The sequence below is a fragment of the Embiotoca jacksoni genome, unplaced genomic scaffold (genome assembly GCF_022577435.1).
Source record: "Embiotoca jacksoni isolate LCO1_2020_lvr unplaced genomic scaffold, fEmbJac1.0.p SCAF_31, whole genome shotgun sequence".
Classification (NCBI taxonomy): Eukaryota; Metazoa; Chordata; class Actinopteri; family Embiotocidae; genus Embiotoca; species Embiotoca jacksoni.
This window is the reverse complement of record NW_027185383.1, coordinates 4,028,285-4,100,373: the sequence shown is the minus strand read 5'-3', so window position 1 is coordinate 4,100,373 and position 72,089 is coordinate 4,028,285. Positions and strand designations below refer to the sequence as shown.

At 42.1% G+C, this 72,089-nt stretch overlaps 2 protein-coding genes across 2 annotated transcripts; one reads left to right on the top strand and one right to left on the bottom strand.

The window, feature by feature from the left end:
* Positions 1–32,898: 32,898 nt before the first annotated feature.
* On the bottom strand, positions 32,899–45,854 carry LOC138207381 (WW domain-containing adapter protein with coiled-coil-like). The gene is made up of 13 exons (XM_069164562.1): positions 45,541–45,854; positions 45,010–45,043; positions 43,379–43,568; positions 43,082–43,173; positions 39,892–40,007; positions 39,590–39,687; positions 38,698–38,982; positions 36,887–37,003; positions 36,196–36,344; positions 35,976–36,067; positions 35,421–35,604; positions 34,463–34,590; positions 32,899–34,353 (listed from the first exon to the last, which is right to left on the bottom strand). The coding sequence occupies exons 1-13, from the start codon at positions 45,579–45,581 to the stop codon at positions 34,284–34,286; spliced, it is 1,596 nt and encodes a 531-aa protein (XP_069020663.1). The 5' UTR covers positions 45,582–45,854; the 3' UTR covers positions 32,899–34,283.
* A 7,595-nt stretch (positions 45,855–53,449) lies between these two features.
* On the top strand, positions 53,450–69,485 carry LOC138207362 (MAGUK p55 subfamily member 7-like). Its single transcript, XM_069164531.1, has 15 exons — positions 53,450–53,521; positions 54,377–54,511; positions 57,005–57,086; positions 57,197–57,282; positions 58,347–58,424; positions 59,020–59,216; positions 59,307–59,365; positions 59,560–59,578; positions 60,052–60,107; positions 63,791–63,964; positions 65,748–65,828; positions 65,939–66,032; positions 66,196–66,304; positions 67,843–67,986; positions 69,226–69,485. The coding sequence occupies exons 1-15, from the start codon at positions 53,450–53,452 to the stop codon at positions 69,448–69,450; spliced, it is 1,611 nt and encodes a 536-aa protein (XP_069020632.1). The 3' UTR covers positions 69,451–69,485.
* The last annotated feature ends 2,604 nt before the right edge of the window (positions 69,486–72,089 follow it).

Genomic DNA, 72,089 nt, shown 5'->3' with positions numbered 1-72,089 from the left:
AGGGCAGCTGCTTGAGTACAATGATTGTTCTCAGTTAAAAGTTGCCTGGTCCTGTATTGTTTCTTGGAAGAATCTTTTTTTTTGAACAGGTTGTTAGCAGGATGTGCAGGTTCAACAGTAATCCTTTCTTGCCCTTAGTTTACCCCTGTGACTACCTGCTTGTTCACTCTGGCAGATACAGGCATTTGTCTGTTTCTCGCAAACAAAATCAACATTTTGCAAGTACAACGTGAAACTTTGAAGCAATCTTTCTCCGTGTCATTTAAATGATGCATCAGTCACTTCAGCTCATCACAGATCTGACTTAAAGCCACAGAGGTGTGTGCTATAATAATTGGAGGGATTCCCATGTGCTGCTTTTGATGGACAGAGTCTTGGCAGTGGATCAGAGTAACAAAAGCACAGAAGACTGTAATCACACTTGTACAGGTCATTATTTGGTAAGACAGCCTAATTATCTGGAGGATTTCTGAAAAGGCTGTCAGTCCCTATTTCTTTTCTGTTTCGAGACTCAGAGCTGTGTTCATTTTGGGGGCCTTGCGCTGATACTCTGAACACACAGAGTTGGAAGAAGCTGATGTTTCTGTTCACTTTTTCTTGAGTGCTGTGCATCAACCCACCAGTGGGCCCCCGGGCAAAACTAGGTTGTTTGCCCCTGCTGACACTCTTTGTGCTTTATCTTTGTATGGTCAAGTACCCATCCAATACAACTCTAACAGGACACTACATATGGCAGCTTAATTATGTTTTGCCTTGAGGCAGAGAAAGCAACCGGTCCTCCTGTGTTGGAAAACTGCTGCGTGTTACATAGTTTGTGCTAAATTGATTAAACAATAAGTTATTTCAGAATATGGACCACATGAGAAAAATGCCCATCTATAAATATTCAACCATGTATTCAGGTCTAGGTTACAACCAGGCTGACCAAGGACAAATGTGATATGTAATCCCTCCAGCGTATTCAGAGTCATCCCTGTGGTCTTCTCTTTGTTGGACGGGTCTGAAAAACCTTGACTACCCAAACCTAGCCTGGTTCTGCCCTGTTTCCCATACCTTCAGTCTTCACTGCGATTATAGTCTGGAATTCCTGTTCGCATGAGGGTTTACTAAATGACTCTGAAGGGTGGATTAATCAGTGACCTAGTGGGGATGGGCTAAGGATGGTAACATTGAAACAAGCGTTTGTTTTGAAATGCAGTTCCATTTTGCTAGTCCTGAGCAGTTTGGAGACGGTAGTGACCATATTTGGACGAGCTGGGGGGGAAGTGAGCGGAGGATCCGATTCGATCTGATTGGAAACCCGGCAATACTACGCCCCATCCACCGATAGCTGTAACTTGACTGCACCACGTGCCTGTCAAGCAAACAGGCACGCCCCCAAAAGCATGACTTTTTGAAGCTGATGACGGGATTATTTTCCGATGGACGGCCAGAAAATTAATAAGAAGTGACTTTAGCTATCAAAACCGAAATAACTTGTGGAGAAATTTCATTGATTTATAATTTTATGAGACTAGTTGAATGGGAGTCAATGAAGCCGGCGGCTTTTTGGAGCCAACCTCTGGCAGTACTGGTATTGCAGCTTAAGACTCATCTGCATTGGCTTCATTTTTCAGACCCGAAAGCTACGTCCATTTTTCTATACAGTCAATTGGAAGAACTGGATGAAGCAATACAAACAGTTGAAGCAAGGCCAGCCTATACGGACTAATTTAATAATCGGGTACAAGCCATCTGCAGACGTTTTCTGACAACTTTGCAGTGGTTGGGTGTATAAGTGATGGACGGGAAGAGGAGTACAGGGCAGTAGTGGATGACTTTGTGGAGTGGGCTGGTAGAAATCACTTGCTTGTGAACGTGGCCAACACCAGAGAGATGGCGGTCGACTTCAGAAGGAAGACGAAGGCACCACAACCACTGAGTGTTTTTGGAGAGGATGTGGACAAGGTGGAGGAGTACAAGTACCTGGGTGTCTCCATCGACAACAGACTGAACTGGAAGACCAACATCAACACTGTCTACAAGAAGGGGATGAGTCGACTCTTTTCCTGGAGGAAACTTCGATCCTTCAAAAGTGTGCAGCAAGATGTTGGAGATGTTCTACCAGTCTGTTGTGGCCAGTGCATTGTACTTCTCCGTAGTCTGTTGGGGGAGCAGCATTGGAGCCGGCGACACCAACAGACTTATTAACAAACTGGTTAAGAAGGCCGGCTCCATCATTGGCTTCAAATTGGACAGTCTGGAAAAGGTGGTGGAGAGGAGGACGCTGAAAGAACTCTTATCAATATTGTATAATCCTGACCACCCTCTCCTCCACCTGCTGCAGGGACAGCGGAGCACTTTCTCCACCAGACTCATCCAGCTCCGCTGTCACAAGGACCGATACAGGAGATCGTTCCTGCCCACTGCAATAAGACTCTACAATAGTTAACCTCTGGCCAAATCTTTCCTACATCACTGGCAATAGTTTCAATAGACTTACTAGCATCACCATTACATCACCATGTTCAGTTAACTTTTACACTAAACTGCTGACCATTGCACCGTTTAATTTTATTCTATTTTATTTGTATATACTGTTCGTTTATACATTTTATATTTTTACCTAAATTTTTATTCTGTCACTTTTATTGCTTTTACCCTGTATCGTTGCATTCTGCTGTATTGGGAAAAACATCCCCTTGTGGGATCAGTAAAGAATATCTATCTATCCATCTACGGAGCTCAAGCAAAAACGCCAAAAATGTTCATTTTCCAACATTGTACTGCACTCTGCTCACATTGAAGGAAGGTCTCTGCTGTTTACAGCTTGGTAAGTTTCAGCACACAATGTACGCACTATGGTGATCACTGCTGATTGGTTAAGAGCTTCTCCAACAGCAGCAAGGTCTACGCCCATTCGGATGCAATGACTGGAAACAATCCCTAATGGAACATGGACAGAACCATTTCCATTCACAAAAGGAATTGGTGTTTGGTAATACCAGGCCAACCTAAATCACTTTCACTGACTCATTTAAATGTAAAACAGCAGGACTTTCATTCTGAGCTCTTTTCACATGTCTGAGCACAACAACCTTGTATGTAAAACTCATTTTAACCGCCTGTATTTGCAGTCTCATTCTCTCGGTCATTATGCAGGCCTAGTGACGACTGGTAAGGTTTGAACTTTAAAATGGACACTAGAATGAGACCACCATCTTCCTCTTCATCACAACAGTTCCGTATAGCATCTGAAGCCTCTGCACCAATCCACCTGTTGATCTACTTCTCCAGCTCACTCACAAACAAGACCTCAGTAAAGCTTAAGGTCGTACCTTTTGTCCCCCACGGCTTCATACCAATCCTCAAACCATCCCAATGTGCCAGGTCATGGGGACACCGTAACTCTGTCCAGACATATGTACACAGCTCTGACTCGTGTTAGGTATTATATTTTGGTGTTGCAGTACCTTGATTCTGCTTCAGGACTAGGTAGAAATGTTGTTGTTTTTCAAATTACTTAACAACTTTTGTTATGAAACACAGGACCAAATCAAATGTCACACACTGAACCACTGAACCCCCTTTGGAGTTTGAAGCCAGGGTAGCTGCCACGTTCATCTGCTTGGCATGCCCGTCTGTCATCTGAGAGAAATGCAGAGTTCATGTAAGGGTACCAACAATTTTCAACTTTGTCATCGTTTTAAGTATTCAGCTCGTGTTCGTGGTGATGCCTCGGTGGCTGTGGGACCATTGGTGCAATGAAGTCTTTGTATTCTTTTTCTTTTCCCATGATCTGATCCGGGATGAACCAACCTGGCCCCGTGACTGGATCATATTTGATAGTTAATACTGCTCTTGCATTAGTTCTAAAATGTGTCTTTGTTCAGTGCAGGGTCTTCAGGGGATTTACAAAAACCCACAGAGAGGTGTGTGTTTGTCACGCCCTCAGCTACACTCAGCATGAGTGTAATTGGCAGTATTGAAGAACTGCTGAGAAGTAATATGAAAGCTAATGTGGGGGGACAAGTCGGAGCTGCAGTAACAATATGTGTCCTTGGAGACTGGGAGAGTTGTGTTGGTCATATAGCCTGCATAACAAACAGCTCTGTGTGAGTGGGACAGGTGAGACATGTGATTAATGGTGTCTTTTTGCTCTCAAAAGAAAGTCACCCAAGGCCGTGGTGATTGGCAAGAGATTCAAGGTCACGGAGTCTGTTTTCATGTCATAGGTGAGATGAGGCTGGGAAAACAAAGGGAAAATCAATTCTATATCAGGCGACCGTAAAGGTGTATCGCAACATAGGATTTCAGATTTCAAGCAGCAGAGGTTAAGAAACTAATACAGCAGAGAAAAGTGCACCTTATTCCCGTTGCAAGTGGTTCTACATACAGTAATGATGCCGTAGTGCAGTGATTAGCATTGTCATCTCAAAGTGTGGACTTCTCTATGAAGTTTGTATGCTCTCCGGCTCACCATTCCTTTGTGTGCACGGCTTCACTTTTCTCAAAAGATGCTTTTAATCACAGATAGGTCTTGTCTACCTGTATTAGCCCTATGATGGACGTGTGGCCTGTCCAGGGAGTTAATATAACTTCCTGGCCATTGTGTGCTTTGATAAGCTTCACCACGTTCCCGAGGAGAAATGAGATGGTAAAGAAAATGAATGTCAAAAGGTTACTTTTACTGCTTCGGTTTGATATCTAGAGCTTTATTTGTGGTTTCTTTCTGAAAAAAAATCTCAGCTTCCGAGGATAGCGAGCTAGATAGCTAGCGACCAAGACTGATAGACAGATACTCCCTGCATGCATACAAAGGTACAACAGTTGTCACGAGTTGCATTTTATATTCAAAGCCTCTTTGATAAAATACACTGCTCCATGCATACACCTGTTTTACTTGTCAGGATTCAGTGCAGCTTCAGTGGATGATAAACTTGATAGCGTCCTTGTCTAAATATCAAAACACGACCATCTGCTCTGCTTTCGGAGAGTCTAAAACCGCTCACTGTTGTATCCAAGGTGTTGGTTCCATTTCCCGTCTTTGTCAGAATCCTTTGTGTTTCCACATGACCGGAAGTTGTTATAAATAGTTTTTGTCCCCACACATCAAATTGAAACTCCAAACTGCTTATGTATGAAACACGGGTTCTCCGTGCCCCCTCGAACTTCAGCTGAACTGAAACAACCTGAAAGGCAGTCTGAATCAACAGACAACTCCCATCAGAGCCCCCCCATAAAACACCGTCTGCGCCAGGGGGGTGGAGGGAGGGGAACGGGTGGAATTGGCTGTTAGCAAAGGCCTCTCTGGATGTGTGACTCTCATAGGTCCTGCAGCTGATCAGCACATAGGTGTCAGGAGGAGGCCATTTCCTGGGATTTATAATGCTGGCTGCATGGCAGACGGGGGCTGGCTGAGGCCTGCCGAGGAAGACAGTGTTGTTTTAGATGTCACAGCTGTTTGTTCTCACCAGTTCAAGACATGAATCACATGTCTCTCCACCTGTCCGAAACAGAGATTGATACATATCAAACTCTCACACAGACCTGCACATCTGATTTTATGAGGACTCTCCACATACACAACTGCGATAAAAGGCACTTCATCATGACCGTCCGTCTGTATATAATCTTAACTTTGTTATCTCGCTGACTTCTTTGGGCTGTTTTTGCAATCATTTCATGTTGTGTCGTCTCAGAAGAATCTATCTAGATTTATGGATTTAAGAAATTGTGGTAATTTTCTTTTCTTCCATTTCATCTTTTCCTCGTGAATTCATGAACAAGCATCCATTGACATTTTATTTGATCACAAATAATGGACATTATTCTGTGTCTTTGTAGACATTCATTGAATCTTTGATAAATAAAACAACAAAAAGAAGCCGTCTGGCTTTTCTTTCTGCCAGTATCTCTTCAAGTCTGGAAACAAGAGGCCAGTGTCTGCATGCAAAAATCCCTCTTACAACTGAAGATCGACATCAAGAGCTGCATTAATATTTTTTTTTACATTAGGGCTACATCAGCAGTCAACTTGTTATCTGAGATGAATCACTTGTGGTGGCAAACTCAGACAGAAGGAACAACTCACTTTTCAGATTGAGGGCGCTTTAAACTCAACCACGACTAAAAGATCCATATTATTTCCTCAGGAGTCTTTTGAGGCCAAACTGAGTCTTAAAAAGTAAATGTTTCAATACGTTTGATAGACATAAAATAAATTACACTACGGCAGCATGGCTTGATATCAGCTGGGATGTGTAGATAAAGCATTTACCTCTACTCACCTTTGACACATAAAAGGATAATGAAGGGTGGACTTCACCGTGTGGCCCCAAACGGGACACCAAACAGATGCTGATGTAGTCTGGGTCTACTGAATGAGTGCAGTGCAGTGTTCGCTCTCATGTTTTGCTCTCTATCAGCTCCTGAGGAAGATATCTGGCTTGCCAGTCGCTAAATGTTCCACTAGTTTATTTACTAGCTAGTTGCTAACTCTGCAGATCTGTTGTTTGGTGCTGCACAGGTATCAAACACTCATTTTGTAAAACTGAGAGCTAATGGAAACAGTTGGAGAAAACCCCCCCAAAATTAGCTGAAAGACTAAAAATCTTGTTAGAGTAGAAAGAGGCTTCAATGAACCATCTCAACGAAGTTTCTCTTTCACATACAAGTATTTGTAATTGTGCAGGAATAGTACTCAAAAGCACAACTCGAGACAACAAGTAAAGCTGACAGTTTACTTGGCAAGTGGTGTACAAAAACAGGCAAAAACGCCAACGGGAGATCCAGAGTCCAGTCATTCAGTCGAAGTTCAAAACCAGGTAGGAAAAACCAGGAGAGAGAAAAGGAAATACACATCAAGCAGGGCGAGGAAGACGACCACACAGGCAGGAAGTAAAGACACCCGAAACAAGAGACAAGGCGAGTAACAAAATAAAACAGGATATGAATGCAAAATGAGAAAAAGAACAATGCACATGACCTAAGAACAGTGACGATTCATGACATGAAATTATCTTACCTCAGATTTATTGATCTGCTATCTCTGGATATAAAACTGAATATTAAGTAGTTCAAACTAGCTCCACCTACAACAGCTACATCAGTAACATGCTGCTTACACACGTCAGTAATCTAGTAATCTAATGATGTCATTTACAAGAATATATCAGTCAGAAGGACCAAACCAGGACTTTTACTTTGATACTTTAGGACTTCTAATGTAGTATATTTATATTGCTGTATCAGTACTTTTACCTACATAAAGGATCTGGATACTTCTTCCACCAGTAAAAGCAGCCTGTATTACAAACTGAAGATATGGGATTTAATGGGATGCAGCATCTTTTGTGCTTGATCATGACTGAAAACCTCAGCCTCTACTGCTTCAATTTTCACCGTTCTTCTTTCAATCCGTCTCATATGAGTCTCCTATCTTAGTATATACAATACTTATACATAAAAGTGGACACAGCATCCGGGTCTGAAAAATTAAGCCAATGCCTTAAACTGCAGTACCACAGATGACAGCTACAAGTTGGCTCCAAAAAGTCTCTGACTCCATAGACTCCCATTCAACTTCTCATGACACACAAAGTCAATAATCTTTTTCCAAAAGTCATTATGGTCTCATTCACGAGAGTCTAATTAGTTTGCTGGCAGTCCATTTACTATTCCCATCATTCATTAGTTATTAGGCTTAAAAAGAGGCATTTTTAGGGGCATGTCTGTTTGATTGACAGGCCTGGAGTGCAGTCAGGTTTGCACTATGGGTGGGCGGGGTAGTGTCATCGGGTTCCCAATCAGATCCACCGCCTGCTTCTCCAAGTTTGCTGTGCATTCCAATATTCATACTACTGTACAATTAACTATGCTAGAAAAAGATTTTGTATGTCCCAAAACAAAGTATGTGAAATGCAGTATGCCAAAAACACCAGGATGTCCTACAGCATCCCCTCCTAAAGACCAGCATGCATCACTGGTTGTTGTGACTATGTGCAGTGGAGATACATCACATTGACTTAGCTGCCAAGAGGGTTAGCGGTGGTCAAACAGGTTGCTAGTAGTAGAGGAAGAAGTAGATGAAGAAGGAGAAGAAGAAGGAGAAAAAGCATTCAAAAGAATCATACTCATTCCAAATCGCACCTTTTATCCATTTACTTCAAATGTTGCGCTATAGATCGCGATAGATTTGTCAATTGTATGCATAATACTTGCAACAGTACATACTGTTAGTGTAGCTGCAGTATGTACTGAAGGTAAAAAGAACAATTATGAGATTCGAAATGCAGCTATGGACATTTCTGCCTCCAAAAACATCAAGATAGAGAAGGCCACAATCCGAACAACTTCTTCTGTCTTCTTCCACAATTTTCAGTCTTTAGATCTTAAAGATGTTAAATGTTCGATAGATGTGGCTTGTTGTGTGGTAAAAACTGTGTTCCTGTGTAAAATAATCCATCAAGGAGTTTCATTTTATTGAAATGTGGACACTAAAACAACACATAAATGTTTTCTAAAATGAACATGTGCCATTGATGTGCACAAAAATGTGGCCCAACATATGGCCGTCTAAATGAGTTCAGTCAGAGAGAGTATTTGGGCTGGTTAAACTCTGACAGACACCAGGACGGAGAAAAAAAGAACAACAACAAAAACACGTCCACTGTGTTTTAAGAGAGCTCACAAGAATGCTCAAGATATTTTTAAGGTCAGTTGATGGAAGGGCTTGAAAATCAATGTGAGGTGGTCAAATGTCCCCTGGGTGGTGTGGTGTAGTGCTGCTCATCAAGTAACTAACAACCACAGAGCCCAAATGAACGCCACCGAATTACTTGGAGAAAATGAGGGCCCTCCACTGACAGTGCACGCCAGCCAAATGTGACCTAGTAATGACTACACGGAGGGAAAGTGTGAACCGCATTCACATCACTTGCCTGTAGGGACTCCGATGATGAAGGTGAGAGTGATGCTGTGTGAGTTAAATGAAGGTCAGCGGAGTGAATTTCAAATCGGGCGCACGCTTGAGGCGTCGACGCTGAGAATTTTTGGAAGAAAATGCCCCCTAATTCAGGTGAGAAACGGCAACCAGCGGTGATACGTTTTCTCCCTCCCCCATTGTCCCCCTCAATGTTATTCCTCTCTGTCTGATTGACTCTCTCTTTCTTTCCCCCCTCCCAGCACCTCCCTCGTTTTCCTTCCGGTCCGGTCCGGTCCGTACTGGATAAATGAAAACCCATCAAGAAGATATCAAGATAAACATAAAAGTAGTCTGAAGCTGACAAGAAAATAAGAGTCATCCATCAAAGGGCTTGGCTACTTACACGATGTGTCAGAGGAACCTTTGGGTTCTCAACACACTGCCTGCCGTGCTTTAATTCAGGACACTGAACCGGATCACCAAATCAGAGCGCTGGACAACAACAAGCCTCAGAGATTGGAGGGTGGGAGAGGAGTCCTGAATGTGGTGGAGTTTTTGTTGTTGTTGTTATTGTTGTTGACACTGGCCTGTTGAGCAGTTTAGGGTCCTGGACAGTGTATACTGAGATAGGGTAGAGGAGAAAGTCCTCATCTTCATATCAGCCCTCTGGAATGTGCACCATCCTTCTTTTCCCAGGTTTCCTCCTCTGACATGTCTAACGTCAGAGTCTGTCGCTTCCTTTCTTTTATACCATTTTGTTTGAATGAACATTGGTGGACGACATCATCTCTTGCTGATTCATTTGTCACAGATAAGGCGGAGTTTATACAGTTTTGTCCTTTTTGCTCATGTTACATCAGCGTCCTGATAAACAGAACAAAGGTAAAGCTTTGTCCATGACTTTTTTTTTTTTACATGGTTATAAATCATTCTTTGTTCTGTATAAAACAGGCATGTGTTTCACATTGCTGTTCACTTCCACTGAAAATATGCCACAAAGAAAGACACACAAATCCCACAAATCAATTCAAGGGCAATGACACGAGTCGATTAGGAGAGCAACGGTGCATTAGCGCCTGTTAGCTTTGGCTACCTGTGAATCCAGCCTGATGTGAGGAGGTCGTTAAAGGCGGACGACTTTGGCCTAAGCATCACAACGTCGCAATTTATGAATCATTTCCTTCAAGTCAATACTTCATTATGAGGGAGTGTTCATGCTGCCGCTGTGGACAAGCTTAGCGTGTAAAGTACGGGTTTCAGGAAACAGTGATGAACCTCACCGCCTGATTAAATTAGATATTCATCAGTGCATGTAGGGTGCAGCACAGTTTTTTGTTTTTTGTTGGGTTTTTTTTGCCGTTGCTGCACTCACCCTCTGTATTATGACCAAACAAAAATAGCTCCATATGCATGGGGCTGTCGCCAGCGCCTCAGAAACAAATTACATTTGGCTGGGAATTAAAAATATCTCCAAATGAATTATAATATTTTGCAAATCCTGCAAAATAAAGAAAGAACAAGTCTGTTTGTGTAATGAGCAGGTGTGCTGTGTTGCACTTTATTTGAATATATTAGGCCCATAAAACGTAGGAAGATATAAAACTGCACATTTATTGGTATCCATACTGTTTAGAGCAGGGGTGTCAAACACACGGCCCGTGGGCCGGATCCGGCCTGCCAGGGGGTCCGGCTCGGCCCGCCGGATGACTTTGCCAAGTGTGAAAATTACAGAAAGACATACATTGCATTTCTATGAGAATATGGAGGTTTATGAGTACAAACGTTTTGTGATTTTTTTTTTTTTTTTTTTTTTTAATCGATCCAGTAATTGCTTCAGAAACAGCGTAAATGCAACGTCTGCTCCGGAGGGAGAAGCTGCTGCTCGCTTTGTGACCCATTAAATCTGCAGAGGAGAGCCCAGGCAGATAAACAGTGGGCTGATGTCTTGAGTTTTTGCTCTTTATGTTTCTAGTTTATTGTAGAAAGACCTTTAAAATAGGGTTTATCATCCAAAAACCTTCACCAATGATTTAAACATAGAGAAATGTTGTCGTTATGTATGCGTTATTATGCTATGATTTTACTGGTCTGGCCCACTTGAGATCAAAGTGGGCCGTATGTGGCCCCTTAACTAAAGTGAGTTTGACACCCCTGATCTAGAGTGTAATAAGGCATCGAAACGGGGCTCATTAGCAAAGAAGCTTCCTGTGTAACTCTCATTTGGATACAAATCCAGTCAAGAATTGCTTCAATGATTTCTTACACCCACAACACAGCACGTCTTTTGAGATGTTTTCTGTCCAGGTTGTGGTAAATTAAATCATTATCCCTGGACAGTCCGTTTCTTTTTGGTTGCTTTCTGACTCGCACACCTATTTGGTCTCATTTTTATACATTTTCTTATATATAAAAAAAAAAAAAGAGAGACTGGAGTTAATCTGCCGAGGTATGTGTCTCAGTGTGACGAGTCTGAGGGAGCATTATTAAGTATGTGCATGTTTTAACCCTCCAAGTGACTCAGCAGATACTGTATGCAGCTCTACAGAAACCTTTGGCTGTCACGAGATAAGGTCAGATGAAAGCTGAAATACAATGTGGGTTATCTTGTGGCCGTAAATATACACCGTACGAGAAATATTCAGTCCTTAAAGAGAAGTACAAAAATATTATCATCAGAATGTTCTCAGTGTCAAAAGTTCCATATGCAGCAGATTATTATCACATATGCAATACTGTGGAAGCAGCGTTTTCCTACTGGTAGAGTAAGGTGAAGGTACTTTTAACCACTTTATATACTGTCGGGTTTATTATTGAACACCTGTGGAAGAGCTGTAGTTCACAAGCAGGCGGGAGGACCCATATGCAGCACAGAGGCAGTTAGTCAAACCATAAGGCTTTTCTCATTAATAAAAACTTCATAAAAAATAAGGCAGACTAATGAAAATATAGGGAGCAAAAGTAGGCAATGTCCAAAAACACATGGGAATTAATAAGAGGATAAAGAACTCCCAGGACAGAACCTAATACTGATCAAAGTGAGACCCAGTGCTCGCTGTGGTTAGTTGGCTGGCTGCTACTGCAAACTAAAGTAAAGAAATAATAATAGTAGTATGGAGCAAAAACATGTTGGGAAACAGGCTCAAACTGCAGTAAATGCAGCACCTGAGAGTGTGAAAAGGTCCCAGGTGTTCTAGAAAAATTCCCAGGTTTGGAAAGGGTCATTTAAATTAATACCTCTGAGGTAACCCCTTGCGTGACATTTATTTCCTTGGTATCTACAACATCCATTTCTGCCCCTCTCTCTCTGGGGCACAGCGTAAGAAGTTGCGAAGAATAAACGTTTATGGAAAATGCAACAAATGGCCGCTTCTCCAATGGACTGCTTAAGATTACAAATCCTGCCAGGATAATGATCCCAAATAAAAAAGAAGAGAGGGAGCAAGGTTACTCACATCGTGACTCCCTGGCAGCGGACGAAAGGGAAGGCGCTTGGCACAGACACAATGAGCCACCTTTTGACCTCCTCTCTTCTTTCTACCCTCGGCTGTAGAGTTCATTGTCTTGTCTTACCGATTCATTCGCAATCAAAGTTATGTTAAGCAGCACCTTCATCGGTCACTGCCGGCATCATAACAAACACCAAGCCACCCGACGATAATGAAATTGCCTTCAGCGGACTTGCGGCGGCAACCCTCCTACCAATCAGCCACGTGAAGATGACCCGGCTCGTTGCCGTGTCCGCCCAGCGCGTCGCGCAGGGTTGGAGAAAAAGCCTTGAGGACTGCACAGCGGGCTCGATGGCTGAGCACATGCTCGAGTACAGCTCAGCTCAGCTTTAGCAATCCTCAAACTCCACCGTGATAATCCCGAAACAACAGCGAGGGCCTACAGCGCCATTCATCACTGCCAGGTTCTAGGCCACAAGCCATTAGTTAGGAGCTGCTCGCCCTTCCACACCAATACTCACCACTGAGAGGAGCACAAGCGGCGCACTGTGGCAGTCAAACTGCTGCGCTGGACGGTACATGACCTGCAAACAGTGGTATAAAAGAGGCCAGAGGTGACGTGCTGCTTTCTCTACTTCCTCTCCGGTGCTGGTGAGTCCGCATCACAATCAAAAATTTAAAAAAAAACTCCACCTTTTCTTAGACCGCGCCGCCTCACCAGCTTCTAAATCACTGGACCGCATCTGCCAGGAGAAACAATTGATTATTGAGAAAGCCATGCGCACATGTGTAATTAAATATCCAACATAATTAGTAAAGAGGCAGATCTGAATTAATCAGGGCCGATAAAATCAACCCTTCCCTTATTTGTCCGTTTGCTACAAAAAAAGATTTTGGCATGTAAGCTCATTGAGGCAGCTAAGCAAATTAAACCTTCCTTTGCAGTATAAACTCCCCTACCTATTTTGCTGTTGCCGTGGAAAAAAAAAATCAAGATATATGGCTTTTATTAGTTGTTGTGATTTGAGGTAATATATATATATATCTTTTTTTCTTTTTTTTTTTTTTAAGCGTGCTGTTTTGAATAAAGAGGGGTTGAAGGTGGTATTGTGTAATTACAGCAATCATTAAATGAGGTGGAAGCTTCACTTCTTTTTCTTCTCTGCTGTGTGAGCGGTGATCCGAGTGTCACCCAGAAGAAAAAAAAAAAAAAAAAAAGAAACTGCAGCAGCCTCCTGTTTTGCTTTGTTACCCACTCATGTTCTTTTCTCTTTTCGCCATAATTAATCATCTTCAGTAAATTAGGTGTAAAAGAGGTGCTCAGGACTGAAAACAGTGTGCTGGGATCTTTCTGTCCGTCTGCACGAGCGATCTCGAGCTCTGTCAACTGTAACACTGCTGATTAAAAATTAAACCGAGCTACCACGGCGAGCGACATATCAAACGCTACAAACTGATTTGCTGACACCGCCTCATGCAGTCCTGCTTACACTTACATACACGTGGTGGCGTGAGGCACATACATGATGTTTATGTAAATCTGAACATACATTACGTGTTAATTCAACGATACAAACGGTGCTTCTGTAACAGCAGCAATGCACACAGTGTACTTGATTACCCGTGATGCATTGCTTACCAACTAATAAACTTCCAGTTCAATCATCAGAAGGAAAATAAATCTCAGGATGTCACAGGGAAGTGATGGACAGATGATCATAAATCATTTAAATGATGTGACTGAACGAAGAATAATTAGGTGCATTGCAATGTGTGCGTCTTTGTGTGCTGCATGCTTGTCCATGCGTGGTCATAAAACATTTGGCACACATGTTATAAAATCTGATCACCATGGTTATATTTAACTGTGAATGACCCCATCGTGGAAAAACCTTCAGCTGGGCCAGAAGTCTTCAAAAACACATCTGTTCCTTAGTAATTAGTAGAACTTCTCAACATAATTTAAACAAAATGAGACAAAAAAAAACAAACAAACACTGAGGCTGGCAGAGTCTAATGCAATGTGAGATTTAAACAATAGGACACACGAGCTGTTCTTTTGTCGCTTGAAATGCACGTCAAAATATTCAGTCTATTAGGCACAGAGGTAAAGATAACAGAGAAAACATTTTTTTTAAATGTATGTGTTCTTTGCTGGAGTATTTTAGGACAAAAGGAGCTGAATTGTTGGATTGATAAACACTTAAATCAAATAAAGTTTTTCGATTGATGTCAGACCGACTTCTCGCAGCTCTAAAGAAACCTCTGACTTTCCTCGTGGGAAATTCCGAGCTCGACAAGTGTTCCGGTGATTTCTCCCACTCGGAGGTCAGAACTTTTCCACTTCCAAATTGGTTATGAACGCACCATAACCCACCAATGTTTTCGGGGCTTTCTATAGAGTGGAGATGAAAAGTACCATTTAACAAAGTTAACCATTATTTTTAGAACCTGGATTTAAAAAGAAATGGCTTATGGTCCCCCCAAACATTCATTTAATCCTTGATTACACGATCCTATATTGATTACTGTTACAACATTGTATACTACAACCCTTCTAAGAGTCCCACAAAGTCTCTTTCAGCATCTACGATGTCAGTGGACAACAACAAACGTGTGTCTGTATTAATTCCCTTGGCCTACAAGTTGGTGCAGCAGCAAAGTGGACTTATCTGTGGACATCTTTCACTTACAAGTTTTAAGACGTTACACTAAGCTGTGATATTCACATAACAGGAGATGGCATATAATTGGGCCTTTTAGCATCTTTCAGCCCATTGTTTTGGTTTTCCAGCTCACAGTTACTTTGTTTCTATTCAGCCTCAACAGTCTCAACCTGCAGACAAAGTAAGAGAAAAGCTGGAGAGTATAGTATTTAAGCTCTCATAGGCAGATTTTAGTATTTGCATCACTTCCAAAAATGAGTTGAAGAGTACTGATGAACCGACGCAGTGGTAGTAACATGTAATAGACAACCACTCTGACTGTTATCAGACTATTGAATAGATGGTTGTAATCGCACACCTGTGCCAAATTCATTGCCCACAAAATCTATAGATTAGACTCCTCTCATCCAGTAGATGTGATAAGAAAAGTAGATTTGGAGTGAAGAAGTCAAAGGCGAGCGCCTCGAGTGGCAGAACAGCGATGTTATTGACAGAACTCGATCAGGGAGAGACGGAGTGAAAGGTGTCTCGGAGTTCCCACCCTCTCGGGTCAATTAACATTGTCTCCCAGAATGTGCTATACTTACAGATAAGGAAAAGCGTCTTCTTCATCCTTGAAACTTGGTTAACCTTTGAACACTAGACTGTCTTTGTCTATAGACGTAATACAGCTTGCCATATGGCAAAGAGATTAAGAGGACATGGTGACATCATGAGCAAGCGAAACCAGATGAGACAGCGAGACCGGATTGATGAGACACAAAGACCCACTGATGAATGAAAATTCCTTAGTTGTACCACGTTTCCATGTCCTGCCCCTGCCCCCCCCCACCCCCACCCCACCCCCCTCCCAATGCACAGGATAAATGCAGAGGTTTCAACCTATTATCAAGCATTTTTTTCCTCCCCTCAATACTACTTTATAAGCATTATGTTATAGCTGCCCCGCTGCAGACATGTTACTCTAAACAAAGGACTCTCCAATAGGAAGCTGCATTTATCTTGACGGTATGGATGGACAATTGGCAGACACAGAAGTGGCCGCGGTGCAATTAAGTCCAGAACAGCTGACGGGATTAGCTGTGATGAAAACCTGCAGGGACGCGAGACAGGTGGGCAGAGTGATTCATTCCTCGTGGTGATGCCCTTTTTATTTATTCAGCACCACGGTGGTAGTGAGGCTGAGAAGATGAGCTGTATTTCTCTCCCAAGTGGAAGAATGAAGTGTCTCCAGACGGAGGATATGAAGACGCTGTTTAACACCGTCTTCTTTTCACTGTTGTGACTTTAACATACATTCTATAAAATGTCGAAGTCAGCTGGCGCTATGTTACACAACACTGAGGGGAAGATTGAGCTGTTCACATATTGAAGGCATCTATTTCGGTCCCCCAGTTGCCATTTGTTGTTATGGGTACTTCTATCAAATGAACCCATGAGGCTGAAGGACCCAACATCTGCAGGCAGGAGATGATGGGATCTTGAGTAAGTGCTGCACTTGAGCCATCAGACCATTTTTTTTTTTATGCATTGTGTGTCGCACCTCCGAAGCCACACGGCAGATTTAGAGCGGCATCCATTCAGGGTTTACCTTGAGCACCAGATCCAATTTTTTTGTGTTCATCACATGTGCTGAATACAGAATTATAAAATGGGCTCAGGAGCTGCCGGACCCAGATTTACGGCATTAGTTGCTCTTGCCAGCTTTTCAAGTGACCGGGACATCGATGTTTGGTTCATGTCATTAAATGGATTATGGAAGGGGATATTGCCCTGGAAAGGGAAACGGAGCTGTTTCCAGAGAGCTGGCGTCCCCAGCTTCAGCTCAGCTCGCATCAAGGAAGTGATGTAGCGGACAACAGAGGAGGATCTGCTAAATGAAGGGGAAAACGGAAAAGAAAGCAAACCTAAACATAAGGGACTCCTTCCTCCCTCCTCCCTCCTTCTGCTTCCTCTTCTTCTTCTTCTTCTGTACTGCAGGGCTCAGGAGGGGGATCAATACCTAATTTAGTGGGGCATTCAGCTATTTTAAGGAGTACAAACTTTATTTGATTATCTGTGTATCATCCTAAATTATTCCAACAAAGAACACATTACGTTGTTGTTCTTTTGGCTCTGCTATCTCTAACTCTGTTTGTGCCTAATAGACTGTGACTATTTTGACTCATTTAAAGTATCTCACCGTGGTCTGATGTCTCTGTCAAGGGAAGGAATTGATGGAACAGGCCGATAATCCATGCTGAGAGGATGTTGTTGGTGTTTGGTTGGTGCAAACAGGACTTCATCCAGGAGACCAGTGTTGAAGATTATGAGGGAGCACAATTTAATTTGAAGCTGTGGTCTGTTATTGCCTGATTTGTTTGGTTTTACTGTTATATTTCGGGTTGCTGTGTTTTTGAGTCACGTACATTGTTTGTTTTCCAAGTGATTTTGATTATGAATATCTGTTTTAGTCTGAGTATTTAGTTTTGCATGTATTGAGTTGAATTTTAAGAGTGTTTCTTTTTCACCACTGCACACCTTTGAGGGAGATATGGTGTGTCGGGGCACGGAAACAGGAGCCTTCATAACCAGAAGACCTGAGCGGAGCAGTGAGGGAAAGCAGGAGACACAAAAGATTGGACCAGCCAAAAGCAGCCTTCGGAGCAGTTTTACCAACCCGGGCGAGCTACACACCAACCAAGACAAGCTGTCAAGACATAGTGTGGATGGCGAGTTGAAGACTGAGAGGGACATGGGCTTGGAGCTAGTGTTGGGCTGCATACTGATGGTCATCTTTTCTTCCTCCCCAGGCAGCACCAGCAGTGTGGGAGTGAGGGGTGACACTAGACAAGACAGGACCGGAAGTGACGCTGGGAAGGACGGCCCATCGTGGAGATGGTGTAGAAAGTATGGCAACAAGGACTCCTGCCATATAAAAGGAAGGAGTTTTGAACTAGTATTTATTGTCTATAGTATTTATTGTCTTCTGTTCATGGTCTTTCAAAGAATAATTGTTTAAATATTTCATCCTTAGGGTAATTTCTGATGCTCACCGCTGTTGGACCAACACACGAGTCTCGGGCTCCCTGCTAGGTGAAGTTGTTGACTTTAACCAAACTCAGCATGACCACATACATAATGTACATTCAGTAACTCAAGAGATTTACGTAAAATAACAATTGAACTCAGATCGTGAGTTTTCAAAAAAACGAACCACGTGGTTTTTGCACTAAACCTAAAGCATCTTACTTTTCATGCCCAGGTGAGGCAAAACGTGACTTTGACACGGTATCCTCTAGTGGACGTGTTGCATGCAATAAAATAAAGTGCCCAACATTAGGTTTACACCTGCAAAAAAAAAAATAACGTAAATCCATTATGGTAAAGCAAGCTAGATACTGGCTCTGTCACTCTTTGCATTGTACAAGCAAACCTGCAGATTTGACTTTGCAGTGTTAAAAAAAAGAAAAGAAAAAAAAAGAAGCTTTAAAACCAGCAAACCATCACAGTTCTTTGATAAAATGTGCATACAGAGACAAGAAGGGCAGGTGGAGGAGTGCAGCCTCTCCTCTCTCCTCTTCAGACTCTCCTAACAATAGACCCTGCAAGTCCTCCAGCTATTTAGCATTGGCTTGAAGCTTTCCTCCCATTCACTGAGGCTTAATTTTGTCCAGTCACGTTGACACCAGCAGGTCAAAGACCGCAGAATTCTGTAGCTCCACACTGGGATAATTGTTTTGTGGCTCTGCGAAGTGTTTCTCGCAATCAAATTGGCCACATTAGACTACTGTCGTGCAAGTCTGTAATTTGGCATCCGGACTGGAAGCTAATCCATTTCACTCTGAATAAGATTGCTGGTGGGGCAACTTCGCAGACCCGTCACAGTGAATCAGCATTCAACATTGTTTTGTCAAAAGATGAGAAAGCACACACACGCTAACCAAAAATAAAGAAAAAATTAACTTGAGAGACAATTATTTGGCCCTTTTCTCTCAGTTTCCACTCATGGCCTTGGTGCAGCCGTATCAAGAGTACAAATCACAATCTAATTCAAATCTAAAGGGACATGTTTGCCAACAGGGCAAATGATTCTGAGAGTTGAGTGCAGTGTATCATCACTACAGAGTACACAGTTTCCTGGCTCGCCAACCTGCAATAGCTGCCAAGTCCTTTTAGGGATACTTTCTACCTGAACAGTTTTTGAGTTCCTCCAAGAAATGCACTTATATATTACAAACAAGGAGAGGAAGAAGAAAAGAGGAGGTCAGCTGGACTTTCAGCCCTCTACTTTGTTGAATCAACCCCCATTACATCAGAGTTAAAGATGGAGAGCAAAAAGAACTGGGATGAAGAAGCTGAAAGGCAGAACGCAGCTGCTCGAGAGCCGCGAAGTAGTGCTGTCAAATCAGAACTTTCTGATGGAGCTTTAAAACAAGCAATGTATTGATTAGACTTTTATGTCTGACCATCTTTCATTTAGAAAATCCCTTGAATCACGTTGAACTGCAGTGAAAGCCTGAGCCAAAACACATGGAGCATTTAGAGGGCGGCTGCAGGATTTCAATCATGCTAACGTTCGCTGGAAATCAAGCGGGTGTAAAGTGGGAGGGAATCTGATGATTGGGCTGCACATCGCACAGCTCCTTGATATTTATTTATGTGATGACATAAAGGTTTCGAGAAAAATTCTTTTGAAGACGTCACTTCATCGCATGTAGACATCAAAATTAAAGCTGAAAGAAAGAAGAAATTCGTCTTCCTCTTACAAATGACAAGTGGAGTTAAAAGCAAAGAACACAACCTCGCTCGCTTGTAAGATTGAAACTGAGTCTTTCTGACTAATGATATACTATGTTTGTTGTCCCTGTTCACCCCACTTATCTCCCACAGTAACACCTCGGAGCGCCACTAGCTCTGCAAAAGATGCTGCAACTATTTAAAACAATGACAGTTTTTCCGTGCGACGATGTGCTCAACAGGGCTAATTGATCTGGTCTAATGGTGCATGCTCCGAGCTGTCTGAGGATTTCTCAACTGTTTATTTTTTATTAAGCATTAACATTTAAAGTCCAGCTGTAGGCTACGGCGTCGTGGAATTTTCATTTCCGTTAATGCACTTCTGTTGAATATTGTCTGCTCTGGGCTTTTTTTTAAGAGAAATTACTTTAACAGAATCTGTTGGCCAGGGAAGGAATGAGTTTATTGGGCCCAACTGGGTATTGGATGGGTCAGTGGTTATTGAAAACATGTCTTACAATACATCTGATGCTTTAATGCCGATACTGAAGAGGCTGCACTGGGATTACAGTGATATTACAGTACAGGAGGTGAGAAAAGAGGAGGTTCCCACGCATATACAGGCCAGGCACCTGTGCAGGGGGCGGTCTGTGTTGAGCAATTATCAAAAACAAAATGCACATGACCTTCTTGTAACACCCTCTTGAAAGGTTAGGAAAATGCCACAGATCTCACCTACAATAAATTACTCCAAGTATGTTGGTGCTCCAACCTCCTCCTGATTAGAGGGACCACACAGCTGTGCTATTAGTGGCTCCAAGTTACGTGAATGTACTTATCTTTTTCAGATTGGATTGTTGGGTGCTTCGGTTGGAAGAATTGTTAAAAGGAAGCTTCTGTTTAAATTCAATAAGGAGGATCTGTTTCCTCACATTTCATCCTCATTTCTCTGGGAGTGCTTTTCCTGCTGCTCTCTTTGTCACTTCCGCTTTCCCACACTGTCAGATCACTAATTCATAATCTTGTTGTCACCGTTTTTGCCCAATGATCTTCCTGCCTGCACATTTTCTCGTTCCTATTCTTTAAATATCATTGTAATTCTGTCATTTTGCCTCAGACCTCCTCGTCCCCGTCACCACCCGATCTGTCTGGTTTTCCTGGGAACCTCCAGTGAAGGGCCCATTGGTGATCTCCGATTTTCCCAAGCAGTCAAGGCAGATGACCGCCCACGTCTAAGCCTGGCTCTGCCTGAGGTTTTTCTTCCTGTAAAAAAAGGAGGTTGTCTTTCCAGCTGTCACTTATTTGGGAATTGTTGGGCTCATGTCTTAAGTACCCAAAGATGTATCGTTGTGATTCAGCCCTACATAAATAAAACATATTTTAAATCAGCAAACTTCCCTCCACTATCTCCAGGGTTTAGGGGGTCCCGTCAAATCTCCTACATCAACTTGGTAAATCACTATGAGGTGGCCTCTCATCGACAGAGTCTATAACAGCCCAAAAATGTATAAGTCAAACTTGATTGAAGTCCAATCCTAAAGATCTCCCCTTATTGAAATGCTAGCTTAGGTTTATTCATTTCCATCTTGTTAATGTAAGTGCCCTGCTAAGACAAGTGAGAAATATTGAGCACAATATGTCAAACAAAAGCACCCCGACATCTTTGGATTGACGAAGCGCTGTAATCATATTCATATAAACTATTGTTCTCGCCATAAAGACCTTGTGTTGGAGAAAAGAGGAGGAGGAATATCATTAGGTTTGTTAGGCTGCTCGGTCCAGTAAACACAAGTAAGAGCCGGGTCAAAAGATTGCAGTGTTAATTGAAATGTTGTCCTCTAAAACCACACACCCTCAGCAGTTCGAGCCTCCACACCAACATCACACTGACACTGCACAAATGTGACTTAACCTCTGCTAATACACCAAGTCTTATCCAAAGAACCACAGGGACTCTGGCTTGCAGCAACCAATCAAATAGCTACAAAAGAGAAAACAAACTATAAATGCTGAGGCCCAACTCACAACCCAAATGTAAAACTTTGTCTTGGTCAGACGGAGCCAGAGTTTTTGGCCGCTTCAGTAGCTCCCCTAATTGTCTTGATTTGTATGTTTTTGTGGGCTGCCTGCCCCAAGCCCGGCCAATGAACCCTCCACAGTGAGCAAGCTGCTAGCAGGTGTGATTCATATCCATGGCATCCAACAACAACTCCACAGACCACCTGGCTTTTCTGACCTCATCGGGCAGCTTTGTCTGGTTTCAGATGAGTTAAACCTTTTTGTTTAGTTCCTGTAGCATCTTTGTAAAATCGTGCAAAGAGTCAAAGTACATAAGAAATTAGCAAACTTCTAATAAAAGCTTTGACCTGTTTTTGATCTATTTTCTATTTATAATTCTTCGTTTATCCTCGGGGTAAAAATTACAACTGGCGACTCAATTTCTATGTTCATTGCTTTTTCATGATATGGTTTGAGCACTAATTCCTTCTTTGGATGCTGGCCAGGCAGTCATTTGCTTATAGATATGTGTTTTCCTCACACTTGGATCAAAGCAGTCAGCTCATCCCATGACATCAGTGGGTCTAACAGCACTCCCCTGTGGTGAGACGATATAGTTACAGTTGTTGTAATGAGACTGATATCCTGCCCTGTGCCCTTCACACACGTGTCTATGTAGATATATACAGTACATGTGCGTATTTTCTGTCTTGTACACAGCCAGGGGTAAACGCATAGATAAGCATGCTCGCATTAGGATATATTTACCTGACTGACAGGTGTAGAAATCTGTGCTACTCTAACTTGCACACGACCTGTGCATTGTAGCAGATCTAATTTATTATCCAGAGGTGTCTTTGCACACACATCTTGCCTCTGTGATTGCTGCACAAGCCAGTTTTTTTTTTTTTTTTTTTACATTCTAGGATGTGCATCTGTGCAGCTTTGGTTTGGGGCAAAAAGTCATCAACTCTCAAAAATAACTGGATACTTCTGTGCATTCTAGACACAAGTCATTTAAAAGATGAGCCATCAATGTTCAGAGAGACAGATTTCAGAAGTCCCCGGGCTGGAAAACATAGATTAGTCTGGGAAATAAATAAAAGATGCATACAGACCTTCGCGGAAAGGCAATTCTGACAGCGAGTGCGTTCATTGTAATTTTGAGGTGAGAGTGGATGAGTTGTGATTTGAATAGTTAATGAGACAATGTTTCCTTTGGTAAATGACAAATCTCTCACGGCAGGGCAGAGATCACTCAGAAAATTAAAATGGATTTTTCCACAAACTTTCAGGTATCATGGGCTCATGTAATAGTGCAGCAAAAATCTGTGTTTGTATCTCAAGTACTTATTTATAACAGTAAGTATTCCTACCGTAACAGGCAACAATTAATGTTAAGCCTGCAATAACAGATTTTTATGGCCACTTGGGAGCAGCAACACGCTGTAAACACAACCCTGACATATCACCTCTTAGAGCTGCCTATTTACACATCCAGCAGACACAGAAAAACATCAGCACTCGTGGAGTCCTGTCTCCGGCCACTTGAGGAATAAAAGTCTGAATAAACAACTGAATGTCTTTCATCGAGCCAACGCCTAAGGGAAATATTCGACTAGCTGAAAACGCGGCCTCCATGTTTACTTGCTAATGTCTTCTGCCAGCTGCAGCTTGTAATTTTTGAATTTGTTCTCTGAAAACCGATAACTGTTCATGTCACTGATAAGAGTGACTCATCAAAACATCTCTATGGGTTTATTACTCAGAGCGACCACTTTCACACACAAGAAATCATTTGATCCCTTCTTCATCTAAAAATGTTGATTATAAGTTCAGAGGTATGAAGTATAAAATCCCTACAGATGTGCTTCATCACGACTCTGCAAGGCTGGATAACCAACCGGGCAAATTGTGCAACTATCTGGGAGCCCCAAACCCCACAGGTTTTCCCTTCATGCCATTACTTGAATCTATATCAGTTAATCAATTCCATATTTGTTAGAAGTTAAATCCAATAGATATCAACTATGACAGATGCCCCAATCTTGCAGTCCGGTATCCCAGCAAAGCGTGTAATACACACGCCCGTCCAGACAAAGGGAAGTGTGTCTGTGACACCCCAGACTTTGTCTAAACGTGAGAGGAACACATACTAAATGGAGACATAGAGAAGCAGAGTTATGTGACATATATCAAACGATAGAGTTAATGAGATGAAGTACAACGGCTGCCGTTTCCACCGGGAGGACGGTGTTCGAGTCTGGTAGGTGACTTGCTGTACTTCGATATATTGACAGAGGCCTGTCATTATTCCCTAATGCCAAAGTTACAATGAAAAAAAACAGTTAAATGTCAAAGATGTGTTCATTGACACAGAAAAGTACAGAAACTAGCAAAAATTCATATTTTACAACCTGGTATCAGAGATTTTCAACCGTTTTTGCTTAAAAAAAAAATGGGTTCAACAATAGACAGAAGTTATCTTCCTCAGTTATCAAAACGGTTGCCAATTAATGGTCTTTCAATTGAGTAATCAATTAATAATTAGAGCCCTGAAGTTGCTTTCTGTATACCTGAGGAAATAATGTAGCCGACAGGTCAAATGAGGGTCAATAGGGGCCCTCTCTCAGGAGTTTGATCTGGCCCTGATGGTGTGGGTCATCAAACTTGACTGACAACATACAACCGCAAATGTCATCAGATTTTATTATAAAAGGTTGCTGAATCCTGATTTGACCACTGCAATTTTTTTTTATTATTATTTAGCCCCACCCACTTCAGGGTAGAGTAAAAGCACAGAAAAAATAAAAAAATAAATAATATTTCTCTTAACTTTGGCAACAGCTGTGCGCATAAAGGAAACCACTGATGACATTAATAAACTGATTAAGAAAAATGTTTCTTAGGGCCTTTAATCATGGCACCATCCTCAAAGTAATCATCTTAATAAAAAACACCGAGGGGCTCATGTGATCACAGGAATTTTCATGAGGTTTCATTGCCAATGTCTCTGTTATATATCATAAGAAATGTGGCCTCCGGGCTTTCAAAGGGTCGGGGATATCAAATTACAGGATATAATTTACAGCTCATCAACATACAGTATTTGCAGACCTGAACCCAACCTGCGACCACAAGTGTTTCAATTCTAATAAAGAAATGCTGATTACACATACAATGTGTACAATACAGTCTACAAAAATCCTTTCGGCACTACCTAATGACACATGCCCCAGCCTCACCTCACGTCTCCATGACGAGGTCAGTTTTAAAAAGGCGCTCGCCACGAGCTCTCTCATCCATCAAAAGTTTCACAAAGTCAACCAAAGCTCACATCCCTCCGCCCCCCTCTGATGTTGGGTTCAGTTTGAGGGGAGATCGGTCACTTTACCGCAACCCCTCTGGCTGTGACAGTGGGAGGAGGAAGAGGGGGGGTGTAAATGGTCAGTGGAAGGGTGGGCAGGATGACAAGGACAGAGGGAAAGAGTGGGGGGAGGGGGAGGATGGAAAAAAAAAAAAAAAAAAAGAAGAAACCGGTAAAGTGAGGCAAGAAGTCAGAGGGGTGAATTAAGAAGAGGAGACTGGGGTAAAGGTCGGGAGCAGAGCAAATTGAAGAACGGAGGGGAGGAGTGGTGAATATAGAAACAGGGCTAATAGCTGAGCCCACAGCGGGCTCGCTCCGATCTTAAGAGGAAGACCCGCTAATAAATCTGTGACAGCCATAAATATAGTATGACAGGTAATCAACGCGGTTACCCGTGTCCCCCAAGGACGCCGCTGGTGAAAGGGGCCACGGGACACGGGGGCTGCCCAGCGCCTCACACCCACCGTGACTGATGAGCTGCCGATTGAAGCTCAGCGCGTGAAGAGACATTACACAAACAAAATCCCCGGGAGAGAGCAACGTTAAAGCAGAGACGACACGAGCAGGTGACCTTTGACCCGCGCCGTATGAAGCGAACACTGAAGGATCGAAGGCAGCAGCGATGGGATTTATCAATCACCCGCCGTGGAGATATATTGTTTTTTTATATAAAGCGAGAGTGATCAAGCCTATCAGGGTTTAAAGAATGATATAAAGTGCAATGTTTCTGAGCGTCCTCGTGACAATAGAGGACAATATCTTGTCGAGAGGACCTTTGACAGAATTTGAAATTCTTGCCGATATTGGAAATATAGTTCGGCCTTGTAGTATGAAATGACAGAACTGGTCAGTAAACAAAACAACAAAAAGGGAAAATATATTGTCAAATCCACTTTCCTATCACATTTGCATATTCTGCAGACCGCAAAAGAACCCAAAAACATCTCCACAATCTTCTGATCAGACGATTTCTCGAGTACATTGATGAAGATCATGTTAATATAATGCTGTTCCTGTTGGGGGGACCAGTATAACTCAGGAAGATGAAGAGAATAAAGTGACCATGACAGCAGAGGAAGATTCCCACTCAGTTAGAGCCTGCTGCTACTCTAGAATAAGTCTTGTACTGGTCAAAGCTCAAAGGTCACCGTGACCTCAAAGCATGATAGTAGCCATAACTCAAGAATTCATGCGGTAATTATGACCAAATTTCACACACATGTCTAAAAGTATAAAATGATGACCTTTTATATCCAAAAGGTCAAAGGTTAATTTCTCGGTGACCTCAGTGTTCTGCAGAATCCCTTTTCTGGCCATAACTCAGGAAGAGAAGAGGAGGTTTTGACCATATTTCACATTTGGTTGGCTACTGAACTGTGCTGATCTTCTGTGCTGTCAGGTTGAAGATGTGTGTAGGAGCTGCATGTCTCCGGTGTGCTATTATAACGGTTTATTGTCTAGGATCTCCATGCTGTTCTTTTCTGTCCCTGCTGTCCCATTAAACCCAACCGGTCGATGGAGATGACCGCCCACCTCTGAGCCTGGATCTGTCGGAAGTTGTTTTTTTTTCCAGTCAAAAGGTAGTTTTTCCTTCCCGCTGTCGGAGGTTTTTTTCTTGCTGTTAAAAAGTAGTTTTCTCGCCCAGCTGTTGCTCATGTGGTAAATTCTTGAATTGTCAGGTTCCTTTGTACAATGTTGTAAGGTTCTGTTGTCAGGACTTCACTATGTTAAGCGCTCTGAAATAACTTGTGTTGTGATTCGGCACTATATAAATACAATTTGATTTAATTGTGTGACACATTCACGTGTTAAATGTTGTAGCTTCTTTACAGCAACATCCATATTTGAACCATTGTTTACTTTCAATCAGCTTTATTGACCAAACACGTGAACAGATACAAGGTCGCCATCAAAGGCGGTCATTCTAGTTTGTATCCTGCAGATGAGAAGTCTGGGAGCACATCTAAGCCTGTCTATGAAAATGTGTTACGAGACACGTGGTCGGAGGAGTAAACTTAGATCGGATTTTTCCACTTCTGTTTCACATGTAGGTGGCAGTGTGCCAGCTGGGATGGGTGCGTTGCCAGGGGCACCAGAAGCTTTGAGGGCACCAAAGGAGCAATGACAGAGATGGATATGACGGGAAAGTGGGGTGCCAAAAGTAAAAATAAACCTCTGGGTTTGAAATGCAACCACGAGCGAGTGAGAGGGTCGCAATAAAGTTTCAATAAAACTTCAAATGATGAAATATCGCAGCAAAAATCCCAAAAAGTCCAAATACTTTGTCTCAGGACCTGGTTTTTTCCCCATACATATACACACACACACAGATATATATATATATATATGTATATATATATATATAGATACATACATACTGTATTGGTACTTTTACTTAAGTAAATGATCTGAACACTAAAGAAGGGGAAAGCAGCTGCAGAGTGATGATGGCTTACTTTTTTTTTTTCCAGGTTTGAAAAGGTGCAAAGGGCATTTACTGCCAAGAACAACAAAGCTGTGGCAATTACCGCGATGCTAACTTGGACCGGGCCTCTGCATCGGAGTTCTAGAGGCTGCAGACTGGTGCTAGGGGCTAACCTTTCTTCTCTAGTCGCACAGAGTAACAGCACACAGGTCAGGTTTCAGTGGCAGCTGTGATCCTGGAGGGAAGAAAAAAAATCAAACAGTCTTGACTTAAAACCAGAGGAATCAGACAAATACAGTGCATTACTGCTGCAAATAGAAATATAACGAGATAAATACAGGTTATTATCACAGATCAGACCAACCAGAGTTCAGGCATAATGAAACGAAGAGGTTTTTAATTGCGTCAGTAGTCCTTGTGTATCAGAAAGTGGAGACCGTTGCAAGGTTGGTAATGAGCGAAGTGCCCTGATAATGGTGCACACAGTGGACGAGGACAGACGAGTGGACACACTTGGTGATCTCTGTACTCAAAGCTGCTGATGCATCAACTAGAAAAAGTCTCAGGTGAAGCCTCGGTTGTTCTAAATGTGACTAAAGGGTAATGAATGACGTCGAGGGGACATTTTAAAAACACAAAACGCAGCTTGGGAGGACATATAAAAAATAAAAAAAAGATCCACTGGTTCCAAATCTCAAAGAGGTCGATGCTGACCAGTGCGGAAGTACAGAGAGGTGTTCCTGTGTTGGATGTGGAGCTCTAAAACTTTACCCACAGAAAAGCAACGAAGCAGCCGAGATCTTCCACGCCGTCAAAAACAAGAGTGTTTTCACATTTGCTCACTCTTGCAATTGGTTGAAATAGACGAGATCAAAACAAGCATCAACATGAGACGCAAATTAAATATTTTCACCACATCTAACCATTAAAGCTGGTCAACCGCGCAGCACGAATTCTCAAGTGCAGCATTTAGTTTGATATGTTAAAAGAGGAAAACAAACCCCTCAGAAGTTTATCAGTGAACGTGCTTTTTAAGTTGAAAAGACATGATTCCGTTTGTACACAAACATGAGTAAAGGGGGCACCGAAGCATGTGTGCAGCCTGTGGGGTGAAGGGTGTGAAGGTCTAAAAAAAACAACCAAAAAACAGCAACATCTCTGCAGGAACAATGTTGGCGTGACTCCACAGAACACTTTTCATGGGCGCTATTCCTCAAATTAAAGTCATTATAAAGAGAAGCTGTTAACTGATTCCTGCAGATTATTCAGGGACACAGGGACACTGTTTAAATATAAACTCTATTTACATCTGTTTTATTAGGTCGGTAGCAGAAACCTCAAAAGGCAAAAGATAGTTTAAAACTTGGACAGAATAAAAACGAAATAGACAGAAGAAAGTTAGGAGGATATGAGAGCATCAGCAGACGAAACCTCAAACCGGCACCTCGTCAGTGAGAACAACTGAAGCAGAAACTGGAAGTACGACATCTGGAGCTGCTAATAAGGATCGTCAACTAATTGTTTGACATGAACAACGTGTTAATCCTGCCTGTTCTCATTCCGAGTGCTTGAAATGCTGAAGTTTGGTTACAGCCGTCGGCGTCAAAGACATACTCACCAGGTGCCTTAGGTGTTATGCACTGCGACATGGCGAGTAGAAAAAGGCCAAGTGACACACTACAAAAGGGGCTGAAGTCCGTATAAGGATGAGGTTGGGGGAAGTTCAATGTGACAAACCCAGGACTTCACCTGGAAGAGGGGTGTTCGAGTCTGTGATAAAGCAAAAGTCAATGTAGATCCCTTTTAAGTATCCCAAAACAAGTCCTTTTTGTGCCTAAACCTTATTTCCTAACCTTCATCGGTGTTTAAACGTAAAGCACCTCGTCATATAGTCACTGAGGGCACGGCACCCACGGCACCTTGTGCATGTATACGAGAAGCCAAGGGGTGCCAACATGAGACGCAAACAGCTTTGATAAAACGTCCGTATTCGACACATCGGGAGTGAGAATTCCTTGATTATTCCAAGTGAAGTAGGTATAGTCGTGAAGAAACACGCACATCCCATGGAAAAGGTTCCCTTTTTCAGTATTAACGCAAGCAAACACTTAAACCTCTTTGAAACAGCCCTGATTAACAAAACATGATATGCTCACATGACATACAACTTTGTCATTTTCATGAGTTAAAACAAAAAGAAATCCATTTTGTATAAATAGTAATAACACTCCTACATTTATCCCACCTTCAAATCCATCAAATTAGAATCAGATATTTCCGATAAGGCTCCAGTGATTAGAAACTCTTCATGGAGTGACAGACAGTATCTGAGTTTATCAACCTAAACAGAGACACCAAAACTATGACAGCGCCATCTGAAGAGCTCTCTAAGGACTTCTCAACAAAAGGCTGTGGATGTCTATGATTACTTAAAAGGGTCTCCACATTATTTGAAATAAATCATTTGACTCTAAAGGAAATAAAGTTGTATTGATTTCAAATGACTGTGACAAGGACACAGTCAATCCAGCTCAGGAGCAGACGGTGCGATGCAATAAGAAGTCTCCAAGAACTCCAAAACTTGAACACAGGATCTACAAGTAACTCTTGCAGCTGTTGGTTTTTAAGTATCTACAATCAGAAAGAGGTTGTACAAATTTCACCTGTATGGGAGGTTTGCTAGAAAAAAAAAACTTTTCCTGTCCAAATGAACCATAAGAGCAAAACCACAGGTTTTAAATGAACATACATGCAAAGACCACAATTGTTGGAGTAATGTTGTCTGGACAGACGGAGCAAAGACAGGAGTTGTTTTGACGACAGGCTCAGGGACGAGTTCTGCATCGTATCAAGCAGCACTTGACGACGGCGTGAGGTCATCTGTTTGAAAGTTGATGTTGAACCAGAACGAGACTTGTTTGACTGGATAATGATCCAACAACAAATGTAAGAAATGGCTCAGAAAGCAGAAATGGAGGGTTATGGAGTTGAAGAAACCCTTAAACACCTGGCAGCTGAAAGAATGTTTCCCAGAAGAGCAGTTAAAAAAAATTAAGCAATGTTAGCTTCTGATGTCAGAAGACTCTTACATGTTAAATAAATACTTGTGAAAGCTAATTATCCTTGTGGTTGTGTTTAGGTGCGTCACATTTATCTGTAGGTACTGTTTCAAAGAGGGCCAAATGTTCGCTTAGATAAATAATTCAATGGGATGTACTTAATTTTGTACACAACTAAGTTAGATTATATGTTTGTTTGTTGTTTTTTTTCTAATGTGGGTGAAACAAATCTTCAACTTTTTATATTGCTCAAAAATGTGTTTATTACTATTAGAGCAAGACAGGATGAATAAGCAATGCTGACGACAGCCGATACTGGCATGGTATTGGTATGTTAGCCGATAAATGACAGGAAGTTTCAGCTCAGAAATTCCCAACAAAACTTGTGATAATGAATTAACATCGTTACCGTGGATGACTTAAAATCCTTCAGATCCAAATTTAAGTGACACACTTTCTTAATCATATTGATCCACATGAGCCCTTTAAATCCTCCATCTGCCTGGCTATACTTACATCAATCTCACACAACTTGTTTTTTTTTTGTCTCGCTTTCTCTAGTTTAATGAGGATATTTGGATATAACCACACATGCATCAGCTGACCAGAAATAGTCCCTTGTTCACCATAGTGTCGTATTGTAGGTAGAAACAGTTTGCGAGGGACAAACGTGCTCGCTGTGATGCTGTCCAAGCAGGAAAAGCTGCCGAAGTGTTCTCACCAAAAGGTCTAGATCAGGGATGTCAAACTCACCTTTAGTTAAGGGGCCACATACGGCCCACTTTCATCTCAAGTGGGCCAGACCAGTAAAATCATAGCATAATAACGCATACATAACGACAACATTTCTCTATGTTTAAATCATTGGTGAAGGTTTTTGGATGATAAACCCTATTTTAAAGGTCTTTCTACAATAAACTAGAAACATAAAGAGCAAAAACTCAAGACATCAGCCCACTGTTTATCTGCCTGGGCTCTCCTCTGCAGATTTAACGGGTCACAAAGCGAGCAGCAGCTTCTCCCTCCGGAGCAGACGTCGCATTTACGCTGTTTCTGAAGCAATTACTGGATCGATTAAAAAAAAACAATTACAAAACGTTTGTACTCATAAACCTCCATATTCTCATAGAAATGCAATGTATGTCTTTCTGTAATTTTCACACTTGGCAAAGTCATCCGGCGGGCCGAGCCGGACCCCCTGGCGGGCCGGATCCGGCCCGCGGACCGTATGTTTGACACCCCTGGTCCGGATCAATGTCATCCCAGACTCACCGTCCTGCTGAGTTACTCAGACATTTTGAATTCGCTACGTCCCACCGGTTTCCATCACGGTTTCGTCCCGTCAGTCGGGGAGTTATCCGTCATCACTCGTAACTCCCGACACCTCAATCAGATTTTTATCCGACCTTCTGCTTTCGTTCAGGCCACATTTTTACATTTTTACATTTTTACATGTGCAGTAATAGATTTCTAATCTGATGGGAGTCAAGAGAGCGGAAATGCACACACGGGCAGAAGCGGGCTGAAGGCAACACTGCTGACTGTCGCCATCTTGTGGACAGAGGAAGGAGCTGCACTCCAGCGCACAAGAATATATTACACCTTTTGATTTTTGTTGAATAAATACCTTTAAAAGCCAATAAATACTTGTGGTTGTGTTCAAGTACATCACATCTGTCTGTAGGCACTGTTTTAAAAAAAAAAAGGATAGAACGTTTGCTTCGATAAATATGTCGTAAAAGTTGACCATTTTAACGGGATATACTCAATTTTTCACACAACTAAGTCAGATTTTGTTTTGGCCTTTTTTTTTTTGTAATGTGGGTGAAACAAGGCTTTAAGTTCTTATACGTCTCGGGGAAAAGGTTGGAGACCTGTGACGTAGACCATGAAGGCTCATACGCCTGATAAATCGCTGAGTCAGATTCCAAACCCTCCAATAATCCCTCCCTCCATTCTTCCTCTACACCCGTGTTATTCTGAACAGGCTCATGGAGGCTGGAGCTCATCCAAGGAGACTTTTGGTGAAGGCGGGACATGTCCCGACACAGGGAGACTAGGCAGAAGACAAGACAACCATTCACGCTCACATTCGCACACAATTTAAAAATCCCCGACTAACCCGACATGTCTTTGGACGGCGGGAGGAAGCCGAAGAAAACCTGCACAGGCACAGGAAGAACACGCAAAACTCCACACCTTAATCAGCTGGAAGGAAAAGTCAAGCAGCGGGTGTGGTATAATATTTTATTCACATATTTTATGGAATACAAAGCCCCCAAACCCGATCCCACCCGCCCCACCCCAACCCAACCCAACCCCCAAAAAAGTGTGCACATCAGATCTGGTGGAAACTATTCAAAAAGGTCGAGGAAAAGAACCGCCGAGAGACGAAAAGGAACTTTTAAGTGTTGGAGTGTACAACTGCACTTTAATGTGATGTTCATATAAAAAGTATTCCCTCTCATCTCGAACGAACCCTTTATAAAAGTGGCCAGATGCGGCGAAGAGTCAGTCGATAAAAGGACTGCAGCACGACGGCTGAACAAAAATTTTTTAAAAAACAAAAAAAAACAAGAAAGCGAGTTTCCTTGTAGAAAAAAAAAAAAAAAAAAGAGAATTCTTCCCAACGATCTTTTCCATTAGAACTACAAGGACGTAATCAATCGTGTGCAACAATAATTTAGCTCGACTGTAAATCCAGTCACTTTTCTATGCTTTTACACAATCTCTTGCTAAGCTGCACAAAAGGAATGAAATATTCCCAATTGGATTTGGGAGAGAAACAAAACATCGACAAGTATACGAAAAGAAAAGACAAACAGCAGAAGGAATAAGAAAAAACTGCCAGAAGGGCTACAAATGAATACAACCTCAGATGAACTAGCAGCCAACCTAGGTCCAATAATGAAGCCTTTCAAAAATGGCTTTGAAACATCTGGAGTGCGTTTGACATTAACTAGCCACAACTCCACTCGCAGTGGATCCGTAGCAACGCAGGCGCCCACCAGCTGGGACAAAAATCACTGAAGCACATGGAAGTATTTGCAGAAAGGTCTTTCCAAAGGTCTCCGCTCATCTCAGGACGTCTAAAAAACCAACCGGCTCCGAGACACAATGGGACGGCGGCGAAACCATCGACGAGTATAGTGACTCAAAAAATAACATCACTGCCACTGAATCCGTACATTTCAAAGCATGACAAAGTCCATTTCCAAAAGTTTGGGGGGGAGCCAGCGAGCGTGGTTACCCCTCCTCTGGAACTCTCCCATCGATTAGGACATGGTTTTGTTTTAGTTCAATCTCTTCTACACATTGAAGAAACACACCAGAAAACAAGTTAACCCGATACAATACGATAAAAAAAAAAAAAAAAAAAAAAAAAAAAAAAAAAAAAAAGATCCAGGTTCACGGTCCAAGAAGGTGCTGTCTGAAAAACGGGAGCCTCTGCGTCCGCTCGGGTCGAGTGTCCGACTCGCCGAACCGTCGCTCCGGCTGAGCCGCGTGGTGGACGCTGGGAAACGAATGGAGAAAAGAAAAGAAAAGAAGACGTGTTCGGGGATGACGGAGCTTCTCCTCGTCGGTCGCTCTCGCAGGAAGATAAATCGAGCTGCGGCAGCTCGCGGTCCGCGTCCGCTCCCTCTTTTTCCTCTCTCTCTCTCGCCGTTTTTAATCCCAGGTCTTTTCCTCCCGGGCGTTCACACCATGTACGAGTTCTGGTTCTTCAGCTTGTCCAGCTCTTTGCTCTGCTGCCTCAGAAACAGGATCCTGCAGCGGAGGAGAAAACAAGCGTGAACACCTTTTGCGTGCGCGTCGTCGTGGGCCGCGCCGCGCCGCGCCGCGCCGCGCCGCGCCGCGCCGCTCTTTCTCGCCTCACCTCTGTTCCCTCAGCGTGGCCTGAATTTCACACACTCTGACCAGGGAGCGCAGGTTCTTCATCTCGGTGCAGATCTCGGACATGTACAAGCTCCCCATGTTGTGGATGTCCTCGCGCAACCGAGCCGCCTGGCGGGGTGGAGAACGAGCGTCAAGTCGTGAACACACACTCTCCCCGCGCACTTCAAAACACATTAATTGGCTTCGCTTCAATCTTAACTTTTGAAAAGAGGGTTTGGAAAAACCAAAAAAAGAAAAACAAAAGAAGCTTTCTGATGGAGTTGTCACAGTCTAGTTGTTATGATTGGTTGTAACTCCTCCTCCTGAGGAAGACCACACAATGTGCTGAAAGCTTTGCAAACAACAAATAAGCAGCTCTAACGACGAGAGTGTTCGTCTTGGGCTGGGCATCTTTTCGGTACCGACACCTTTGACTTCAATCCTGGTTCCTGAACGACACCTTTTTTTTTTTTTTTTAAACCAATTTTCGAAATCCATTTTCGGTACAAGAAAATGTCACTACATATTATAGTACAAAAAAGTTGTTTTTCCCCATGCAGTTTAGAGGGGGAGAGTGTCGCCCAGGTTGTTTTCTGTAACTACAATTAACAGATGTCCCCTGAACACCTCAGAGTGAAGCTGCTTCCACACACTACAACGGCATTTTTTTTTGATATTTTCAAAATAGTTAAATTGCTGCCACGGAAGTATTAGAATTTGGTTTCCTGCCGTAAACAAGACAAAGTCTTTATATTTGTTCAAGCAGCCCCATGAGGCTACTGCTCATCACACACTTGTAAATTATAAGTTAGGTTGAACAAGGTTAAAAAAAAAAAAAAAATCTATTGAAGAACTTCGCCAACACCTCCGACCCTCTTGGCTTCCGTGGCTCCACAACGACGCTCCGGCTATAAAAAGCAGCGGGAAGCTCGACAACAAACTGTCCTGGTGGACTCTACCTGTTTCTCAGTGTTCTCTGAAGGCCATCCTTGGATATGTCTGATGAGGTTTTCATCGAAATGAGCTGCCAGGGTGGGAGTGAAGGAGCCGGGCGCGTCGGGCTGGGTTTGGCCGGTGCTGCCGGAGGGGGGGTGGGGCAGCGCGGCGCCAGACACGCTGGACCCGGAGCACAGGATCTCCTGGCTGATGGGGCGAGACAACTGGTTAACTGCGTGTCAAATGTGCCAATCAAATCAGACCGTAGTTATCGACCAACGCTGCTTCATCATCTCGGAATCATTTCGATAAAATGTGGATGGATAGCGCGTCTCATCAATCACATTCAACACCTGACCACCAGGATTAGCCAATGCGAGGCCGTATTTTTGAAAAGAGACAATATAATCCTACTCTTAGTCTGAATATCAAAAATAAATAGTGCAATGTGTTTATATATTCAGGTGAACCGCCTTTAAAGCTGTGAAAGTCCCTCCTGGTTTGTATTTGTTTGCTTTGCCTCCGAGCAAACGACGGTCCCGAATAAAAAGGTGGGTGAAGTGATTGTAAACAACCACCTTCTCTGCTGCAGAGTTCGGGGGTCTTCGGGACGCTTCTCTGTGGCCTGAGACAAGGAGGCGGATCCCGGCTTCCCTAAAGACACATTGCCCTGAAGACGGAAGAGCAGATGTCAAAGAGAGCAGAGAAACCCACAAACTTAAAACATGCGACAGATGAGGGAAGTCGTAACGCGGGGGGAGGGGGGGTGGGGGTGTCTTCACGGCTTTTGATGCTCACCCTGGTTTGTAAGGACGCGATGCCGCCGCTGTGCCCGCCCAGCAGAGACTTCTGGTTGCTCTGCGGCGTGCCGTTCCGTGGCGAGACGTACGGCCGCGGCGAGGACGCGTCTGACGTCAGAGAGACCGGCGACTGACTGGAGTGCTGGGCTGGAAACGGGAAACGGGAAACGGGGCGCCGTCAGCGTACGCACGCACAAATACAAGACGGCTGGAATGTAGTTTCAGACGCAGGATCTGTCCTCCGCTTGGAGAGGAGAGCGGTCAACGCGAGAAAGATTCGTGCAACAGTAAACGACCAAGTCATGAAAAGGCCAGTCAGCTGATTCACGGTCGATTTCAGCGATCCTCAACATGTTCAACCAACATTGTGTTTAGTTTCTAGGAAACTGAACTGCTGAGCAGCTCGATCTGTACTGGAGCAGCGGAGGAGGCTCATTGGAATACATGACACGTCTTTTGTTTATCTACATAGTTATAGTCAATCTAAAAAAAAAAAAACACTTAAGCAATACGCAGTTAACTTGGTATGAAATGCAAGAATTGAATTGACTGAAGGTCATTCAAAAAACAGATTCGCAGGGAGAGCGGGAAGTCTTCCAAAAAAATAAATAATAATAATAATAATAATAAAAGAAAAAGGTAAATGAGTTTGTGATAGCAGATGGTGAGAAACGGCGGAGAGGGCGTACCTTGGTTGGCGTGCTGAGCAGCTGAGAGCAGAGCAGTGACGTTGAAAGCAGGTCCAGCAGTGAGGAGCTTGTGAAGCACAGACCGCAAGGAAGCTTGGGTAACAGCAGCTGCCAAGACTGGAGGGAGGAAAGAGGACACACACACACACACACACACACACACACACACACACACACACACACACACACACACACACACACACACACACACACAGGTGAGTGGGCAAGGAGACACAACAGATGAGTTAGCATGTAAAGTTCAGTCAGAAATCACAGTCTGGATGTGAGAAACTAGTCAGAGCAAACAGTCACCTTCTCACCGGCCACAGGAGCCGCTCGTCTACATGTCTCATTACCAAAAACACACACACACACACACACACACACACACACACACACACACACACACACACAACAGCAACAAATCCAATATAAATCACAGTGAAGGCAGAACACACTGATCCATCAATAACACTATAAAAACACAGATAAAAGATGAAAGGACATATTTCACGGTACAAGCAGGGCTGTGTTAAAGCTGCGTAAACACCAGTTGTCCTATTAACTGAATACACAAGACAACCATCTTTGAACAAATTTTTTTTTTAACTGCAAGGCTGCAAACAACCCATAATGCACCACTTTGTGTAGTGTGGTGTGTTGCAGATCACTATCCAGTCCCTCTAGGAAATTGAGATTTGTCTACAATAAAGATGAATAAAGATAAAGAGGAGCTCCGCTAAAGGCATGACAGCACAAACTGAGCCTTTTCAAAAGAAACCAGCCTCGTCAATAACAATGATCCCTTATGTGTAGTTAACGAGACTCTTCATCCTCTCACCATCAAAACAAACCACATGCCGCTTGACCAGAAAAAAACGTCAAAACTGTGCGTGAATGGGTTTATATGCCTTTTTTTTTGCATACAGTACGTGAATTATTATTCAAAAAGCATAACCGTATTCCATGAAATGCAACTAGTCTGTCTGTTTTGTAAAATGACATCACTTTTCTGATATGAATGTGTTTTGTAGCTTCAAAAAAAAAAAGAAAAAAAAAAGATAACTATTTCTGTGATGTGATTATTATCATCAGAGAAGATGATTACACATGACTCTATAATAGGTAGTAGTTAAACTTGTTTTTGCAAAGTTTGCAGATTCCTGCCATTTTACCACCAATGACATAAACCGTCTTTCACTGCTACAAAATCAAGCATTGTATGAATTCAGCCCGATGTTGACACGATCTAGTCATCCTCGACCATCTTTCAGTGTCGGGGCCAAATATGGATATCAGGACCGTCAAACATAGTGTGACATAATTGAAGGACATCTGGGACACCATCGGACTCCACGGTGAAAACGCTAGCATTTTAGAATTTCTTTGTTTTATCTGCCTGGTTTACGTTTCTTACAACGTGTTTCTTGATGTTGACCAATAGGATGACAGAACAACAGAACAGTTTGATGATCTATGGAGAGAGAGAGAGAGAGAGAGAGAGAGAACCATGGCAGAGTAAAACAAGATAAATGTATGCGAGAAATAGCAGAGGCACTTCAGCAACCTGGTGAGTGACAGCCATGATGGAAACCTTCTGGACCTTCCTCCCTGACAACGCAGGGCCTCGGGCACATGAACCATGAGCGGACCGGGTGAGGCTTGTAAGCAAGAATATACGACACTTTGATTGCCTAATGTGACATCGTTACCCTCGTGAAAGGCAAATATATTGTGTAGTCTTGAGCCCAGCTTCAGGCAGACACGCAGCATTATGTGCATGTTGTGCGCCAATCATCTCTCATCCTCACCCTCGTTGAGCTTCGCCATGTCCATGTTGCCGTTGTTCATCTGCAGAGTTGCCTGCAACGCCGGCAGGAGCTGATGAAGGAGGGCCGGGTCCTGGAGGAGCGCCGGTGACGGTGACTGGACAGACGGAGGCGCCTGCCCCGTAGAGGAGGAAGAGGAGGACGACATGTTGGAGGGGGTGGAGCCTAACGCGCCAGCAGCAGCGGAGTTCAGGCTCTGAGAAGCAGAGGAGGAGGAGGAGGAATGGCCGCAGTTGGATGCTGTGGACTGGTCCCCTGATGTGGTCTCTGTGGAGTCGAGCACAGAAATGAAACATAGCAGTACTCAACATTGTAGTCTATATTATTATTAAAAGGTCCCGTATTGTACAAATTGTGATTTTCTATTTCTTTTCTGATTGTACAGCTGGTCTAGATGCTACATAAAAACTGTGAAAGAGTGAAAATACACAGTTGATACAGACACGCTCAGCCCATATTCAGCAACTGTGACGTCTGGACTTGCGCAAGTTTGTGATGTCACAAACTCAATCAGCCAATTAGAACAGAGGGTCACAGATATCAAAGCGCCTTCAACACACAGACAACAGGTCTCGGTAGAAGTCCAGAGAAACTTAGGAGAGAAATCTAAAACTCTGTTGGGATGATGATTTTCTGGTACTTACAAATCACAAAAATATAATTGTATGGATATGGAGACTGTAAGTAAATAAAGTGTCAAATACGGGACCGCTAATATAAACAAACAGAGAAAATAAAAAAAAGTTAAATTCTCTGGATGTCAGATGTTTATCCAGACGGTGATAAACAGAAGTTAGGAACAATGTTCGAGAGGATGAGTATGCAAAACCTGGAACCACATCACTAATGTTTTTTTCAGTTCAGCCATACTTACTAGTTGTGGCTTTGTCCTGCAAGGCCTCTTGTCTGTAGTCCATGTCCCTGGGGAAACTGTTCGCCGCCATCTTGACTGAATCTTTCTGTCGTTGTTCCCTGAAGCAAAGACAAATGGACTTTGTGAAGCAGCAGTGACAGCGTGAAAGGATTCAGTTAAGACTCTGTACTTCAGGCTAATAATATTCTGTTTGCACCAGTGGGCTGTGTGATGTTGTATGTATGACTCTGCATGAGAATGAGAACGTCGGCTACTGCCGTTTTAAAGCTCAGCGAGTCTGTTAGAAGTGAAGTGTGCCTTGCCTCTCCAGCAGGTCCTTGGGCTTCTCCCACTGGGAGACCTCAGTTCTACAGTTGTAGTAGTACTTCTTCCCAGAGGAGCTAATGTGCTCTGTCCAGTCATCTGCTGGTTCCTGGTGCTGGGAAAGAGAGAGAGATCAAGACATTATGAACACATTCAAGATTACCACGGTGTGACAAATACTTTTCATTCTAAATGAGCTAAAAAAAAAGAAAAAAGAAAGAATTTAACAAAGTGGTTCAAAGCTTCACTTTTGAGCTGATTCACTTCTCATTATGAAACTTTAAGTAAGTGCCTTAACAGCTCAGTGGTTTGCGGTGTTCCCTGGTGAAAGTTTCATGTAAGGATGAAGAGTTTGATCCCATCCTGGGAAATGTTGTTATCACAAGGATTCTGATAATCCAATTTGGATACAGCTTCCATAAGACTCCTGTCTGTCTGAGTCACACAGGTGTATGGTGTTCCCCCGTAACCGATGGCAACAAATTGTTTAGTTCTCGTTCAGTGGTTCAGTCAGTGCTGATTGGACCTTCCCAGTCGCGCTGGGTTAGAGGTGAACATTGATGTGTCAAAAGTTCGATCTCTGCTCAGGGCAGCTTGATGGTCTTAGACAGATATTCCAGACAACACTGTCCAAATAACGGATGTTTTCTGCTCTTACATAACTGTCATTCTCACGTGGCTATATGTATATGGTTTTTGGGCTTCATCGATGGGTGGTGCTAGATTGGATCTCCCGGAGGGACGCGCGCTGCAAACTCTGCACCACTGTGATTGGCAGTCCATCAACAAATCACAGGACGATCGTCTCTCCTGCTGATCCAATCTAGCACCAGCCTTCATTAGTTGTCTTCTCCTTGTGCCATCACAGTTCACTGCCATTATAACTGATAGTTGACAGTTGACCTTGATATAGTTGGCCAATGGGAATCGTATCAGAAGGTTGTGGGTTCAACCCCAACTTCAAGCAACTTTAATCTTAGTTGAAAAAGATAATCCTGACATCAAGCATTGCAACATTGCGTCCACAGTACTCTTCTTCAAACTACAGAAAATATTTCCTTGTTTCTCACCTCCCCAGAAACCAGGGTTACATTTATCCAGTCACTTATCAGCAACAGGCCGCAGAGCATTCTGGTTGTTTTTAGATTTTCCTCTTTTGAGCGACAGAAAGTAACACAGAACTTTTTTTCCTCTTTTCTCTCTGGTTGTAACCCACCTATTAAAAGAAAAAAAAGAATTGCACCTTTCTACTAAAGAGCCTTGGTTGACAACATAACTGACTTTGCAGCGGTGAAATTCCTCCCTAAGATGTGAGGAATCACACCTGCCTTCGCTCCAGTGAACACAGCTTATTTTAGTCTTCAAGCCACAGCGGCAGCTTTTCAGAAATGCTCTTTAAAATGGATTTAGTATGCACAAGATAATGAATCAGTTTGCGTATATCAGTGCTGCAGCCTCAAAGGAAACGAACCAAAACTCAAGCAAGACATTAAACATGTTTACTCTGATGTTTTGGGCAGCCGTCCTTCCTCAGTGTGCCAACAGGCAACAGCACAACTAATGTCTGTATATATATATATATTCAGTATACATAAGACCATGGTCCTTCAGTAGAGAAACATCCCTCACCTTCCATTCTCAATAATGGATAAGTATTTCCAGTCAGCATGCAAGCTTGATATGTTGAATATTAATGAATAAGAATATACTGATGATTTCAGGAGTAATATAATTTGTGTCACCTACAATTGCATTGATTTCAAATCTGATTTTGCATATTAGGCTTGAGCTCCAATAACATGTTATTATTTCATGCTTTTTATCACTGAGAAAAAAAAGAATTAGATCATATATAGAGAATTAAGTCTTAATTCGAAATGGGCCCTAAAATTGTATCACCTCATGTCAGAGTGCTTCTGTGATAACGACATTCTTGAAGATACGACAAAAATCCTTGTTTTGTTGTTTATTAGTAATTGCCGTAACAAACAACTGCACGACAGTAAGTGTTATAGTTTTATAGGTTTGCAGAAACGCAACACTCTGCTTTTAAATAGTCAATAAAAACTAAACATAAGACTCTGGTTTGTTTTACATCTGATCTTTTGTAAACACACCACTTCCAAACCAATTAAATCGCTCCCCGTGTTGGAGAAATTCCTCCACCGTAGAGCTGCTTGCTGTTGCTGTGTGTAATCACGCACATAACGCTGGTCATAATGAGGTCATAACGTCACGCTGACGTCATTGCGTCGACAAGTCAGAATATTGTCATTATCATTATTTAAAACTAGAAATACCACCTCACGGTTATCCAATCAAAAAGTCAAGTTGCAGTTTCCATCCATGTCTGTCCAGACTCATATTATACATGGAGTGATGACTTGGAAAAAAAAAAAATCCAAATTAATTCTTAAGTTACCGACAACCCAAAAACAGAATACCTTGTACCAACATGGTCATGAATGATACAATAAGCCACACCTATAGTTTTAACTAAGATAAATATGGAGATACAGTAAATAGTACTAGATTATAGCAGGGTCTTGGAATTACTACAAACAAAAATGGATGTCCATTGTTATTTACTGTTGCCATTAAAATAGTTTTTAATTGCATAAATTATAGTTTAAGATTTTTCAGACAGAAATGTTGTATATGCCCCAGAGTTTTTGTTATTATGGTTATAAGATTATTATAGTAAGATCTAATGTATCTCAAATATTTTAAACTCGAACTGTTTTGAATCCTTGTTGTAGTCTGTGAAAACACTTCCATCTTAAATCTGTTTCAGCTCAGTAATGTCCTGTGTGGTCCGCTACCAAGTCTGCATGACCACATATTAATGTCGAGGGTCAGTGTGCGATCAATTCAGACTACCTTAAATATTGTGTATTTGGCCATACCCAGTCCAACCAGTGAAATGCAATCATTTATCATATTTTAAACAAAGAAGTCTACAATCTAATCAGCTCATTTGCATTATAGAGGAAGTCTGTTAAATGAATGAAGTTTCAATCAGGCATTGTTGTCGAGTCTGGTTTGATAAATGTCTGCACAGAAAGAAGAAGGATCCTCTCCATAACGGCCTGCATACAATGCTCCAAAGTAGCATGACTGCATACACTCATACATTTCTAAAGGAAATGCCGAGGGTATATCATCAGAAAGCTGTGGACAGCGCCTTACCCTGTCTGCAGGCTTGCTCTGAGTCGCATGCGAGTCGGGGCCATGGTGGGAGCTGTTGTTGTGAGAGTTCTCCTGAGGAGAGCCGCTGGTCCCTGTAACAGAGCCTTTAGCTTAGCATCGATTACATCTGAGCGGTTATAGTTATCCGAGTCTCAAACTCTGCGGCCATGTCATCTCTCCTCTTTATCAGTGTATGTATAACAACATAAAAGCACACATTAATAACCTTTCCTTCACCCTGAAAGATAAAACATAAAACACCACGTGCGTGTGTAAAGCCACCACACCCAGGCTTACCATTTTTTCCTCTAACGGCATTAGAGGTTTTTGCCTTGCCGTGTCCCGCGCCGTCTCCATGCCGACTGACAGGACTTTCGTCGGAGCGTCGCAGCATCTTGTAAGGGGGCGTGGGATCTGACGAGCCATCGCGCACCTTGTCGTACCGGTGAAGGCTGCCGGACTGGGTCTTTGGCTGGGATTTATGGGTCTAGAAAGGACAATGCACGGCAGATATACCTGTTGGATTGGGCTCAATCTCACAAGTGATGTCCTCTTACTTCTGGTGCAGGAGAAGTTTTGTTTTCAACTAGATGAAGTCACAAAGTTTAGCTACCAATAGAACTTCATCAGCAATAGGCAAGAAGAATATTTTTGTCCAGCCTTGTTTTTCACACAGTCTGCTAAAGTCAAGAGTTGAACGAAGTCATTACACACACGACATCCACTTTGTTCAGACTCTTAAGATGTGGCTGCCTACTTTTTGTAATCTTTTCCTTACAAATATTACTCTTGACGATTAAATAACTCTTAAGAAACTGCGACAGCCCTGGGTTGCACTAACATGGCGTGAACAAAGTGGTTGTGTGGTTTCATAATAATGCTGTTCAAAACAATACAAAGAAAACAGAGGAAATTGTATTTGGTTCAACATCTGAGTCTCAAAGTTATTTCTGATGTCCACACTGTAAAAATCAAGCAGGTCTTTTCATAACAATATTTGGGTGTAATGACAGATTATCTGTTGTCCTGGAAAGAATATACTGAAGACGTCTGCAAAAGGACAAAGCAAACGATTATTTTTCTTTGTCGCCGCGAGTCTTTTGAGGCAAGTACACAAATTCTTCAGCTGGTATTTACTTCCATGATGACGAGACACGTTAAAAGTCAAAACTGCTCCGTGAAAATGAGAATCTGTGAAAGATTCAGTGGCCGAGCCTCCGAGAAATGTGACGATTCAGCCCATCATACTAAAAAAAAACATATAAACGCTGCCCAATCACGGCCTGAACAGTGAGGTATTATTAGCCTCAAATCAGAGATACACGTTCATGTTATAACGAGGTTAAACTCGCACTGTTTGTCAATCTAAAAATCAAATATGGCTTTTTTTTTTTTTAGCAGATCACATAGATGTTGTTGTGACTTGATCATGAATGATTATAATGTTAAACACGTATTTTTATGTTTTTGTAAATGTTCAAATTCTTTGTGATGCAAGAAACATTTCATCATCATCATCATCATCATCATCTGGGAGACGATTCAGATGTACGGTGTCCCTCTTTGTGCTGCGCGTGTCGAGTATCTTAAAAGGAGTCCGACAAGAAGTCGTCTGAACTTGTCGGTAACACGACTTGTTTCACAAAATGTTCAGGAAGTGGGACGCAACCTACATTTAAGTGTGCCCGAAACACCAGAATACAAAAAAAAGAAAAGAAATGTGAGCAGTTTCCTGAGAAGTTAGTTCAGGTGAGGGCCTGATGGAGGAGGTGATGGAGGAGGTGATGGAGGAGGTGACGGAGGTGCATTTTGTCAACGTGAATCTGTGAAATGTTGGATCACTTCAACGTGAAGACACCTGTGATGATGATCTCCGTGAGTGACAGGTGACAGGTGACAGACAGGTGGGGGGGACATGTCATACATACCGGATAGGACTGCGAATCCCTTCTTTCGTTGCACCTGCGGAGACAGGAAGTAAAAAAAAACAAAAAAACGTGGATTTATTTTCTCACCTTTCGCGACACACTTTCTTTATTTTTTTATTTTATCATATTTAGTTAGCTGACGAGCTACCGTTAGCCAAGTTAGCTTGATTTGCTTATCTTATGAGCAGCCGTTTGCTCGTAAAAAAAAAAAAAAAAAAAAAAAAAAAAAAAAATTAAACATTTTAATAAAAAGACCGTTAAAGTTGTAAATACATCTCCCGTATTCATCACGTAACGGAGGGGTTTAGCGGTCGGACGGTCGCGAAGCTGACGTTTTGTCGGTTAGCTTCGAGGAATCTCCGCTAACTAATTACAGGCAAGTTGTTAGCTGTTAGCCGCGGCGGCTAACGGTTACTAGCAAACACGGAACCAACGAATGGAAAAATAAAAACAAAAACAAATCAAAAGACGTAAAAAAAAAAAAAAAAAAACGTTTCTTTCTCCACGTTAAATCTGCGGGCTCTGATTTACCCATCGCTGACTCTTGCTGGTTTCCTTGCATACATCACCATCAAGGCCGTGGTGATGTGTGTGTGTGTGTGTGAGAGGGGGAACCGCGGCCTCCTGGTCCGTCCGTCCGTCCGTCCGTCTCCCGGCTCGGTTCTCTTCGGCTTCCTCGACGTCTGGACTCGGGTCTGCGCCGCCGGAACAGGGAGCTACAACGCCGGGAACCAGCACTGCATAGCGGCCGGTCTTTCTTAAAACAAACCAGCCCTCCAGAGCATCATCTGGCACCAGTAGTTTCGGCTCGGCTCGACGTCGCTCAGTGGAGGAAGCGGAGGAGACCGAGTCCGTGATGTTCAGCTGGGGGGAACGGACTTCCGGTGTACACCTTTCAAAATAAAAGCACGCGTATTTAATGTGTTCGGCTTAATGTGCCTAAAGAACAACAATAACAACAACAACAAAGAACAAAGAGGAAACAGCACGTGAGCTAGTTGTGTCAAGTCGTTTCTAATTAAGAAATAAACCTTTACGCAATTAAAATTAAAAACGGTCATGATAAGTCAACTAACAATTTGTAGCGTAACTGTGTTATAAAAAAAAAAAAAAAAAAAAAACGCAATACTTACGCTGTTCAGACAGAAATGGCCATTTTTTGTTGTTGTTGTTGCTATGACCAAAATATGACCCTCTTATCAAGGTAAATCGTAACAAACAGCCTATTGACCACGAAAAATGTGAGACGTTTTTTTTTTTCCTCTCACTGTGGTCGCGCTGCGTTTGGGCTTTTATTTTGAAGTATGTGGCTTTGTTTCCGGTATCAGTTCAGCTGTGTCTGGATAACGTGACGCAGCTAGTTGGAGCTGTGGACTCTGAGTCCAGGTCTCATTTCAGTTGGAGATTTTCTGGGACACACCTACTTACTGTCTGTGCGATTGTGTGCTCTGTTCTCATTATAGCCTCCATCAACGACAGGAACACTCTCCCCTCTGTGAACAGGTCACTGCAGTCTAACGTGGTCATTTTTCTGGGTTTTCCTGGAGCTTATTTGATAAGTGGTTTGTGGAAAATGAGACAAAAGACACCCAGTTTCTTTGATCAGACTACTTGTAACCTTTATTTCTAAATTGATTAAACATACCTAATGTGCTTTATTTTTTTTCCTAACCTGAAGTTCTCCATTGCGTCGGTACCTCCCAATCACTCCCCACATGCAGGGCAGTGGCCAGAATTGGTTTATGCTCTTGGTACGTAGCTTGAACTCAATAAATAGTGTTCGCCAACTGTCTAATGGGACTGCTGAAGTAAGATCCATCTTCCATTGTACTGTCTTGAGTTCACCACCTGAACACCCAGAACACCTCTGTGTTTAATCACCGGAGAGAGAAGTTTAAAATTGATCTGTTAAAGAGAGACAGTAAAAGACAGGTTCAGGACAAACTGGGCCCAACTGCTGATCTCAGATTCAATTAAATCTGTGTTCTCGTTTGTCTGCATTCATATGTGGAAAGTGAACCGTTATAGGTCAACATTATGCTCCACGCTCTGCAATCTCCATGCTGTGATTGCTATATTGATTGCCCCCTGGCCTGATATAGGTCAGACCTGACACATATCGACTGAATAAGGGACAGTCTCTTTTACAATGTGGTCAGTCGAACAAAACCTCTCACTACAAGTGAACATTCAAACGCAGCTCGTACTCTTTAGATATTAAGCAATATGGCCTGCATGAACTGGACCTAATGGACTGGGCGGTCTGAGGTGAGTGCGACTTTGTGTTGTTTTGCTTTGCAATGATTTTTACCGACTTAAATAGCTACTGTAGGATTTTTTTTTTTTTTTTTAAGAAAAGAAACTCCAAACCTCTCAGTACTTCAGATTAAATTCAACAGTCCATGTTGTTCATTATCATTTGTCTTAGAATATTATAACTATTAAAATTGAAGCTTGTATATTTTCCTTTAGTCATTCTAATGGAGAGCTAATGGACTGAATTGGTGTAAGAACTAACAAAGCAACCAACTACTTTCAAATGGATCATTTGCTAGTGTGATGGAGAATAACTGTAAGGAATGCATATTAATGAAACACATAAAACTCATACATTTTATGTGATTAAGAGAATGCACTATGAGTAATGAATTATATAACTTATAATTATATAAGCTTTGTGGACAGTGGACCATAATTCTTACAATAGAAATATCTTATACCAGCAATAGGGGGCAGTAATATCTCAAAAGAGATGGAAATCAAATTGATTTCTTTCCTGTTTCTCTTTGTCTCTGGCTTTTTATTCCATTTTCTCTCATGAAAAACAAAAAAAATCAGACCAAATAACAAGTAGGATTCTGCTGCTGGGGTGTCATTATTTGTTAAAGTGTTTTTCCTTTCTCAGAGTGAGGAAGATGCTGAGCCAAACAGAGCACACAGGTATGTCCAAGGGTTATAGGTCATGAAGAAAAATGTAAGCAACATGAAATTGGTAGTTTAAATTGACTTTTTAAATAAAATACCTGCATGATAAAGTAATGAGTTGTATGAAGCAATGTGTTTCATCGCCCCTTCCATATAACCTTTGACCTCTCTCTTTGGATTCTTGACCTCACCCCATAACCATCAAAACACAGCTTGTAAATTAAGAGCAGGCACAGGTGGAGTGCTCTCTGATGGGCCTTGATATATATTTATTCATATAGCTCCCCTCGTTCTGCAGGTGTATGCAGGCTGCTATCCTCAGTGATGTCTGCAACAGAGTCTCATACCGACAGAGAGGAAGACTACAGGTTCCTCCACAGCATGCTGGTGGAGAAGAAGCTTCACCTGCTCTTTAAGGTGAAGTGGTACAATCATCTGTGACTGTTTACTTCGAGGTTACAGCATCTGTTTGTTTTTTTAACTTCATGAAATTGCAGGTTGGAGGTATTAGAATTACAGAGGTGGATTAAATGTTTTTATCCTATTTTTTAGCAGTCAAACCAGTTTAAAAATACTGTGTTGCAAGTAATCATCCTGAATTTGTGACTTGAATAAAAGTATATCTAATATCATGTTGAACTACAGTATAATAATGAATTATTATAATACTTTAATAAAGCGGCACTTCAGTTTTGCAGCTGGTAAAGGAGCACATTTTCACCTTCCTGTTTAGTGTGTGTAGGGTCATTTAATCTACAACAATGCATCATATTTCATAAAAGGATGATTCAGCTTGTGTAGTAACTCAAGTACAAGTAATTAAATCAATTAAAGAAATGTTCTTTCTTGAGTTAATTTACAAAATTGACTTTCAACCAATTTTAATCACAAGGAAATGATTATATACAGTTTCACCCAAAGCAATTTTGGTCAACCTTTATTTTGAATTTTATCTAGGTTATGTTTTAAATCTAATTATACAACAAGTAGTTCCAACCCAGCGATCTGATTGGTCAACTGTACATTTAGAAAGTGCTCAAATCACCATGAAACATCACACCCTGCTCCTCACTAGAAATAGCTGTCCGCCTTCTCAATGGGAATATATAATTGTAATTGAATTTGATACAATATGTAATATAATGTTGTTTTTACTTGTTATAGGTCTATTAATTGTGACCCATTTGGCAAAATCTGGTCTCTTTTGGACCTTTTTTGTCGCTCCGTGCACCCGTACCGTAACTGTGCTAAAATCTTAAAAATACATGAGTCCATCGATATCTTTTTTCAGCAGATATCTTACTTGCAACGGGATTGAGCGACTAAGCAGTTTATTGTTTCTAAGTGCTGTATTTATTCAGTTTGAGAAACAATCTCCAGAAAGCAATAAAACGGACTAGATCTCGTCCCTGTTGCTAGGGTCGTTACTAAGGTCGTTACTTGACTACTTCCTGGAGAGGTAAACATTGCATACATCACATTCCCCTCTACTGACGCGACTAATTGTTTTCCAGTTGTTAGTCATGCCCCATGTATTGCCATGGAAACGGAGCTCCCGCTTACAAAAAGTTTTACACTTTGAGAGTGAATTGCCCCACAATATGAATACACTTTGATTACATATTTTATTTAGTTGGTAACTTGTTATATAATCACAATATTACACGAGAGGGTGTGCTTTAACGTGATTATTGGCACGACAGTGATGCAGCCAGGACCGAGGCGCTCGTCGTGCCAATAATCACGTTAAAGCACACCCTCTCTGTAATATTGCTGAAATAAGTTGCAGGTCTTTCAATAATTTGATTGTTTCATTACAAACACAAACAATTCACCAATTTCCTGTTCATTTGCCTTCTTCTTATCAATGTCATTACTAGTAGTTTGAGTAGTGTTAGGATAAATTTGATAAGTAGTAGCAGCTTTAGAGTTTGTCTTTTTTACTGCAGAGAAAACCTTTATTATGACACTTCCTCGACTTGACAGATCCACGAACGGCTGAAACGTTTTGAGATCCGAAGCCCAATCCCTGTCCAAGAGCACGCAGCGAGTCTGGCCTCGGATGTAAGTGACTCGCTCCAAACATCTTTTGCAGATAGACACCCTGCCAAGGACGACGGTTTGACAGCAGAGGAGATTTTTTTTTTTCACCAATCGTTGAAATTGCTTTCTCTGTTATACAGATGACTTTCGTGTCACACACAGAAGCACGAGTGGAGCGTGCGTTCTTTCTTATGTGTATTAAATTGTTACCTCAAAACCCTGCCACCTCGGACACTATCTCTTGAAAGGCTGTTTTTAAAGCAGATATCATTTTGTATCTGTGTGCCAGGAGCTCGGCACTGTCCTCAGTGACCGAGCAATGGGCTGCTGAAGTCATTGTGTGGAATGTTTCGGGGTGGAGGAATACAAATAATTTCAGATTTGAGATGAAGTGACAGAACACTCACACTATGACTTTGACCCAAAACGGAACAAAGAGTCTCCGTTACCTTCAGATGTGCATCATATCTTACATACCAGTCTTCAATCCTGTTACCAGTTGTGTCATTTAAGAAAACAAAATTACTGATTTCTTCCATTTTTGATCTCCTACCACCTTCATTTCCCGATTTCCTGGACAAATTGCCAAACAGGAATGTTCTTTTTACACTTTTCCCTTAGTCTGCGCTTCCCTCTATTCTTCTTTCCCAAACCGTTCACTTTATCATCTGCTTTTTCCTCTTCTCCTTTCTCTCCGTGTGCTCTGCTTTGTCTTCTCCACACACCCTTATTCCTGCCATGTTTCCATACGGCCTCTCTCCTCCGCACTCCGCACTCCTCTCCATCTCCTTCCCTTCAGTCCCTTTGCCTGAGATTCGGTTCGACAGCCACTCTCCGCCTGGCTTAAATCATCAGGACCGACTGGAAGGGCCAAACCGTGGCTCTGTTTCCCCTCAGAGAGGCTTCTGTTTGCTCACAGTGGAAACTAATGACCTTCATGCATTGTGTCTCTGGAGTGTGCCTCGACATCTTGAAGCAGTAGAAGTCATTACAGTAATACGCTCGACAAAGAAGGGCGACTGCACACAGTCACCCGTCGCCTCTCCACTTGCTGCTGACGGTCAAGGCTGCTCTGTTTTTTGCTGTCGACGCGGTTGTCGTGTAGCCTTGAACATTCAGTAGCTTTTCTCCGACAGCGACAAGAGAAACAAAACCAAACAGGAACTCAGACAAATAGCTAACAGGAGAGAAAAGTCCCCGTGAGGCGAACAGGCCTGTATGAAAGCGTAAGAACTAATGACAGAACTGATGATGTGTCGCTGCAGATATAAGTTGAATTTCACTGTCTCTCTGCTCAGTTTTCGGTCTTTCTTGGCTAAAATAGAACAAGCCTCACTCCAGCCATGATATAAATGTGTACCTCTAATTATGAAGAAAAAAACAACATCCTGCCTGTCTCTGTTTCTCTGCTTCCAGATGGCAGTGGAGCTGATATACCACGGCTGGAGGGAAGAAGTCGAAGAGCTGTTTGACCTCTTTTCCAAACCTCACTTTAAGGTGAAAAGTATTTCCTTCCTGTAGCTTCACACGTGTGTGTCGACCTAAAGCTTCCCCAGCCCAGAATTTGGTCCAGTCATATCACATAATTTCCACCAAAAGGAAAACACCACTCAGAAAAGGAATAGTTCAACATTTTGCTTTCTTGTTACATATGAAGTTGTTGGCTCAGCTGAGCATAAAGAAGACAGGTGTAACTGGCCTGGCCTGTAGGGTTCTTGTAAAACAGCAACTTGACATGTCAGAGTATGGTTTTATAGAAAATGAGACAGTAAGCTGGTATAAAAAAAAAGCTTTCCCCCGTGTTTCCAAGAGTCTGTGGTCCATTAGGTAGCAAAATATTGAAGCTCGTTTGTTTCCGGACAAACTATGCTAGCCGTTTCCCTAAACTTCTGGTCCACTTTTTTGGTGCAAGATAGAAAAGAAAGTCAATACATTTTCATATCTATCCTTTCACAGGGACAGTTAGCGTAGCTTAGCATAAAGACTAGGTGCAGGGTAAAACGGATAACTTTTCTCCAAATGCACACAGGTTTGTCAAATTAAACAAACAATGTAACGTGTTATTTAGGGTCGTTTATAGGTGCATCTATCTGGATGGCAATTCAAAGACACTATGGTTCACCAACCCCTAGTGACCCTCAGTGGTATTGCAGTTTAATGCCCCTCCGCATTGGCCTCATTTCTTAAAGACCCGGAAGCTACGTCCACTTATATATACAGTCTATAGAGTCTCGTTTAGTCCATTTACTTCCAGACTGCTTTTTCCTTATTTACAGAGAGTTAGATGAGAAAATGTATCCTTCTATCTGTTCTTTATAAAAACAACAGCCAAGGGACATTTAGCTTAGCACAGCATAAAGACTTCCTGAGGGAAACTCAGCTCCAATGCTGTTCAACCACAATATGTTGGTTGTATACTTCACTTTTAAACAAACCAGATATAACATGCCAGCAGGCATATTTCTTTACCATTGGACGGAGCCATGCCAGCTGTTCCCCCCCATTTACAATCTTCATTCTATGTTAATTAACCAGCTTGTTGCTGTAGCTCAACACACAGTTGTATCAATCTTACCTCACTCTTGGCAAAGAAGCAAATGAGTGTGTTTCCCAGCATGTTGACCCATTACCTTAAGTGACTGTTCCATGTAATATTCCTACTCACGTTTGTGAAAAGAGTGCACATTTCTTTCACTGAAGCATCATGTAATTGCAATTCTCTTGGACAATTTATCAATCCAGTGCCAATGCCATCACGAGAACTGTAATCTGAGAGGTTAATTTCCATGCAGTCATGCTTCATTTGAGCTAATTCTGAAACTGTTCAGGCGTCTGAAGCTCGCACACATACATCAAAAGGGTTACAACATTGTGTTTCCTACAATTTTACTCTTATGTGAGTCACACAAAGTCACAAACTAATCCAACTGTAAATTTTACTGAAATTGATTTCACCTCATCATTCTGCCAGCTGAGAGGTGCTGACATCTATTAACCACACTGGCACTGAAGCTAATCTACTCCCGAGTTATGTTTATTAGTGTGCACTCATAGAGGCCCACACTACTCAAAAGCATGTTTCCTTATTTCAGATCTGCTGACGGTCGTTTTTTCAGATGCACACACACACACACACACACACACACACACACCCACACACCCACACATACATACAGCATATGGTTTTCCAGTGAACCGCAGAAGTCGTTGCTTTTCTTAATGAGGAGACGAAGCCAGCCGACAACTAACAGGTTTGTTTGAACAGTCCTAATGACCTGTTTGTTCTTGGCCACAGTGCAGGAGCTCACACATACTTATGAGAGACACTGGGTAAAATATCCTGTAAATGAATGTTTGTTTTTTTGAAAACTTGTCTCTGAAAGTGGCCAGAGACACATTGCTCACGCGCTGGCAGCTTGTGAGCAGAGGAGCTGTTGATGGACGCGGGGATAACAAGTAGACTAACTGACAGATGGATTGGCTGATTGTTAAAATTAAGTTGATGAGCAGATGTTTCCCGCTCTTCTCATTCATTTTTATTACAGTAAATTTTCTCTTTCTCCTTTTTTTTTGGAAAGTGTACTCAGTGAGAGATTAACGTTTATCCTGAATATTGTTTTTCGGCAAACAAAACTGGGGTTTTCACACTGCCAATGTTAACAGTGTAATGAACTTAAATGAGCCATCTGAGAATTGATAGTGAGTCATAGATCAATTCACAGCCCTCCACTGGGAAGGGAGTCTTTTCCTAAGACATGATTGCTGCTTGAGCTGAAGCAGGGGACTGCAGGCAGAGGTAGTGTTAGTGACGTGGGGGGTTGCTTTCAGGTGGCCCGCAGACTGGCAGTACCTTCCAAACTAAATTGAATTAGGGACGCTAGCGTCGAAGGTTTGTGACCAAGAAGAGCCTTTGGATTCAGCAATGTATTGAGTGCAAGAAGGCCAGCCGAACTTGTTGGAATTTTTGCACAGCCTTTTACTATAAAGCCACCCTCGATTAATAACCAGGGATGGGTTAAATTTTTGTATCAGTCTCTTCCATTTTTAAACTTCCATTAAGTCATCTTCATCCTGCAGTTGGTTTTAAAAATCGTACTTGCACTGGTGAAACTGTTGGCTGCAGCTCTTCTGCAGTCCTCCACCTATAATGGTGACCCCTAAATCAATAGAGTTGCAGTGATTACACTGGAATTTGTTCAAAGTGCCGAATCTGACAGCAGCTTGACAGCCAACACGTCTATTTCCATTATACATGCAGACCTGTGACATTTTCCGAAAAGTAATTTTTTTCTGTGCGATGTCAGATTAATTTGAGGATACTCAGCCCAGTTTACGAACTAAGAATTAAAGGTGACGTAACTGAATGCAGATCATCATTTTCACTGCGTTTCCTTTTCAGAGCCTCCTGTTTGTCCATGACGCTGTAGCTCAGAGAGACTTTGAGCCCGTTCTGCCACCCATACCCGATGACGTACTGGATGAGGAGGAGGATTCGGTCAAAATTGTCAGTTTGGTCAAAACCAAAGAGCCCCTGGTCAGTATAATTTTCAAAGGTCAAGTTAAAATTGAGCTTTACGGGTCAACTGTAACTATCATCGTAACTGCTCAACTATCATGCCAAAGCGTGTAATATACCCGTCAGTCACACTAGATAATACCGTGTCATTTTCATGAGTGTGAAAAGTAATGCGCCTTAGGTTTAGGCACCAAAAACTAGGTGGTTAAGTTCCAGAAAATATCATGGTTTGGGTTAAATGTGACATATTTATGGTTATGGTTAGGCACCAAAACTACCTGCTTTGGTTTAGAATAAGTAATTTTACGAGAGTAACATTATGTACGTCTTGTAAGTTAGTTAATGTACGTTACGTATGTAAAATATGTTACATTATGTGAGTAACTAGTTACTTAAAAGAGATCCAGGTCTGTTTTCTGTCACCTTGGTCCTGTTTCCATTCCATCCAAACATGCCCAAACTCATTTGAAGTAAAACCTGACATGACCCAGTATCCTCTAAAGGACTGACAGGTGTATAATATGCTTTGTCGAGGAATAAGGTTGTACACAACTAAACAGTAGAGTTACGTTAATTTTCTCATTTAACTCTCAGCAGGAAAGTAAATCAGCAAATTTAATAAAACATCAAATTATTTCTTTAAACACTGTCAACAGATTCGTAACGACTAACACTGTATTAATCCCTAAACAAAGTATATCTTCTATCACTTCCATTGTCTTAACGTACACCTTAGTTTGTCCTGACTGGAAAAACAACTTACTTCCCTCCAAAATACAAAGTACAACTGAACTGCATGTCAGCCTGTTTCTCGTCTGATCTACTCATGTAATTCGCTGAAAGCAAATACAAATGCTTTTATTTTACGACAACCATGCAACAGGGTAACTGACTGTATGTGCTTAAAAATGTCCAATTTGTCGGGCCACAGTAACTGACATATTAAGTCAATTCAAAGCAGTAAACATAGCCAAGAGACTGAACTTTTACTCTGGGGACTGAATTTATGTCATGTTGTCGAGCGGCGTGACCACTAAATCCATGTATGCCAATGTGTAGCAATACGAAAGCCTTTGACAGAAAACATGAGAGGAAACCCAAGCGAAGGTTCTTGCATCAGCCTGGATCACCTTTGCTTCTGGGCTGCAGCTCCTTTCTTCAACCAGGAATTTCCAGAGTCAATTCTTCCACGTCTTTGTTGCCATATATCTGCTGTGACGCACTACATTCTTTAAGCATTGTTGCATGCATGTGTGTGTGTGTGTGTGTGTGTGTGTGTGGCGTGTAAGCATGTGTATCTACAGTGTACGCACTGCAAAAATCTGCCTTATAATGGAGTCTTTAAAGCCGCTCTGCACATTTAAAGGGATTGGGATAATTTCTTGTCTGTTTCTGATGTAGATCAACTAGTTTCAAGGACTTTAATCATAGTTCATTTTCTTGATGCTACCGGATTCATCTGCCGTATTCCACCTTGTTCCAAGCCCTCGTCGATTATTTCTGGATATTTCCTGGATCAAGTGAAACTGGACAGAAAACCAGTGAGTCTACAAAGACCTACGCCAAAGCCGCAAATCCTAAAAATTTGCTATTTTAATGATTAAAAAAAATAAAATCCGATTTATTTTATTTGCATCTGGATCAAGATCTATAAAATACAGTGATGGATAGAAATGGGGTACACGTGCCAGACTTTTTTCCATTCAAGTAGGCCCAGTAGTTTATTAGAAAATAACATATATTAAAAAATGCCCTCAAACGCAAAGTTAAAATTCTTTAAAAAAAAAAAATTCCTGGATCCACATCAAAAACATCTGTTTTTGAACCTGTGGCTTTTCCAACAAATTTCTGTGAAATCTGTTGACAGGATTTTGAGATAACCTGTGAAGTAACAAACAAACAAGCAGTGCCAGAAACATAACCCTCGTGGCAGAGATGGGTTTAATCCTTTTAAAGAAAAATATGATTTCAGGGTAAAAATGAGAATAATTTATTTAATGATGAACATTTTTTTGTGCATTTATGGTATTGTATGTAAATGGTTGAGCTTCCAAAAGGCACTTTGGACCAATAATGGAGAGCATACTTTTGTATCGATCCCAAAACGAGATTGGAAGGGGACTGACCTTTTTCTGACATGGTCTCTTTGATCGATCCAGCATGTTCCCGTTTTCCAGACAACAGGGGTTACACCCGAGCATGAGCTGATTGTAGTCGACTGCATATGATGCTCTTTCCATTGCGATTTGCTCCACATCAATAACATCTGTTGAAAATAATGCTGATTTGGATAACCTTTTCCAGCGCTTTGTGTGTTACATGAAGACAGCCGGCTAAATGGTCCCGTCTTGATAGAAAAAGCTCTCACTGGAAATGGAATGCCTCTAAATAAGAAGCTTGTCTGGGCCGTAATAAGATCAACATGTTATTTTTACTCTCCATTGTTTGACCTCTTTGCCTCTCTGCATCTGCTTGTGTTTGTCCATTCATTCACTAATCACCATCCTCAAGGGGGCAACAATTAAGAGAGATCAATCCACGGGAGCTATTGTTGTGGCGAGGATCATGAGAGGAGGTGCAGCTGATAAAAGCGGTGAGCTGATAAACTCTCAATAGTTGTTGTGCCATTGTGAAGGTGCAAGTAAATGTTACAAAGAACAGCACGTAGTACAGATTTCCATATGTATTTCCAACGTTTTGAAGGCCTGATCCATGAAGGAGATGAGCTGAAGGAGGTGAATGGAGTCTCACTGGAGCACACGAAGCCAAAGGAAATCCTTCCCCTCCTGGTTAGTCTCACTTCTGCTGTTCAGCCACACAATTTGTTTCAGTGTCTCCTTCTTGTCTGTTTCTGTTTCCTTCTCTCTTCTTGTTCTAAACATTTTCTGTCCTCTTCTCAAAGGATAAACTTTGATGCTTTGCATATTAGATTGTCAACAAATCAAACAAAAGACTAAAACCAACAACGCATCAATCCGTCTCAGCCATCTTTCAAATTCTCTACCATGTCTGTGGCACAGAGATGATTAAGGATTCAAGTATGTTGGAACAGGTGTGCGGATTCCTGTGCGGATCTCTCAGTGACGTCTGCACACACAAACAACACGCACACAACAAAAGAATAATGATAAAACACAATTAAAAGATGAACAACCTGGAATCAGTTAGTGGTTGGTTTTGATTCTTTTCATGGGATTTGCTGCTACTAGTTGGCCGACTATTTCAGTCAACATCCTCTTCTGCTACCTGTGTGTTGCTGTTTCACACTCCCTGTTGCAATGGAAAACAACAACAACAACAACCTCTGAGCTCGCAACCTACACTCTAAAAAAGGCAATTTTTGGCAAGGATTTGAATCATCCAATAACGCAGGCCTGCTCCGTTTTTTTTCAGTCTTTTGCAGGGTTTTAGTCATTTAAGGCCACGGCTTGTGTGTGCAAATGTTTTACTAAAAAAATGTTCAACCTATTGATTGTAGATAAAAATGGATTTAGTTACTTGCTACTCCCCAGCTCGTCCAAATGTGGTGGTGGTGACGGCCAAACCAAGCCAATCAATGGGTGACGTCACGACGGTTCGCACCTCACACTATTTCGCACGGGCGCCCTTGTTGCATCCTGGACTGAAAGCCAGTCAAGAAGATTGTGATTGGTTTAAAGCCTGTAGCAGAATGTTATATGGGTGCAGGCAGACCATTCTCCAGCGCTGGCACAATGTGCTGGAGAATGGTCTGACTATGTAATGAAATGGAAATTGTATCAACCTTCTCATCTCTCAACTCCCCGTGAGATTGCAATTAAATATATTTGCCAAAACATCAAACTGTTTCTTTAATGTCTCTGTTTCTGTGCAGGCTCGTTCTCAGGGTGAAATTAAATTCAAAATTATTCCTGCATTCTCCAAGGAGGAAATGTCATCAAATCAGAAAAAGGTACGGTAAATATTAACTGTCACATGTGTTTGCATGCTTTGTGCTTTTTTGACATTAGCATGCAATGTGATTGCACGGAGAGACAAAGAGATTAAATCAGTGATATCTTGTGTGTTTGGTTATATTTTGTGTTTTTGCCACAGTGCTGTCTGCCGCAGTTCAATTCTCAAGTCAAGGAAAAGACACCGACTAACTTCATTACAGTTTACCGCTTTTTGTCATTTAAGAACTTGAACTGCATCAAATCAACGTAACATGAACACGCATCTGTACTGTACACCTGATGTGGAAAATTTCAAGCTGCGCAATCTTTTGTTTAGAAAGAATTATAGGCTGCCGCCACATACATGGAGTGGATGTCCAAGCTGGAAATTGTTAGAGCACTGAGCATTTGCAACGGATTAAGACAAATTATTTTCAGTGATTGTGGTCGTTTCTCAAAAACGACACCAACATATGTGAAGAAAAAACAGACAAAAATGTGTCCGTTGCCAGGATACTGAAGTTTGTGAAGCTGCAGTGCAAAAATTTTGTATTTTCCATTATGTTGTCATCACTTTGAAGGCTAAAAATTATGATTGGTTTCTTTCCTCAGCTGTTTGTGCGGGCTCTGTTTGACTATGATCCCAATGAGGATCCCACCATCCCATGCAAGGATGCTGCGGCGGCCTTTAAAAGGGGTGACGTCCTCCAGATAGTCAACGCGGAAGACAACACCTGGTGGCAGGCATGTCACCTCGGGGATGGCAGCAGTCGAGCCGGGCTCATCCCCTCGCAGCAGCTGCACGAAAGGTGGTCTTTTTGCGCTTTCAAGGTGCTCACTTTAACCACAAAACATGTTTACTGATTTGATTCTGCCTTCCTTTATGTGGCTTTCAACAGAAGAGTTGCACTACAGCGACCCAAAGCCCTGTTCCGGCCTCGCCGAGTCAAACCAGCAGGTGATGAGCCAGCGTTGTCTATAAACTTACCACACCTGAAAAGCATAAAACATTTTCCAGTAAATATATTAGACCTTTAGTGGTGGGCAGAGAGGTGATAGGGCGCGTATGAAGGTTACGGTAAAGGTCAAGGGTGAGCTCGGCCGCCCTCCTCTTATACTAACGTTTCGTGTTTTCCCTCACATGCTCCACAGATGCGAGGGAAGGTACTGTCAGTTTGCATTTGCTTTAAAAAAAAAAAAAACCTCGTCTACAGTGTAATTGCCATGATATAATGCAGGTGTATATTTTAAGTTTTGGTTTGGGGTTTTAAAACCTTTATGGAGTTGAATTGTCCAAAGATAATAGTCGTGTAATGTTCACTGCGTCATATTTCCAAATTGAGAGGAGTCTGTGAATCCAGTTGGTTTTTAAGTATCTAATATTTGCACTGGCCTCCCACAATGTGCTTTAATTTCTCATTGCAATCAATTTTTTTTTTTTTTAAAAAAGTAAGGTAGTTATTAATGCTTCTAAATTGTGGATATCATTTCTAAATGAAACTATTATTAGTTTTAAAGTAAAATATTAGGACACGTGGGTCAGGACATATGCTAATACTTTGAGTATGAAATTTGAGAACAACACATGTCATCCCCTGCTGGTTTCCATCCATGATTTCCTCACTCTTTCCTCCACTCTCTTCCTGTTTTTCCAGGCACGGAGGATGTAGACTACGGAGCTATAACCGGGATCCACATTGGTGAGATGTTTCACTTGTCGCGCTCAGAATCTACACTGACACTGGGAAAGGGAGCGGTGAGATACAAGCTCATACAACTCAGAGCAATTGAACATGACAGCGCACAACAATCGGTATAAAAACATTGATGGAGAAAAAACAGCAAGAAAAGGAGACCTTGGTTGTATTTACAGTAAAAAAACAGTTTATATGATGATGTAGTTCTGTGGTTTAGAGATTTAGTGGGGAGGACTAGAACAGCAAATGTGGTTTTAGCCGTCCCATTTATCCCATTTGTCTTGATCTGGTGGATTGGAGATGATGTGCCGTGTGTGTACTTGCGTGTGTGCATGCGAGCAGTGCAGGATGTTCATGTGGGGGCGTGTACTTGTGGCTGATTGTAAAAAGGCTACAAGGCAAGGTAATTACAGATGTTGCAGTCTATCAGTTCTGAGAGTCATGTGCATTTGATAATCTGCATTTCATTTTATCTCGGGCCAGGTTCCACCTGAGGACATGGTTCAGACTCTGAGTTTCCTCCTTGTCTGGCACTGAAACCCTTATTGATGCTGCACAATGAAAGGACTGCGTATAAAGTAAAAGAGAATCGACGTGGTGGGGTTTTATTTGTAGATACCAAGCAGCAACCAGCAGTGACGTCACCCATTGGTTTGTGATCCGGCGCTCTGAAGCCTCGAGTTCAGATTTTGGCCGGCACCATTTTGCTAATCCCGAGTGGTTTGGAAATGGATAGCGACCATGTTTGGACCAGCTGGGGGGGAGCGAGCAGGGGGTCAGAATCGATCTGATTAGAAACCCGGCGATACTACGTCCCGCCCACTGATAGCCACAACCTGACTGCACCACATACCTGTCAATCAAACAGACCCAAAAACCTGCCTTTTTGAGGCTTATTTTCTAATTAATGACAGGATTATTTTCAGATGGACCAGAAAATAGATAAGAAGTAGTGATTTAGCAAAACGAGATAACTCATGAAGAAATTTTATTGACTGAAAATGTTATGAGACAAGTTAAATGGGAGTCTATGGAATCTCCAGCTGCACTCGGTGACATTACAGTTTAAGGCGCTTACGCATTCATTCAATTCAATTCAATTTTATTTATATAGCGCCAAATTACAACAGAGGTTATTTCATGGCACTTAACACATTAAACTCTTTACAGAAGAACTTTACAACATTATACAGAGAAACACAACAATTCAACAATTCCCACATAAACTAGGAGGGGGAAAAAAAAATCTCCTCTTTAAGGGAGAAAAAGCTCCAACAGAGGGAGAAGAAACCTCCGACAGAACCGGGCTCAGGGGTGGGCGGCCATCTGCCTCGACCGGTTGGGGTGAGAGGAGAGCAGAGAGAGAAAAGGACAGCATAGAGATACAAGAGAAGAACATTAGCCTCATTTTTCAGACCCGGAAGCTTCGTCTACTTTTATATAAAGTCAATAGATACACATAGAAAGCTGGTAAAAAAAAAAAAAAACAAGGAAGAACAGGCTTGTCCTTCACTGGTGTTATTTTGTTTTTGTCAGTTCTTTAAATGATTAGTTTGATACTACGGGCAATACTTTCATTTGTGTTGTAGTGGAGAATCATGCTGTATAAGAAGTTAGATTGATGATAGATCCGTCCAGCACGTCTGGGAACTTTGGCTTCCATCACGACCCCGCCGCCTTTTAGGGGAAAACAAGTGACCCTTGCCATGAATCAAGACAGAGGTAGAACCCCACTCAGTGTCCAGAGGTGTCCAACGTGGACATCTACTTTACTTCACTGAGTCTGCAGGTGAGCAAATGACCAGTGAAATATTTTATTTTCAGTCCTGCTCTACATATAGTATTATAGCTAACATTAGCACTGTACGAGCTACATTATAACCAACAGCGTCCTCCTTATAGCTTGGCGCTAGCCCCACCATGACCCTGTTTAGGATAGACAATGAATGGATGGATACATTTTCTTAAACCTTAACTAGTTTTTGCCACTTAAACCTTACTGACTCCACGTCAAACAGCTCCTCAGACACCAGCTGGCGTTGACAAAATGGCAGTTTCTGTAACCATTGGAGTGAGAATGGTTGGTCCAGCTCATGACAGTTTGTGTGTTAGCCTTCACTGTCATATCTCTCCAGTCACTCTTACTTCATACTGCCCAGTAAAGCAGAAATATCTTGTATTGTTTCCAAAAAATGTACGGCTGAGAGCATTTTCAGTCACAGATGAGATGTTCACTGCCAGAATTACTTAAGAGTGACAGCTACAAGATGGTTTCCTCTCGACCTTATTTGATTCTGGGAAATAAGATTTCTCTTTTGCTGTATAACCTTCACATTTCACTGAGTGATCTCATCAGTTTGAATCCTATGTCAACAAAAGTTAGAAATCTCTACTCCACAGTGGCGTGTTTCTCAGAGTGAAGCCCAGAGAGGAAATGGATAGATGTGCTTACAAAGTGAAATTATGGCTGACGTCAAAGAAAGCCTGGCACCATCACTTAGCAGCAGTTAACATCATGAAAAAAAGTGATCCTGCCAAGCCAGGCCAGACCACAGTCGCATGGCAGAAGCTGGATGTCAGACAGGATGCCAGCGATGCGTGACCGACTGAGTTGTTGTCTCCTGATGGAGACGTGTGCTGTCCAGGATAATGCTTGACACCGAAGTTTGGGAGGCGGCGTTGATGGTTTGTTGGTGCACTCTTGTCATCTGCCTCAAATTCCATCTGTAGCTCTCCCTTCTGTCACTGTTAAAACGAGATCTACTGGTTTTCCCATTTAATCAAGTGATGTGCAAGTGGTGCACCAACTGACCAACGATAAATGGATGGTTGAATCATGCAAGTAGATTAAGACTTTAACAAATCAGGCTCTACACACCTGTGGCACTTATTAATGTGTGAATACAAGCCAATTCTCAAAAAATGTGTTCAAAATAAAGTAAGATTAAATTAAAATAGCCCAACTACAGCTTGAAAAAGGAAAAAAAGTATTGCCTGCTTTTAGGATTCGTGCAGGGAAAAATTCCTTTACTTTCTGTCTGCCCAGCTTAGTTTGAACAACATGAATATGGCTTCTTTAAGCTCCACGAATCAGTATTTCTACATTAACGATGGATTAAATGACTACGTATAGTGTAAAATGGGACCCTTGGGGTGATGACCCCAGAGTGTTTTAGCAGAAAAATTCCAAGTAGCTCTAAAATAAAACATTTTATCCCTTTTACGCTCTTTGTTTTGGTTTTACAAATCACAGCTTTACTGTTTTTCTCCAGGCTCACCGCTCTCATGAGCCTACAAAGAGCATCAGCCAAAAAGCTGTAAAATCCCTCAGTGTGCTGCCGGTCCAACGTCAAATTGCAGACAGACAAAGTTAGCTACTAGAGGGGGAACTTAGCGGAGCATTTAGCAGCTACGTTTAGCAGACATTTCCCTCGAGAATTGATGGCGACTAAGAGTAGAGAAAAGAGGAGAGTGAATGATACTCTTACATTTGCGAGATGCTCTGTATCTGCTTGAATAAATTAGAGGAAGATTGTTTTGCTATCACATTCACCATATTCATAACTCTACATACCAGATGCTGTGTTGCACTACCTTCCAGCGGTCCAATAAATGCATAAATATTATCATGCTGTGTTTTCAGTGGCACGACTGGCACGTCAAAGGCCCCTCTGTCTTTTTCCCAGCTGGTTTAAGACAGAGTTTCCGACTTGGCAGAAAGAGCAGCTGGGCCAGAGAAGCTGCCCGGTTCAGGAGGTGGAGCGCCGGAGTGCACGGCTCCATCCGTCCACCTACCTACACCGAGGTGATGCCCTACCACAGAGACCCACAGGACCGACACCGTCTGGTCGTCCTGGTTGGTATGTATGAGCTAAGAATAAAGCTACATGAGGAAACAGGCGGAAAAGAATGAGAAAAAAAACTTGAAAAAGTGGTTGTGTGTTAATAAATAACAAAGTAGTGTGAAGTACTGTCTGCATACAAGTATATAATATTGTTGTAGCGCTTATGGCAGGGTAGTAATGTGGTAATATTCACCGCATTGTGGTGCTGTGGTTACTTGATTTCTGGTTAATATCATCCCGCTGCTTTTTATTTTTTGCCTACACAGAAATTTGCAATACCGTGATCCCATTTAGTTGAGAGGCAGCATTATCGAAGCTGTTGTTGATCAAAAGAAAAAGTAATGCATTGATGAAGATTTATGTTCCCACTCTTGAGTGCAAAGAACAATCCTTTCCCATCAGAACCACGTAAACACTGTCAGAAAGCTCCCGGTCAGAATATATTGTGTTCTCTTATGTTACCCAGCGGCCCACCCCAGATCCACTTCTCTGCCAATCCTCCAAGTCTGCTCTATGTATTTTTTGAGCTCTATCTCTCCCCGGGGAATTTTACATCGAGCCCCAACTGAAGGTCTTTTTAATTTTAGATTGCGACAGGTCATGTGTGACTGAGGGAAATAGAGGGGAGGCAAGAAGGAAGAGGAGGTAAAGCAAATTGAGAGTTAAAGGCGGAGAGGCGAGAAACCCAAAGAACTGAAGAGGTGAAAAAAACTAAAGCAGATAGAGAAGAGATAAATGAATGTATTGTGCATTGGTTTTGTGAATAAGATCCCTCATAATGTCAGCCAAGTGCTCCATCATCAAACTGGAACAGTTAAGACAGCTTGGATTTAGATTTGGACCTCTTTAATTGAGTTGGAGCGTACCCCGACTCTGGCTTACGTTTTACTGTCTGCTGCGAAGGCTCTTCATTGACCGGAGGTCATCATTAAGAATATATAGCTTATTGGCAATGGAAGTTATGGACAGGAAAAACAAAACCTGGATCACTAAACCAGGACCAGCTGGATAATGTTTGACCAGGTTGGAGATATAACCTTTCTGTTTGAATGAAACAATAGAGCGTTATGCCCCAGGAAAGTTGGTGAAAGTGGCTGCCAGTCGCTTTAAGCCCTACAGATCGTGTAACTCTCTAAAGAAAAAAGAAAAAGGTCAGAAGAAAGTCTCCACAGAGGCTGATGATGCTCTTCTCCAGTTCTGTGGCGCAGCTGTGGAACACATCAGCAGTGTAAGAGTGGAGAGTCCATAAACCTGATATTTTGTAATGTATCGAGCTCATGCGACGCAGTGATGGAAAAGGCAGGTATGTCAGGAATCCTACTTTCAGACAGCGCTCCATTAGAGTCTGATGCAATCTGGGGCTGCAGAAACCTGCACCAGAAGAAAATCCCAGATGCTACTCTGTGTGTGTGTGTGTGTGTGTGTGTGTGTGCGTTTGCTTGTGTATGTGCCTCATCCTGTCCATCCTACACTATAATGTCACCGATACTGTGTGCCTTTGCAGATGTCACATTTTGATGCGATGCTATGTATTTTCCAGAGGGTATAAGAGCATTAAACGTTCGATAGACCAATGCAGACAGACGCTGGTTGGAGAATCATTCTCAGAGTGAAATCTGAATGAAATCAGAGCTCTGTCTGTCTGACTTTCTCTCACTCTCCTCCTTCTCCTTCGCTGATGATAAAGACAGATGTGTCATTTGATGTCAGGCTTGTCTTTGAGGAAAACATTAGTCCGCAGCGATACTGGGAATGAATACCCACACTCTGAACACAGTGTTTTGATCTCCGTCTCGAGGGCCCAGCGGCGTTGGCGTTAATGAACTGAAGAGGAGGCTACTGATCTCCGACCCCGACCGCTATGGCGTCACTGTACCGTGTAAGACAGACATATTCGAGTTTCATAACTGTCATCTTTACCTCCCGCACGTTAAAACGTTCTTTTGTCGTTTTCTTTTACCGCCTCCTTCCCATCATCCTCTCTTTCAGACACCACACGAGAGAAGAGAAGGCAGGAAAACGAAGGCGTGGATTATCATTTTGTATCAGTTCACATGTTTGAGGAGCACATCCTGACTCAGAGGTACAGTACTGTCTAAGCAGGTGTTCCCTGGTCTTAAGAACAGTCTCACTTATGTTTTGTTCGCTCATTCCTCGTCCACCTTTCTTACTGTTGTCTGACAACCATTTTATGCTGCCTTACTCTTTTTTTTTTACCACATTTTCCCATCTGTTTCTGCCTCCAGGTTTATAGAATTTGGGAGTTATAAAGGTCACTACTATGGAATAAGTCTGGACTCTGTGCACAGTGTGATGGCTGAAGGCAAAGTGTGCCTGCTGGATATACACCCCAGTGTAAGCATTATGTCATCATAAAAGATCATTACATTCATGTTTTCAAAGGTTTAAGACATCAGTGCTTCATTCAAACACCAAAACAATTTCAATTCTGATCAATTGCTTTTTAAGAAATAAACATATGTCGTTTTTTATTTTTTTTATTTTATCATTTGACCAATTGATGTTGAAATAAGTTTTAGTTTTTGGTTCAGTTATCTTGGGAAGTCAATGAAGGATCACACAATTTTTTTGTTGTTATCTGTGCTGATGAGGATTAGATGAACCTCCACCTGCGTTAAGCTGATAACTCAATATGTATCAGAAGAAGCATATAACTGTCTACACTCCCCAGGTCAGCATTGGTACATGAGGGGAGTCCAACATTGAGGAAAAGGGGCATAAAATGTAAACTAAAGACATGATTAAAATCGGATTTCTCCTGCAAGCTGTTTATCTGGTGCACATATTTGCCTGGACATCATTGATGCCAACGCAGTATAACGCCAAAGAGTGTAATACACCTGTCAGTCCACTAAAGAATACCATGTCAGTGTTATGTTTTTTTCCCCGCCTGGGCGTGAAAAGTAAGGTGCCTTTAGTCAGGAGTCCCAAATTCATTTTGTGAAGAATTGGGTCTGGCCATAATTCATAGGGAATCATTCCCAGTCATTGCATCCTACGTTACGTAGACCTCAGGTGAATTCAAAACTATTGGAGCACCCTTTAACCAATCGGCATTGACCACCATATGCCCCAAAACCATAGACTGTTTAAACATTGTAAAAAGGCTGAAATTCTACGACTTGTAACTACATCCAGAAAAAAATGCTTTACTTTAACTTCGTCACACCCCACTGGTCGCTGATTGGTCCGCCCTTCAGAGTAGCCTTGCAAGCGGTAATGTGAACAGGGTTTCCAGACTGTAATCACAGAAGTAAACTGAAGCTGTGAGCAATCGTCTAGCAGAGCCAGGCCAAGGTGCCTTTGGTTTAGGCATCTAAAATCACACGGTTAGGTTGAGGAAAAGATCATGATTTGGGTTAAAATGAGTAATTGTGCATAAGTAACATTATGTATGTGACAAATGTTATTTAATGTGTGTTGCGTAAGTAACATATTTAAAAGAACTCCATGTAAACACCATTCTCCCAGCTGAAAGACCAGTGATTGTTCCATCCAACCACGCACAGTACCCTCTAGTGGACGGACAGGTGTATTACACTCTTTACGTGAAACCAGGCTATATATAGCCAAAGTGATATAAAAAAAATAAATTAAAAAAAATCCTCTTTAAATGATCAGTCTTCTACACACGAGTCATTTCCAACATTTAGATTTACTCAACCGTATATTTACTAGATCTTACAAGTTATGACCACACACGCTGGTAGCTTTACACCATGCATCGGAGCAGGAAATAATTATGTTTTTCCAGTATGATAAAGACTGATTCAACCAGTGGCCCAGTCTTGCAGACATCTTGTGTACATTGTTTAGATAGCTTTTAACCTGCCTCCATCTAACCTCCTCCTCCTCTGTTTCTGCCACTACAGAAAATAAAGCATGTGTACACATCTGAATTCAAACCACGCGTGGTGTTTGTGAAACCCCCTCGCATCGAGGAGCTACGCCTCACCAGACGGAGAGCTAAATTCATCTGCAATGAGGAGGAAGCTAACCCAGTCAGGATCTTTTCAGTAAGAAGAAAGAAAAAAACAAAACTTCAACATAAACACACAAAACACATTCCACCTGGTGCACGTGAGAGGTCAGGTGCTTATGCCATGTCTTGTAACATGCAGGGCGGTGTGAGGTCAAACACCTTGGCCTCAATACTCGCACGTAACCCCTCAGACATGCACACAACTAAACTCCCTTACTCATGCACACGGCTTGCTGTACACATGGCCGACCCTGTGGCATTTAAGAGACATTTAAGAGACAGGGGGAGTTACAAGGCTGCTTGGTGGGTGGCTTCTTGTTCCATAACTTAAACGTAGGTAAGCACATTTTGCCCTGAGGACAAAGGGTTACATCTCGTGTGTGTGTGTGTGATGTTTTGGAAAAAATGACTGAGTCAGTGGCGGTTCACATTTTATCTTCTGCTGGGTTTGTGTTCACTTCAAAATAAGAGGCCATATGTTCGGTGGTACACGTGTTTGCTGCAGGACAGAAAGGTGCTTGGTAATGCCCATCTGGCTTCACAGTCACCGTTCGATCCCGGTCGCCCGGGTTGCCCTTGTTAAACCCACAAGGTCACACACCTGTGCTGCAGCGTGGCTTTGGTAGTGCCAAGCACCGCGGCCCTTAAAGGCTTCAGTGCCGGGCTTTCAACTTGTGCCACAGCCTGGTGTGAAGAGGCCTCTCAGCATGTAACGAGTTGTTACGCCTTGGTCCGTAGAGCTGAATGGTTCTGGTTCCGTTTCCTATTATGTTACAGTATTTGCAGATTATTGTAAAATAACCTCTTGGAAGGTGTTTTAGTTGCCACCTGGCCAGACTTTAGCTAATTTGTTAGCATCAAATCAACAGTATTTATCAATCAGAGAATAGGAAGCCTGAAAAACCATCAACTTTCTTTTTTTTGTATCCTGGCCAACAACAACACAGCAGATTTAGCAAGTTTTTGTAACTTTGAGCCCCATTTTTCTCTAAGTTCAATAAAACAACAATAACCGATTTGAACTAAAATATTTGTAATATGCAGCATGCTTTTTATCAAAGAAAGTCATTACGTATGACTCTATCAGGTCAGTAGGTAAAACAAAAAATCAACTTCACTTGCAATTTTACCGCAAAAAGTTAACTCAAATTCTATTACACTTTTTGAGAAAATCCGCCGCAAAATCAAACATTTTTCATCGTAACAATGCAAAAAAAAAAAACTGTAAGATCCTGGAGGGACTGAACTGTAGTTTTGCTTTCTTGGTCCACAGGAGGAGGATTTTGAGGACATGATAGACTTGGCTGAGACCATGGAGAGCCAGTACGGTCACCTGTTTGACAAGGTGATTGTTAACGGAGATATCGCCGAAACGTTTCGAGAGCTGAGGGCAGACCTTGAGAAGATTGAGGAGGCCGACGTCCAGTGGGTTCCTGCAGGGTGGACCTCCCCGACAAAAGATCGGAGAAGCTGCGGCCACTTGACGGGCTGGATTTGAACTACGATCACTTATTCAGACGTCAAATATTTTAAGTCACAGGACAAAAAGAAACAAAAAATACACACATTAACTGTATGTAATATATAGAGTTAGAATTAATCTTGAGCCTTGAATTTCTGTCATATTTTTAATATTTTCAAACGTGTAATCAAGGTCTGTGATTGCTAAAGTTTTCCATAGTGTTCCTTAGTGTGTATCCGATTAGGCAGAATCCATTTCGCTCTGTCTTCCTCTCTCCATCTGTCTCCAAGCCAGTTTTTCTGTTGGCATTTGGCTGAAATAACTTCAGCTCGCAGGACGAAGAGGAGAACAAAAAAAAGAAAAGGGGAAACTCTCCAGAGCTTGTGGCTGAGTGTAATCCTTCCCTGCCAAGTCGCAAACATCAGCATGTAATTATTCTGACAGCTGCTGCACTTCAATTAACTGTAATGTACACCAGAGAAATATTATTAGTAGCAGTCGGGGAGACGACGTGCCAACAACATGCCATATGAAATAGGGACACAAACACGATGACAATCAGAGACTACAGATGAAGCAGAGTGAAAACCCTCTTATTATTGTAGGTTATAGGTCCGTACACATCTATTGCAATAACTGTAAGACACTGTAGTAGCTGATTTTTAGGGCTTAAACTTGTGTTTTTTTTTTAGCACCATATGCTGAAAATCAACTTCACCACTGCACATTAATCACAAGAAGATCTTTTTTTACACAAATAAATGTCAAGACAATTAAGAATAATTCGTCATTAGTGACACTCCATTAACAAATACTCATATTTGGGCATCACAGCTGCTTGTCGGATACAGACTCCACTCTTCTTCTTCACACATGCTGCTCAATATAATTCTTTTTAACGGCTGCATTCCTCTACATTCACGGTGTTTCCTTCCTCTTTTTGGATGCTGGGCTCAATTGGGTGTGAAGGAGTGTTAATGTGTCTATCATGTCGTGTTTGGGAGGAAGAGGGAGCAGCGTGATGTGGGGAGACGGTAATGGCTTTCGAGGGACGCGGGCCCTCGCGGACTTAGAGAGGAGTTATGACCGCACATAAAAGTCGACTGTAAAAGCACAGCGAGGCGCGACGTAGTGGATTAGGCTGCAGAAGTCGCAGGGATTTTCATTTACTTACACGCTTAATGTCAGCGTCGATGTAAAAGGAAGATGGTGGCACAAGTGAGCAGAGATGCACCCGCCGGTATGTCTGCACGTCTTTTGGTCACCGAGACGTACAAACACAGACTGTCGGGAGAACATTCACACTTGTGCCAGGCCTGAAGCCTGACCTCAGCCAAAGCATGGCAGTTTCATTTCATCACACCGCTGAGAATATGCAGGCACCCTCTGAGATCATAACGATGCCATTAAAGACACCGGAGTGATCCAATGAAAACCCACCGTTTTATGTTCACTGCAGCTCCCACTTCAAACATTACACAGAAGCATGATGTCAATTGGTCTCGGATAATTTGGCTCAATCGTACAACTGTCTATTTGAAGTATGTAAAAATAAATACGGCTGATGTTAAACAATATCTTTGTTATTGTTTTTTTGCTGGAAATATTCACAACTTTTAAACAACCGACACAGTGAAGCGCATGCTGAAGGTATATGTGGAGTTAATTACACAAACGTAAAGCAGGAAGGGAAAATGCTTTTGTCCATTACAGAGTTGCACTGACTCCAGGTGACAGTTAGTACTGTCGACTCACAGCAAGGAGGGTCTGGGTTTGAAGCAGCTGGTTGACCGGGGTCTTTCTTTGTGCATGTTCTCCCTGTGCCTGCGTTGGTTTTGTTTTGTACAAGTCCCTGCCTTCATCCTTCAGTCCAAAGACATGTGTCTCATGTGGTGGTTATTAATTGTCCGTGGATGTGAGCGGCAGAGTGATTGGTATTGCTTCCTGCATTAGCATGTAGAGACTTTTATAAACAAAGTGGACGGAGCTTCCGTGTATGAAAAATTAGGCAGATATGGAATTTCCTTAAACTGCGATACCACCGAAGGCCTCTTGGCAAGGCGAGGCAAGTTTATTTGTACAGCACATTTCAACAACTAGGCAATTCAAAGTGCTTCACATAAAACCATTAGAAGCACCAAAACATCAGGCAAAGGAAAAAGAAATTTAAAAACAATTAAGAACATTGATTGAAACATTAAAAACAGTCATTAAAACATTAAACAAGCTAAAAAAAAAAATGGAATAAAAGTTGCAGTGCAGTTTAAGAAATAAAATACAGTAGTAAAATGCAGAAATGCAGGAAATTGATAAGCATCCTTGAGTCTGGTTCAATTGAAGGCAGCAGCAAACAAGAAAAGTCTTCAATCTTGATTTGAAGCAGCTGAGAGTCTCAGCAGACCTGCAGCTTTCTGGGAGTTTGTTCCAGATATGTGGAGCATAGGTTGGCTCCTAAAAGTCTCTGGCTCCGCAGACTGCCATTCAACTTGTCTCATAAAATACAAAGTCAATAGATTTTCTCCAGAGGTCATGTTGTCATTTGCCAATGTCACTCTTTCTTATTAGTTTGCTGGTGGTCCATCAAGATGCAAGACGGTGACGGACAAAATAGTAAACTCCAGGCTTCAGAGCTGCAGTAAAAAAAAAATTATATTCACTCTCCTTTTAGCTCTGTT

Excerpts from the sequence above, each read along its gene's own strand:
- LOC138207381 (XM_069164562.1), bottom strand. The coding sequence starts at position 45,581 with ATGGTGATGTATGCAAGGAAACCAGCAAGAGTCAGCGATGG. Across the intron at positions 40,008-43,081 it reads AGAGCAAGCCTGCAGACAGG|CACCAGGAACCAGCAGATGA; the intron begins GTAAGGCGCTGT and ends TCTCTTTCCCAG. Across the intron at positions 35,605-35,975 it reads CGAACTCTGCAGCAGAGAAG|CCAGGAGATCCTGTGCTCCG; the intron begins GTGGTTGTTTAC and ends TCGCCCCATCAG.
- LOC138207362 (XM_069164531.1), top strand. The coding sequence starts at position 53,450 with ATGGATTGGCTGATTGTTAAAATTAAGTTGATGAGCAGATGTTTCCCG. Across the intron at positions 57,283-58,346 it reads AGGAAATCCTTCCCCTCCTG|GCTCGTTCTCAGGGTGAAAT; the intron begins GTTAGTCTCACT and ends GTTTCTGTGCAG. Across the intron at positions 65,829-65,938 it reads CTATGGCGTCACTGTACCGT|ACACCACACGAGAGAAGAGA; the intron begins GTAAGACAGACA and ends CCTCTCTTTCAG.